At 43.6% G+C, this 72089-nt stretch overlaps 1 protein-coding gene across 2 annotated transcripts; it reads left to right on the top strand.

Annotated features, from left to right (window-relative positions):
• Nucleotides 1–27734: 27734 nt before the first annotated feature.
• Nucleotides 27735–58611, top strand: CFL2 (cofilin 2). Of its 2 annotated transcripts, XM_073638961.1 has the most exons (5): nt 27735–27997; nt 50535–50842; nt 53918–53994; nt 55965–56063; nt 57413–58611. In XM_073638961.1, exons 1-5 carry the CDS (start codon nt 27995–27997, stop codon nt 57415–57417), a joined length of 492 nt encoding a protein of 163 aa, XP_073495062.1. In that variant the 5' UTR covers nt 27735–27994; the 3' UTR covers nt 57418–58611. The 2 variants fall into 2 exon arrangements, with proteins under 2 accessions (XP_073495062.1, XP_073495061.1); XM_073638960.1 differs by having other exon boundaries at nt 27736–27997; nt 55965–58611.
• The last annotated feature ends 13478 nt before the right edge of the window (nt 58612–72089 follow it).

Raw genomic sequence — 72089 nt, 5'->3', positions numbered from 1 at the left:
CCTCTTCTGCTCACAAATCTTTCCCAACATCTGCAGTGTAGAGTTCCAACGCGTGGGGACATCACACACCAGTCCCTCCCTCTTAAATGGGCCGCGTGCGCCATCCTATAGTCCCCAGCCAGTGGCCGGAGGACTCTCTTTATAATCATTTGGTGTGCCGGAATCTTTGTCTACATCGACTAGTTTGTTGTGTTCCTGGCACCCCTCTTCATTAGTTGAGCCTGGTCTTTATATATTATTGTTCCCCTATATAAGGCACCTCCTCCAAAATGGAGGGGCCTGTGCAAGGTTGTTGTTCCATGTGCTAAACACTTGCTCCAGCCCTCAGGTCATGCTGCCTGTCAGTCCTGCCTGCCAGTCTGTCTGTCAGTCCAGCCCGCCAGCCTGTCTAACTGTTCTGTTCTCCAGTCTGTCTACTGTTGTGCCCGCCAGGCTGCTTACCTGGAGCACCTGTCTGTAACCTGCCATGCCCGCCAGTCTTCCTACCTGGAGCACCTGCCTGTTACCTGTCGTGCCCGCCAGCCAGTCTACCCGGAGTACCTGCCAGATACCTGCCGTGCCCGCCTGCTCACCTACCCGGAGCACCCGTCTGGCTATCTGCCGAATCAGCCTGCTTATCTACCCGGTCCACTCGTCAGCCTTCCTGCCGTGCTCATCTGCTGTACCGATCAGTTCCTGCCATCTGACCCATGGGAGTCACCTGCTCTCACACAAGGTCGGTCCCAGAGTGGCACCTGGTCCACCTGCCCAGTTCTTCCCTGGTTCACGGAGTCGACTAAGCCGCCGTGTGGCCTTGATCGGGCCGAGTAGGCACTTAGTCACGCCCCTCTGGTCCCTCCTTGCACCGAAGCACAGAGGTTCCACCACCAGGACTCGTAACAGTTTGCACAGGCCATGGAACCCGGTGGCCCCCAGGCTCCTTCGCTCTCTGATCTGTATCAGGAGGTCTCACGTCAGAGATCTCAACAGCAAACTATCCTGTCCTATCTGCGGACTGTCAACTCCCGCCTGGACATGATTGTCCACCCAGTCTGTGTCCGTCTCTAGCCGAGAGGCACCTCATCCCACTGGCACTATGGCACCCGGCTCTTTGCCCTCCAAGTTTTGGTGGTGACTCTGTCTTATGTCGAGGCTTTTTGAATCAGTGCACGCTGCACTTTGAACTCCTGGCACATCAGTTCCCCTCCGACCAGACCAAGGTGGCGTTCATCATGTCTCACCTCACCGAGGAGGCACTGGCATGGCTAAACCCTCTGTGGGAAAGAGGGGATCCGATCCCCTGGTGTCCGATCTTCTGGCTTTCCTCGCTGCCTTCCGGAAGGTCTTCGATGAGCCCAGACGAAAATCTTCTACTGCCTCCTCACTTCTCCGTCTCCACCAAGGTAGTCTCTCCGTGGGCCAGAATGCCATACGTTTCCGAACCCTCGCATCTGAGCTTGCCTGGAACAACGAGGCCCTGGTGTCCACCTTCTGGGAGGGTCTATCCGGATGGATCAAGGAGGAGCTAGCCGGTCGTGACATCCCTTCCACCATGGACAACCTGGTGTCATTAGCTACCTGGATTGACATCCGTTTTCTGGAACTTGGTAAGGAGACTACCCGGGAGAGAAGATTTCCGTGTCTCGCTCCTGTATTCCAAAAGCCTGCCTTGCAACCAGCAATTCCCCGGGAATATTAGCCTAAGCCCATGCAAATTGACCAAACCATGATGGTCAAGTCTCGCCAGGAGACGCACCGAGCCGAGGGGAGTTGCTTCTACTGTGGCAGTAAAGAGCATCTGATCCGTTCCTGCCCGGTGAGGCGGGGAAACTCCAGTGTCTAGGACCTCTCGGAGAGGTCGTCCTAGGCAAGAGTAAATCCTCTCCGTCCTTGACTCTGTCTGTTTCTATTTCCAGTGGTGAGACCCGCTTCTTCGAGATTGCCTATCTGGATTCCAGAGCCACTGGGAATCTCATTCAACAGGCTGCTGTGGAGCGGTATCAGATTCCTACTATACGTCTGGCTGAACCATTGGCGGTTGCCTCCATGGATGGGAGGCTTCTTCTGGAGACCATCTTGCTTGTTAGAGCCTGTAACCCTTCAGGTGGGAATGCTGCACTCGGAGAAGGTCTCCTTTCATGAGCTGTCCGGTCTCTCTCACCCCCTCTTGCTTGGTCTACCCTGGTTACAAAGACATGAGCCCGTCCTGAATTGGGAGATCTGGTGAAGTGCTTCGTTGGGGTCAGGAATGCCATGAGTCCTGTCTGGTTCCGGTTCATCCAGCTCGACCCCCATCTACTCCGGCTAATCTACCTGGTCTGCCGGCACCCTACTGGTCCTATGCGGACGTCTTCGACAAAAAAGAAGCAGAGACACTACCACCTCATAGGCCGTATGATTTCTCCATCGACCTGGTACCTGGTGCTTCTCCTCCCCGCGGGCGTATCTACCCCTTATCACTGGCTGAGACCCGGGCCATGTCTGAGTACATAGAGGAGAATCTTGCTAGGGGATTTATCCAGAAATCCACTTTTCCGGCTGGGGCAGGATTCTTCTTCGTCAAGAAGAAAGACGGCTTTCTACGTCCCTGTATCGATTACAGGGGTCTTAACCAGATTACCATCAAAAATAAGTTCCCCCTGCATCTCATCTCGGAGCTGTTCGACCGCCTTAAAGGCGCGAAGATCTTCACCAAGCTCGATCTTCGTGGGGCGTACAATTTGGTCCGGATCCGCCAAGGAGACGAGTGGAAGACGGCATTCAACACCCAGGACGGTCACTACGAATACCGCATAATGCCCTTTGGCCTCTGTAATGCTCCAGCCGTCTTCCAGGAGCAGGTTAACAACATCTTCCGTGATCTCCTGTATTCTTGCGTGGTGGTGTACCTGGACGATATCTTGGTCTTCTCTCCGGATCTGCCCTCTCACCGGAGGGATGTTCGTCAGGTTCTGCTAAGGCTCCGGCAGAATACCCTATACGCTAAATTCGAGAAATGCCTCTTTGAGCAGACCTCTCTACCATTCCTTGGCTATATTATCTCAGAGACTGGTCTGCGGATGGATCCCGAGACGGTCTCTGCCGTCTTAAAATGGCCCCGACCGGAGGGGTTGAAGGCAATTCAGCGATTCCTGGGCTTCGCAAATTCGCCTCTTCATTCCTCATTTCTCCTCCCGGACTGCTCTCATCTCCGCGCTCAACCGTAAAGGAGCAAATCCCAGGGAATGGACTTCCGAAGCGGAGGAGGCCTTAGTCTCCCTAAAACAAGCCTTCTCCTCCGCTCCTGTGCTACACCGTCCGGATTTCAACAACCAGTTTTTCCTGGAGGTTGATGCATCCTCCTCCGGAGCCGGAGGGGTGCTCACCGAGAAATTCTCGTCCGGGAGAATGGTAATCTGCGGCTTCTTCTCCAAGCTCTTCTCCTCGTCCGAGCGCAACTACTCCATAGGAGATCGTGCGCTGCTGGCCATCAAATTAGCCTTGGAGGAGTGGCGCTACTTGCTGGAGGGGGCTCTGCACCCGGTGGTCATCTACACTGACCACAAAAACCTCGCTTATTTGCAGAACGCCCAAAGGTTAAATCCGCGTCAGGCCATGTGGTCTCTATTCTTTGCTCGATTCTGCTTCACTCTGCATTACCGCCCGACGGACAAGAACATTAAAGCTGATGCTCTATCCCACTCATTCCTGTCTTCCGACCAAGAGGAGGAGCCTCTACATATCATTGACCCCTCCAAAGTAATGACTGTGGCTCCGTTTGACCTGTCTCATCTTCCACCCGGTAAGACCTTTGTAGCGGTTCTGGATCGTAAGAAGGTTCTACTTTGGGGTTATTCTTCCAAACTAGCCGGCCATGCTGGCCAGAGGAAGACCTTTCTGCTCATCGACCGACATTATTGGTGGCCTTCCTTGCACAAGGATGTTGCGGACTTCGTCGCGGTTTGTTCTTCCTGTGCCTGTAACAAGGTTCCCAGGCACCTTCCATCTGGCCGTATCCTTCCTCTCCCCGTGCCTTCCGCTCCATGGCAACACATTGCAATGGACTTCATTGCGGATCTCCCAGTTTCTGTTGGTTGTACTGTCATTTGGGTGGTCACTGACTGCTTTTCTAAAACGGCCCACTTCATCCCTCTGCCTGGTCTTCCGTCTGCATCTGTGCTGGCTAAGGAATTCATCCATCACATCTTTCGTATTCACGGCCTACCCCTCCACATTGTGTCTGATCGGGGTTCAGTTCACTTTGCGTTTCTGGAGAGCTACGTGTAAGCTGCTGGATGTCTCCTTGGATTTCTCCTCTGCTTATTATCCTCAATCCAATGGTCAAGTGGAACGTATCAACCAGGTCCTTACCAGCTTCCCGAGCACTGTGCTTAGGGCGCGCGTGCTCCCTCCCTCTTAACGGGACCGCACGTGCCGTCCTATAGAGTCCCCGGCCAATGGTCGGAGGACTTCCCCTATATAAGGCACCTCCTCCAAAATGGAGGTGCCTGTGCAAGGTTGTTGTTCCGTGTGCTAAACACTTGCTTCAGCCCTCAGGTCCTGCTGCCTGTCAGTCCTGCCTGCTAGTATGTCTGTCAGTCCAGCCCACCAGCCTAACCGTTCTGTTCTCCAGTCTGTCTACAGTTGTGCCCGCCAGCATGCTTACCTGGAGCACCTGTCTGTAACCTGCCGTGCCCGCCAGTCTGCCTGCCTGGAGCACCTGCCAGTTACCTGCCGTGCCCGCCTGCTTGCCTACCCGGAGCACCCGTCTGGCTATCTGCCGAACCAGCCTGCTTATCTACCCGGTCCACCCGTCAGCCTTCCTGCCGTGCTCATCCGCTGTACCGGTCAGTTCCTGCCATCTGACCCGTGGGAGTCACCTGCTCTCACACAAGGTCGGTCCCAGAGTAGCACCTGGTCCACCTGCCCGGTTCCTCCCTGGTTCACTGAGTCGACTAAGCAGCCGTGTGACCTTGGTCGGGCCGAGTAGGCATTTAGTCACGCCTCTCTGTTCCCTCCTTGCACCGAAGCACAGAGGTTCCACCACCCGGACTCGTAACAGGAAATATTTTCTGAAAACGTACAGTACAGACCAAAAGTTTGGACACACCTTCTCATTTAAAGATTTTGCTGTATTTTCATGACTTTGAAAATTGTACATTCACACTGGAGGCATCAAATCTATGAATTAACACATGTGGAATTGTATACTTAACAAAAAAGTGTGAAACAACTGAAAATATGTCTTATATTCTAGGTTCTTCAAAGTAGCCACCTGTTGCTTTGATGACTGCTGTGCACACTCTTGGCATTCTCTTGATGAGCTTCAAGAGGTAGTCACCGGAAATGGTTTTCACTTCACAGGTGTGCCCTGTCAGGTTTAATAAGTGGGATTTCTTGCCTTATAAATGGGGTTGGGACCATCAGTTGTGTTGTGCAGAAGTCAGGTGAATACACAGCTGATAGTCCTACTGAATAGACTGTTAGAATTTGTATTATGGCAAGAAAAAAGTAGCTAAGTAAAGAAAAACGAGTGGCCATCATTACTTTAAGAAATGAAGGTCAGTCAGTGCAAAAAATTGGGAAAACTTTGAATGTGTCCCCAAGTGCAGTTGCAAAAACCATCAAGCACTACAAAGAAACTGGCTCACATGAGGACCGCCCCAGGAAAGGAAGACCAAGAGTCACCTCTGCTTCTGAAGATAAGTTTATCCCAGTTACCAGCCTCAGAAATCGCAGGTTAACAGCAGCTCAGATTAGAGACCAGGTCAATGCCACACAGAGTTCTAGCAGCAGACACATCGCTTCAACAACTGTTAAGAGGAGACTTTGTGCAGCAGGCCTTCATGGTAAAATAGGAAACTAGGAAACTACTGCTAAGGACAGGCAACAAGCAGAAGAGACTTGTTTGGGCTAAAGAACACAAGGAATGGACATTAGACCAGTGGAAATCTGTGCTTTGGTCTGATGAGTCCAAATTTGAGATCTTTGGTTCCAACCACCGTGTCTTTGTGCGACGCAGAAAAGGTGAACGGATGGACTCTACATGCCTGGTTCCCACCGTGAAGCACGGAGGAGGAGGTGTGATGGTGTGGGGGTACTTTGCTGGTGACACTGTTGGGGATTTATTCAAAATTGAAGGCATACTGAACCAGCATGGCTACCACAGCATCTTGCAGCGGCATGCTATTCCATCCGGTTTGCATTTAGTTGGACCATCATTTATTTTTCAACAGGACAATGACCCCAAACATACCTCCAAGCTGTGTAAGGGCTATTTGACCAAGAAGGAGAGTGATGGGGTGCTACGCCAGATGACCTGGCCTCCACAGTCACCAGACCTGAACCCAATCGAGATGGTTTGGGTTGAGCTGGACAGCAGAGTGAAGGCAAAAGGGCCAACAAGTGCTAAGCATCTCTGGGAACTCCTTCAAGATTGTTGGAAGACCATTTCCGGTGACTACCTCTGGAAGCTGATCAAGAGAATGCCAATGTGTGCAAAGCAGTCATCAAAGCAAAAGGTGGCTACTTTGAAGAACCTAGAATATAAGACATATTTTCAGTTGTTTCACACTTTTTTGTTAAGTATATAATTCCACGTGTTAATTCATAGTTTTGATGCCTTCAGTGTGAATGTACAATTTTCATTGTCATGAAAATACAGAAAAATCTTTAAATGAGAAGGTGTGTCCAAACTTTTGGTCTGTACTGTATATGTGATCCGTGTGACGGAGAAAACACAGTTTTAAATAGCTGGATTTTTAGCGCTGTAATATGGAAAGGACCTGGCTGTATTCTGCAGTGCCAACAAGCAAATGGCGCAGAAAAACTGTGTTCTCTGGATTGCTTTTTAAGCAAATAATGAGGATTAAGATCCAAAAAAAGTATACATGGCCCCTGAGACCTGGGCCTATGTCTAGAAATATCTAACAGCAGCAGAAGGCAGAACTGGAATGGAGTCTCTTGTGCTATATGCACTGCAGTCTGCTATATACACTGCCTGCCTGCCTATATACACTGCCTGCCTGATATCTCTGCAGATGGATTAGTCCTCAGAAGGACTGTTTAAGATGATATGTGTAATGTACGGGTTTTCTCCCTACACTACCTAATACACAACCAAATCTCTCCCTAGCTCAGCAGCACCTCTCCCTACTTTGCCTGATTCCGGAGTGACTGTGAAGAGCACAGCGGCGCCAGGTCTGATATAGACCTGATGACGCTGTGCGGCCAGCCAATCACTGTAATGTCACAACCAACATGGCTACGGCATTACAGTGAGTGGCAGGCAATCCCTGCATGTTGATTGGCGCTCTAAAGATGCAGGGAGGGGACCCGAGCATCCGCCCGAGCATCTCGCAAGTACTCGGCGAGCTCCGAGCATCTCGAGTACTGAGATGCTCGGGCGAGTACCGAGTACTTGCGAGTATGCTCGCTCATCACTAGTAGGGACTACTGAACACTGTGCTGGGACAAGGACGTGGACGGTGACTGCTGCAAGTCTGCAACAACAGGTGCATGGCGGGAGGAATCTTCGCATGCGCCAAGGATCACTAATGATGGGCACACTTAGGCAGTGACCTGGGAGTCAGAGATGCTTCCAGGGGTCTTCCTCATGCTGTTCACATGTCTTTTCAGCGCTGTATACATGTGTCTGATGATGTGTCACACACCACATGGCCAGATAAGGTTGTAAAATGTTAAAATGACATTTCCCAGTGAATACATTTGTCTTGGTTGAAAGCAATGCAAAAGTGAAAAAACGCATCAAAAACGCTACGTGTGAACATAGCCCAAGGTGTGGAGGAGTATTTTTGTTTCTGGTTATTTATTTTGCCTTATATACAAGTCATTACCCTGGAAAGGATGTTCTTTAACGTATTTCCCAGGAAAATCCATTTTAGTTTCGTTTTTGCATGTTTTATTGTGAGCCTGTAAAAGTGGCATAATAACTGACAACGTTGTTGACAGCAGTGACCTGGGAGTCAGAAATGCTTCCAGGGGTCTTCCCCATGGTGTTCCCATGTCATTTGAGCACAGTTCCCATCGATTTGGGCAATTTTTAGGCTCTCTGCAGACCGCCGGGTCGCTGGAAAAATGCTCGAGTTTCCCATAGACTTACATTGGACTCGATACTCGGACCGAGCATTCCAATTTGCTCAACCCGAGCAACGAGTCCCCGAGCATTTTAGTGCTCGCTCTTCATTAATGAATGTGTCTCCCCCACACTGCGTCCCTGACTACAGATATGTACCCCCCATTAATATACAGTACAGACCAAAAGTTTGGACACACCTTCTCATTTAAAGATTTTTCTGTATTTTCTTGACTATGAAAATTGTACATTCACACTGAAGGCATCAAAACTATGAATTAACACATGTGGAATTATATACTTAACAAAAAAAGTGTGAAACAACTGAAAATATGTCTTATATTCTAGGTTCTTCAAAGTAGCCACCTTTTGCTTTGATGACTGCTTTGTACACTCTTGGCATTCTCTTGATGAGCTTCAAGAGGTAGTCACCGGAAATGGTTTTGATGCCTTCAGTGTGAATGTACAATTTTCATAGTCATGAAAATACAGAAAAATCTTTAAATGAGAAGGTGTGTCCAAACTTTTGGTCTGTACTGTACTATTAGCCACTTAGCAATCAAAATATAAAGTGATAAGCAGCACTGTGCCTCCCATTAACTATAATCTCCACCAGCCAATAATATAAATTATTCAGTCTCTGTGACTCTCCCCAATTAACTGTAAGGCTATGTACTCACAGAAAATATACAAGGTTTACAGTACAAGCAAAGAGACCCCCATCATTGCTCTCTCCCAGTACCCTCATCATTGCTCTCTCCCACCACCCTCATCATTGCCCTCTTCCAGAACCCCCATCATTGCTCTCTCCCAACACCCCTATCATTGCTCTTCTCATCCCCACCATTGCTCTCCCCAGCCCCACATCCCCATCATTGCTCTCCCCATCCCCACCATCCTAATCATTGCTCTTCCCATCACGACCATCTCCATCATTGCTCTCCCCATCCCCATATTTGCTCTCCCCAGCCCCATCATTGCTCTCTCCAGCCCTATCATTGCTCTCCCCAGCCCCATTATCGCTCTTCCGAGCCCCATCATTGTTTTTCCCAACCCCATCATTGCTCTTCCCAGCCCCATCATTGCTCTCCACATCTCCATCATTGCTCTCCCCAGCCCCATCATTGCTCTTCCCAGCCCCATCATTGCTCTAACCCACCTCCCCTCATTCACTTGTTCCTCTCCCAGTGTATCAGTATATATAAAAAAAAAAAAACACAACTTACCTCTCAGCCCCTTCCTCCTCATCTCTGGTAACTTTCTCCCTGACACAGGCTCGCGCTGCATGATGACGTCATCAAGCAGCGCAAGCCTGTGTCAGGGGAGGAAGCGCCGAGCAGGAAGCAGAGGTGAGGACGGATCCCTCCAGCTCCGCTGCCATTTTCCTCCTGATGGCAGCAGAGCTGCAGGGATCGCTCCCTGCCTGCCGCATATGGTGAGGGTAAACTGGCCATGAGCCCCCTAGGAGCCTGGGGCTCCGAGAAGCAGGCCAGATTGCCCTCATCAATACCCGCCGGCAAGGGCGCCCCTGCACCGCCGGGCCCCGTGCAGTTGCACCGGCTGCACCGGCGGTAGGTCTGCCCCTGGTGTTATGTCCTTTGGGCTCTGTAAGGCACCGGCAGTCTTTCAAGAACTGGTAAACGACATCTTCTAGGATCTTCTCTACATGTGTGTATTGGTGTACTTGGATGGTATCTTGGTGTTCTCCCCCGATCTTCCTTCACACCATAGAGATTCTGCAGAGGCTTAGGAGGAACCGTCTGTACGCCAAATTTAAGAAGTGTGTTTTTGAGCAGACTTCTCTTCCATTTCTGGGATACATAATCTCAGAGACCGGTCTGAAAATGGATCCCTAAAAAGTGTCCACCGTCCTGAAGTGGCCCCGTCCACAAGGTCTTAAAGCCATCCAGCAGTTTCTCAGATTTGCAAATTACTACCTCAAGTTCATCCCCCACTTCTCTTCTCGGACTGCTCCTATCTCTGCCCTGACCCGCACTATGGGCCAATCCTAAGATTTGGACACCTGAGGCTAAAACCGCCTTTGTATCTTTAAAGCACGCCTTCTCCTCTGCTCCTGTGCTGCATCGTCCGGACAATAATAAGCAGTTCTTTCTGGAGGTGGATGCTTCCTCCTCAGGGACTGGAGCCGTTCTTACCCAGAAGTCCTCATCCAGTTGCATGCTGACTTGCTGTTTCTTTTCTAAGATCTTTTCTGCTCCAGAGCGCAATTACTCTATTGGCGATCGGGGACTGCTTGCGATAAAAATGGCGCAGGAGGAGTGGCGGTTCTTGCTGGAAGGGGCTATACATCCGATGGTTATCTACAAGGATCACAAGAATCTAGCCTATTTACAGTCTGCACAATGACTTAACCCACGACAGGCAAGGTGGTCGTTGTTCTTTGCACGTTTCAACTTTGCTTTCCATTTCCGGCTGGCAGAGAAGAACATCAAGGCAGACGCACTCTCCAGATCGCCCTTGTCTTCCAATCAGGAGGAGGAGCCTCAATATATTATTGAGGCCTCCAAAATAATTACGGTTGCCCTATTGGATTTGTCTCATCTTACCTCCGGAAAGGCATACGTTGTCAAATCGGATAGGAAGCGGGTTCTTCTCTGGGGCCTCTTAAGCCTCGTCTAAGCTGGCGGATCAAGCCGGAAAGAAGAAGACGCTTCTGCTTATTTCCCGACACTATTGGTGGCAGACCCCATATAAACATATTGCGGATTTCGTCTCTGCCTGTCCTTCGTGTGCTCATAGCAAAACTCCCAAACAGCTTCCAGCCAGTAACTTACTTCCTTTGCCCGTGCCATTAGCTCCCTGGCAGCATACAGTATTCTATTGATTTTATAACAAATCTGCCTGTTACGACCGGGTGTACTGTCATCTGGGTGGTTGTGGATCGTTTCTCCAAGATTGCTCACTTCACCCCACTCCCCGGTCCTTCTGCACCAGTGCTTGCAGAGAAGTTTATCCTGCATATTTTTTGCCTCCATAGTCTACCGCTCTGATAGAGGTGTTCAGTTTACTTCTCGGTTCGGGAGGGCCACATGCAAGCTATTGAATGTTTCCTTGGATTTCTCTTCAGCTTACCATCCGCAGTCCAATGGTCAGGTGGAACGGGTCAGTCATATCCTAACTCAATTCCTTCGGCCCTTCGTCAATGCCCACCACAGTGCCCACCACAGTGACTGGGTCAAACTCCTGTCTTGGGCTGAATTCTCATATAATAAACATGTGAGTGAATCTTCGGCCAAAACTCCGCTCTTTTTGGTCTACGTTCAACATCCTCATATCCCGTTCCCTCTGATATTCCTGCTGCTTATTCTCTTGTCAAGAGCTTTTCTGAAATCTAGAGGGACACCAAGTCTTCCTTATTAGTGATGAGCGAGCACTAAAATGCTCGGGTGCTTGATGCTCGGGTCGAGCACATTGGAATACTAGGGTGTTCGACCCGAGCAACAAGCCCAATGTAAGTCTATGGGAAACTCGAGTATTTTACAGTTGGCTCCCCCCGGCGGTCTGCAGAGGGCCTAAAAATTGCCCAAAACTATGGGAACAGTGCTCAAATGACATGGGGACAGCATGGGGGAAGACCCCTGGAAGCATTTCTGACTCCCAGGTCACTTCTGTCAACAATGTTGTCAGAGGTATTACGCCACTTTTACGGACTCACAATAAAACATACCAAAACAAAACCAAAATGGATTTTCCTGGGAAATATGTTAAGGAACATCCTTTCCAGGGTAATGACTTGTATATAAAGCAAAATAAATAACCAAAAACAAAAATGCTCCTCCACACCTTGGGCTATGTTCACACGTAGCGTTTTTGATGCGTTTTTTCACTTTTGCATTGCTTTCAACCGTGACAAATGCATTCACCAGGAAATGTCATTTTAACATTTTACAACCTTATCTGGCCATGTGGTGTGTAAGATATCATCAGACACATCGTGTTTCAATTATGAAGGAGGGACTCTGAAAGTCACAAAGTCTATTTTTATAGGGCCATCAGGCGGCCTTTACTATTCTTAAAAAGCCAGCAGTCGGCCCTCACTATTCTTAGAGAGCCATCAGCCGGCTATGTTTTATTGTTCCCATTACTAAAGAGTAGGTCTCCTATACTGTTATTGCGTATGCAGTGAGTGGCAGGGCTGCCCAAAATTTGGATGCACCCCAATAACACTTTCAAAATTTGGATGCACCCCAATACCCCTTTGAAGAGACTTAGAGGAGGGCCTCCTGAAAACAATGTTCCCATTATTAGGAAGTGGGTCTTCTATTGTGTTTGCCTATGCAGTTTATGCAAGGGTTGCCAAAAATTTGGAGGCACTCCAATGCCCCTTGGAAGAGACGTAGAGGACCTCATGAAAAAATGTTCCCATTATTAGGAAGTGGGTCTCCCATAGTGTTGACCTATGCAGTGAATGCAAGGATTGCCAAAAATTTGGAGGCACTCCAATACCCCTTGGAAGAGATGTGGAGGTCAGAGGGCCTACTCAAAACAATGTTCCCATTATTAGGAAGTGGGTCTCCCATTGTGTTGGCCTATGCAGTGAATGCAAGGGTTGCTAAAAATTGAGAGGCACTCCAATGCCACTTGGAAGAGACGTGGAGGAGGGCCTCATACATTTTTTTTCCCCATTATTAGGAAGTGGGTCTTCCATTGTGTTTGCCTATGCAGTTGTATGCAAAGGTTGCCAAAAATTTGGAGGCACTCCAATGCCCCTTGGAAGAGACGTAGAGGGCCTCATAAAAAAATGTTCCCATTATTAGGAAGTGGGTCTCCCATAGTGTTGACCTATGCAGTGAATGAAAGGGCTACCAAAAATTGAGAGGCACTCCAATGCCCCTTGGAAGAGACGTGGAGGAGGGCCTCATAAAAAAAAATGTTCCCATTAGAAAGGAGCGGGCCTCCTATACTTGTAATGCCCATGCACTAAGTGCATGGGCTGACAAACATTTACCCCTGGGGGGTATACATGAACATACTGTATAAAATTTTTTTTTACGGGCATCATAAACACCGTTTAAAAAAATTATGTGGGTGTTGCATCACGGACCACGGTCACCCTGGTGATGGAGGATGAGGAGAAGGAGGAGGACAAGAGCAAATAGCCAAAATCAGGAAGCGCATACCCATGTCTGGATGTGAAAAGATGCATGGGAATACACCTCCCAAGAAAAGACACTGGATTTGGCTGCATTCCCACTATGCGTTTTTCAAGCTTTTTTGCCGCGGAATTTCCGCACCGAAAACGCTTAAAAAACGCATAGTGGGAATACATGCCCCATGGTCCCCAAAGATAATCCGCATGTGCTATGCACATGCTGCGGAAATTTCCGCTGCGGATTATCATTGCGGAAAAATACGCAGCATGTCCATTAATTTTGCGGACACACAGCGTAATTGCAGCCATTAACTTGCATTGAAACGCATATTATTCGTGTCAGCACATTTGCACACACGGATAATATGCGTTTCTATGTGCGGATGGTACCCGGGTTTGGAGAAGAGGAGACTCTCCTCCATAACCGGGTGCCATAGTACCTGTTAAAAAAAGAATTTAAAATAAAAAATAAAGATTATACTTACCTTCTGATGTCCCCCGTTCTCCTCAGTGATGAGTCCGGTCTGTTGTATGGGTCGCGATGACCTGCCACGTGACTCAATGACGTCACCACAGGTCCTTCACACCACCGCGACCCATACAACAGACCGGACGGAGCGGAGAAAACACGGGGGACATCGGATAGGTAAGTATAATCTTTATTTTTTACCATTCTTATTCTTTTAACTATTACTTGGTCACACTATATAAATCCATGCTGGTTGTCAAGCACTCTTCCAAGTGCTGCTAAAATCCCTTGGAAAAGCGCTTGATAACCCACATGCAGAAATGCATGCAAAAACGCTTGACAAACGCTTCTACTTGGCGGGAAAAACGCATGTAAAATCCACATGTGTTTTTCCTGCCAGGGAGAAGCGGAAAAAATTAGCAGCATTTCTGCATCGTGGGCACATAGCCTTTGAGTTTATGTTATGTTGCTATCATTCGGTGGTGTTGAGAAGTCTGGCCCAATCCAGCTCTTGTTCATTTTTATAAGAGTCAGCCTGTCAGCATTTTCAGTTGACAGGCGGATGCGCTAATCAGTTATAATTCCACCAGCGGCACTAAAAACCCGCTCTGATAAAACGCTGGCGGCAGGGCAGGCCAGGACCTCCAAGGCATAGAGAGCCAGTTCATTCCACGTATCCAGCTTGTAAACCCAATAATTATAAGGCACAGAGGAATCACGGAGGACGTTGGTACGGTCGGCAAGGTACTCCCTCAGCATCTTCCCAAACTTTGCACTACTTGTGAGAGTACTCCGACCCTCAGGGATTGTGCAATGGGAGGGGCTGAGAAAATTCTCCCAGAGCTTTGACAGTGTTCCCCTGCCTCTGCTGGTGTTATGATCTGCAAAATGTACTAAGGAAAGATAAGGGAAAACTGTCCCTACAGTAAAACTAAGCTGAATCCCTACGATGTAGCGGGCAGCCTGTTCCTAGCGAACAGACCCGCCTTAGTCCTCGGCTAGTCTGAACGAAGACCTATAGCATAAGGGGGGGTCCCTAAAAGAACTAAGGACTGTGACAAAAATGGGACACCTCCTAAACAGAGAAGTTGTTGCAGAACACAAAAAGACAAACAGACAAAAAAAGTACTAGAGGTCCCAGAAAGCAAAACAAACTGAAAGAGAAAGGCACAGAAGCACCTGGCTAGAGAAACAGTCAAACACTGAAGTCCAGCACAGCCAAAAGGGCAGAGCTGGAATATAAAGGCAGATGGTCACGTGACCGCAAAACACAAGATGGAAAAAACAAACAGGAGGGTTCTAACAGTACCACCTCTTTTATGAGGATCCTCCGGATCCTCCAGACCCAGGCCTATCCGGAAACCTCTTGTGGAGAGCTTTAACAAGCCTAGGAGCAGAGACATCATCCGTCCTTACCCAGGAGTTGTCTTCTGGACCGAAACCCTTCCAGAAGACAAGATACTGTAATCTCCCTATATGCCATCTAGAATTCATTATACGAGAAATTTCATATTCGCCGTCTTCCACCACAGGAGGAACTTGGACAGTGGCATCCCTATCTGATACATCAGCCTTTTTCAACAAGGAAACATGAAACACAGGATTAATCTTCCAGGAAGTAGGGACATCCAACCTAACAGCAGACGGGTTACCAGCCTGAAGCACTTTAAATGGACCCACAAACTTAGGACCCAGTTTTTTAGAGGGAATCCTCAACCGCAGGTTCTTTGAGGACAACCAAAGCATGTCACCCACAGTAAACAAAACCTCCTTACATTTCCTGTCAAAATACTTCTTGGACTTCTTGTTAGCCTCTTGCAGGTTGCAACGTACATTAGTCCAAACTCTCTCCAAATCATCGGAAAAATTCTCCTCCTCCAGCACTGCCGACCCCAATTTGGAGAACGAACCAAAAGACGGATGTCTCCCAGTACAACAAAAAAAGGAGAACACCCAGCAGAGGAGGATGTATGATTGTTAAGAGCAAATTCTGCGAGAGGCAGAAACTCAGACCACACCTCTTGATTGTCCACCACAAAACAACGCAAAAACTGTTCAACATCCTGGTTCTTTCTTTCAGTCTGTCCATTAGATTCAGGATGATACCCAGACGAAAATGACAAATGGACTCCCAACCTGTCACAAAAAGAGCGCCAAAAGTGAGCCACAAACTGAGGTCCTCTATCAGAAACAATATTTGTGGGAACGCCATGGAGCTTGACAACCTCCTTAACAAACGCCTTAGCGAGTGTCTTGGTGCAGGGCAACTTTATGAATGGAACCAAATGACACATCTTACTAAAATGGTCCACGACCACCCAGATGACAGTAAAACCCTCAGACACAGGAAGATCAGTAATAAAATCCATTGTGAGATGCGTCCAAGGCGCACTAGGAACCTCCAGAGGGCAAAGCAACCCCGCAGCAGCAGTATGTGAAGCCTTTGACCTAGCACACACAGTACATTGATGCACCCACTTGATGACTTCCTTCTGCCATCCAGGCCACCAAAAACTGCGATTGATAAATCTCTTAGTCTCCGAAATTCCTGGATGACCTGCCAACCGAGACTCATGACACTCCACAAACAAATCTCTTCTAAAGGCTCTAGGCACGAACAACCTCCCATGGGGAGTGTTAGATAGAGCATCATTTTGAGCTTTCAGAATCCCATTCTCCAAAACGGAGTCCAATGCCGCCGCCACAATTCCTTTCTGTAAAATGCTCTCCTCCTCCTCGGCACCGACCGAAGGAGAGTAGCTGCGAGATAATGCATCGGCTTTAACATTCTTAGTACCAGGGATATAGGTAACGAGAAAAAAAAAGTGCCCACCTAGCTTGACGGGCATTCAAGCGCTTGGCAGCATCCAGATAGATCAAATTCTTATGATCTGTGAAAACCTGAATAGGAAATCTAGCGCCTTCCAAAAAATGACGCCAATGTTCAAACGCGAGTTTAATAGCCAGCAACTCCCGATTTCAAACATCATAATTCAGTTCGGCTTCCGAAAATGTTTTCGAAAAGAAGGCACAAGGATGTACTCCATCCTTGTTCTTCTGAGACAAAACTGCTCCGACCCCTACCGATGAAGCATCGACCTCGACCAAAAAAGGCTTGGTCTCCTCAGTCTGCATAAGGATAGGGGCAGAACTGAACCTCTCTTTGAGATACTCAAACGCTTCAATGGCCTCAGTAGTCCACTGGACCGTATTCGCACCTTTCCTGGTGAGATCGGTCAGAGGTTTAACAATTACAGAAAAATTCTTAATGAATTTCCTGTAATAATTGGCAAAACCCAAAAATCTCTGTATAGATTTCAAACCAATAGGCCTAGGCCATTCCTGCACAGCCTGAACCTTCACCGGGTCCATTTCAAAGCCCTCGCTGGAGACAATGTAGCCCAAAAAAATAATTTTCTGCACAGCAAACTCACATTTCTCCAGCTTAGCAAAGAGTAAATTATCACTCAATAACTGTAAAACTTCACGTACACTCTGCCAATGGGACTCTAGATCTGGTGAATAAATCAAAATGTCATCCAAATACACAACCACATTCTTCAAATCAAAGGTCTCAGGATGTCATTAGTAAGGTTCTGAAAAAATGCAGGTGCATTGGTAAGACCAAAAGGCATCACCAGATTCTCAAAATGACCTACTGAGTGTTAAAAGCAGTTTTCCATTCATCACCCTCCTTCACTCGTAACAAATTGTATGCCCCCCGGAGATCAATTTTAGAGAACCACTTGGCTCCCACCAACTGGTTAAACAAGTCAGGAATTAACAGCAATGGGTAGGAATTGCGTACGGTAATCTTAGTAATTTCATGAAAATCCAGACATGGACGTAAACCCCCGTCCTTTTTTTTTTAAAAAGAAAAATCCAACTGCCACAGGCGACTTAGAAGGTCTAATGTGACCAGCAGCCAGGCTAGTCTGTATGTATTCCTCCAAGGCCTTTCTGTCAGGGATAGTCAGATTAAACAAACGACTCTTGGGAAGAGTAGCTCCAGGAACAAACTCAATGGCGCAATCATAGTCCCTATGAGGAGGTAAACCTTGCGACTCCTCCTCTGAAAAACCCTTCAAAAATCTTGAATAGGTACAGGTAATTCCCCTTTTACCACAGCCGCAATGCGACCATTACAACATTTATCATAGCACTTCGGACTCCAAGACTTAATCACATTAGTAGACCAGTCCAGCAAAGGATTGTGCAGTTTTAACCAAGGCAATCCTAGAACGACCGGAGAGGGTAAATTATCTAAAACAACCAAGTCCAAAATTTCTTGGTGAACTCCATTGATAGTGAGGGGAAATGCAGCAACCTTGTGAGTAATACATTTCAAGGGAGTGTTATCAACTGCAATCACAGAAATAGGTGATGACAAAGGTTTGGTTTTCAATTTCAAGTTTTCCAAAAATCCTTTATCAATCACATTAAGTGTTGAACCACAATCCACAAATACCTGAAATTCAATCAAATTTTCCTGCAAAGTAGTACTCCCAGAAAGAAATACTCCTGCAGAGCGTAAACAAGCTATACGGGCGTAACTGACCTTTTTTTTTTCTTTACTTAAACGAAGCTCACAATACTTAATCAAATGGTCTGCTTTACCACAATAAAGACACAATCCCTTCGCAAACCTCCGGTCTCTTTCCTAAGAGGGGAGCGACTTTGCCCCAACCTCCATCGGTTCTCCGCCGTCAGAGCAGATTTTCTGGGGACTAGGACCTGGCATTACAGGAGTCTTTACCTCATTCTGTCTAAATCTCAGTCTCCTATCCACACGAACAGCTAATTGCATGGCATCCTGCAGAGTCTCAGGTGCAGGGAATGCAATTAGCAAATCCTTGACCCTTTCACTCAGACCAGCAAGAAATAGACATTTCAGAGCTGGATCATTCCATTTAACTTCTGAGGCCCATCTTCTGAAGTGTGTGCAATAATTTTCAACATCGCCTGAGTTCTGCCTCAGCAGATGAGATTCGATCAGGATCGTCATATAATAGCCCCATAGCAGAATAAAAATCTTCTACAGACCTTAAACATGGATCATTAGGTTGGAGAGAAAAGGCCCACCCCTGTGGTTCTTTGCGCAAAAGTGACATAATAAAACCAATGCGCTGTGATTCATTCCCAGAGGACCTTGGTCTCAAATGAAAATATAACAAACAAGCATTTTTAAAAGAAAAAAAAATCTTGCTGTTTACCATAAAAGACATCAGGCAGTCCTACCTTGGGTTCCACAAAATGCGCTTCAGAACAGCTACTCATGTGTTGTTGGAATTTTGCTACCTCCAGAGACAATCCCTGCAGGCGTTGAGCCAAATCCTGGACAGAAACCATACTGATCCCCGAATTTCTTTCCTTTTAGTTTTTTTGGGCTGGACTTACTGTTATGATCTGCAACATGTACTAAGGAAAGATAAGGGAAAACTATCCCTACGGTAAAACAAAGCTGAATCCCTACGATGTACCGGGCTGCCTGATCCTAGCGAACAGACCCACCTTAGTCCTCGGTTAGTCTGAACGAAGACCTATAGCATAAGGGGGGGGGGGGTCCCTAAAAGAACTAAGGACTGTGACAAAAATGGGCCACCTCCTAAACAGAGAAGTTGTTGCAGAATACAAAAAGACAAAAAAGTACTAGAGGTCCCAGAAGGACAAAACGAACTGAAAGAGAAAGGCACAGAAGCACCTGGCTAGAGAAACAGTCAAACACTGAAGTCCAGCACAGCCAAAAGGGCGGAGATGGAATATAAAGGCAGATGGTCACGTGACCGCAAAATACAAGATAGAAAAAACAAACAGGAGGGTTCTAACAGCTGGATTGAAGTTGTGTCTCTCTCGCCTGTACTGCTTGGTTGCCAACAAAGTGTGACCTCTGCCGCCAGCGTTTTTAGATGGGAATTTTTTTAATAGTTCCGCAACAAGGGCCCTATTTTTGCAGACCTGTCCGCCTCAGGAATAAGAGATATAAAGTTCTCCTTGTAGCCCGAGTCTAGAAGTGTCACCAACCAGTAATGACTGTCACCCAAAATTTTGAGAAACCAAGGGTCATGGGAAAGGCAGCATAACATAAACTCAGCCATGCGTGCCACACTACTAACAGGCAAGACTTCCGTGTCTTCACCAAGACGATGACTGACCATGCTCTCCTCCGGCCATAAACGCTGAACAGACGGTAAGACAACTGTGCAGGTAGTACCGTCTATAGTGCATGAAATTAGTTCCTGTTCTTCCTCCTCCTCTTCCTCATTGTCCCCCAATCCACGTTGGGATGAGATGAGGCTGGGCTGTGTGTAATCAACCTGTATGGTTCCTTGCTCCATCTCATCGTGCTCTGCCTGCAATGCATCCTCTTTGATTGTGAGCAGAGAGCATTTCAGAAGACAGAGTAGAAGGATGGTGACGCTAATTATGGCGTCATCGCCGCTCACCATCTTGGTGGAGTCCTCAAAGTTTTGGAGGATGGTACATATGTCTGACATCCATGTCCACTCCTGAGGTCTTATGTGTGGAGTCTGAACTGAATACCGACGGCCTTTTTGATGCTGGTACTCAACAACTGCCCTCTTGTGCTCACAAATCCTTCCCAACATCTGCAGTGTAGAGTTCCAATGCGTGGGGACATCACAAACCAGTCTGTGAGCCAGAAGCTGCAAATGCTGCTGAAACACAGCAAGGGTGGCGGAAGCTGTAGGTGACTTTCTAAAATGGGCACACAGGTGGCGTACTTTAAGAAGCAGATCCGGCAGATCCGGGTAGGATTTGAGAAACCGCTGAACCACGAGGTTAAGCACATGGGCCAGACATGGTACGTGTGTGAGCTCGCCTCGCCTCAGAGCCGCCACCAGGTTCCGGCCATTGTCACACACGACCATTCGTGGGTGTAGGTTCAGCGGTGTGAGCCACAGATCTTCCTGCTCTTTCAGAGCTGTCCACAACTCTTCAGCATTGTGTGGTTTGTCACCTAAGCATATTAGCTTCAGCACAGCCTGTTGCCGCTTGGCTGAAGCAGTGCTGCAGTGCTTCCAGCTTGTGACTGATGTGGTCATTTCGGAGGAGGAGGCTGAAGAGGATCAGGTGCAGGAGCTTCAGACCGTGGGGGCAAACCTGATTGACCTAGGGCCCGCAATCTTTGGTGTCGGGAGGACGTGTTCCGTCCCAAGGTCCGACTGGGTCCCGACTTCCACTATGTTAGCCCAGTGTGCCGTCAGTGAGATGTACTGTCCCTGCCCACAAGCACGTGTCTGTGGTTAGGTGGGCTTTGCCAGTAACTGCGTTGTTGAGGGCACGGCTAATGTTTTGGGACACGTGCTTTTGTAATGCGGGGACGGCACACCGGGAGAAATAGTGGCGGCTGGGGACTGAGTACCGAGGGACGGCCGCCGACATCAGGTTGCAGAATGCTTCCGTCTCCACTAGCCTAAAAGGCAACATTTCGAGCGCAAGCAGTCGTGAAATGTGAGAATTTAGTAGTGTGGCCTGTGGGGCGTTGGCTGCGTATTTGCGCTTGCGTTCCAAGGACTGGGGTATGGACAAGTGAACGCTGCGCTGGGACAAGGACGTGGACGAGCTTCCTGATGCTGCTACTTGAGAGTGTGCAATGACAGGAGCAGGGCAGGAGGCATCTTCGCATGCACCATGGACAGGGGATTGGCTTGCATGCACAACAGCAGATGATGCAATGGTGATACCCGCAGACACTGTTCCTGGACCCTGGGGTTCGGCCCACAAAGTCTGGTGCTTTTCTGCCATGTGCCTGATCATGCTGGTGGTGGTCAGGCAGCTAGTTTTGCCACCCCTGCTGATGCTGGCCTGGCAGGTGGTGCAAATGGCCTTTTAGGGGTTATAGGCAGAGTCTGTAAAAAGCAACCAGACTCGGGAAGACAGTTGTACTGACAACTTCCTTCGTATTGGTGTTACGAGGAACGGTTGCCTGCCTTCTGTCTGCAGCCACCACACTGCTTCTTCCTGCCTGTTGGGGTGCTTTGCCTCCCTCCCCCTGTGTGCTGCTGTCCTCGCTCTGCATATCCTCCTGCCAGGTTGGGTCAGTTACTATATCATCCACCACCTCGTCTTCCACTTCTGCACCCTAGTCCTCCTCCTGACTTTCTCGCAATTGTGTCTCATCATTGTCCACCTCTTGTGACACTTTCCCACCGTCGCCTTCGTATGACCGTGGCTGCTCAAATATTTGGGCATCGCTACATGCGATCTCCTCTTGCCCCGCTTCAAGTGGACCAGGCGAGAGGCCCGAATCTATAAATGGAAAAGTGAATAGCTCTTCAAAGTGTCCAAGTGTGGGATCATTTGTCTCCGGGCACTCGGCATGGTGGGAGGAAGGAGAATCAGGTTGAGGAATATGCGGTCCAGACTCACGGCTACTGAGACTTGACCATGTGGAAGACAGGGTGGTGGTGGTGGCTAAGTGACTGGAAGCATTATCCGCTATCCAACCAACAACCTTTTGACACTGCTCTGTAGCTCAATAGTGGTGTGCTGCGGTCCCCTAGGCATTGGGACAGGAAGGTCGGGCGAGAAGATGTGGGTGTTTGTTGTGGCACAATTTCAGCTTGCCCACTGCCTTGTCCTCGGCCTCTGCATGCACCATCATCACCATCACGTCCAGTTCCCCGTCCCTTGCCACGTGCCTTGCCCATTTTAAATGGAGGACAATATCTTCCACGCTTACTACAAATGACTGAATTTGGAGCGAACTTATATGTGATCTGTGTGACTGAGAAACCACAGTTTTAAATACCTGACCTGTTTGTAACTATTTTGAACACCAAACTGGTGTCAATTGTTTCACTGACACACTGAAACAAATTTTTAATGGAGGTCAGAAATGGCAGTATTTTCTGAAAAAGTATATGTGATCTGTGTGATGGAGAAAACACAGTTTTAAATACCTGGCCTGTAGGTAACTATTTTGAACAGCAATCTGGTGTCAATTGCTTCACTGACACAGTGAAAAAAAATTTGAATGGAGGCCAAAAATGGCAGTATTTTCTGAAAACGTATATGTGATCCGTGTGACGGAGAAAACACAGTTTTAAATAGCTGGATTTTTAGCGCTGTAATATGGAAAGGACCTGGCTGTATTCTGCAGTGCCAACAAGAAAATGGCGCAGAAAAACAGTGTTCTCTGGATTGCTTTTTAAGCGCAATAATAAGGATTAAGATCCAAAAAAAAGTATTCCTGGCCCCTGAGACCTGGGCCTTTGTATAGAAATATCTAACAGCAGCAGAAGGCAGAACTGGAATGGAGCCTCTTGTGCTATATGCACTGCAGTCTGCTATATACACTGCCTGCCTGCCTATATACGCTGCCTGCCTGATATCTCTGCAGATGGATTAGTCCTCAGAAGGACTGTTTGTTAAGATGGATATGTGAAATGTATGGGTTTTCTCCCTACACTACCTAATACACAACCAAATCTCTTCCTAGCTCAGCAGCACCTCTCCCTACTCTGCCTGATTCCGGAGTGACTGTGATGAGCACAGCGGTGCTAGGTCTGATATAGACCTGATGACGCTGTGCGGCCAGCCAATCACTGTAATGCCACAACCACCATGGCTGTGGCTTTACAATGAGTGGCAGGCAATCCCTGCATGTTGATTGGCGCTCTAAAGAGAACCAAACATGCAGGGAGGGGACCCGAGCATCCGCCCGAGCATCTCACAAGTACTGGGTGAGCTTCAAGCATCTCGAGTACTGAGATGCTCGGGCGAGTACCGAGTACTTGCGAGTATGCTCGCTCATCACTATTCCTAAAGTCCTCCGAGCAGATGAAAAGACGCGCAGACAAGTGATGTCCTGGGAATAAGGTCTGCTTGTCATCCAAGTATGTTTGTCTCAAGTCTCAAGATACCAGAGTATAAATTGGGTCCTCGCTTCATCGGTCCCTTCGAGGTGTTGAAACAAATTAATCCAGTAGCCAATTCCTTTCATGTGTATCTTCTCAAACCTGTCGTCCTCAGTTCTTTCTTCAAAGACCCTGGTATTACTCCTGCACCAGTCAGCGCTAAAGATGTGTTCAAGGTAGAAAACATTCTGGCCACAAAGAGGAGGAAAGACCTTTTTTCTTGTGGATTGGAAGGGGTTTGGTCCTGAGGAGAAGTCCTGGGGGCCAGGGAGAACATCCATGCCTCTCTTCTCCTGGAGAAATTTCTTGCGGGCTTGAAAAAGAGGGAGTGTAAATGCATACTGTAACGCCGGAGTCTCTGCCTTCTGCCTCTCTCCCCTGTCAGAAACGTTGACTCTCTCACCACCGTGGCCCCTGGCCGGAGTGTCCCGCTCCTCCTTCTTGTTCCGGCCCTGATGCTGCCCGGGATATGTGCAGATCCCCGGGCACTGTGCTTAGGGTGCGCGGGCTCCCCGTTTGTTAAAGGGGCCACACACGTCACCCTAAAGTGTCCCCAGCCAATTGATGGAGGACACTTAGTATTTAAGGTACCTCCTCCAAAATGGAGGTGCCTGAGCAACATTGTAAGTTTGTTCATAACACTCATGTTAGTTCTCAGGTCCCAGTGTGTGTATTCCTATATACCTGCCTGTCTATCAGCCATGCCCGCCGGTGCTTGCCAACTTTACCATCCCTGGCCGTGCCTGCCTCCTGTCCCTTGAGGGTCAGCTGCCATCCACCTGAGGTCAGTCCCGGAGTAGCACCTGGTTCCGCCTCCCTCGTGTCTCCTCGGATCACGGAGTCGTCAAGCCGCCGTACATCCGAGGTCGGACTTGGTGAGGTTCCTAGTCATTCCCCTCCTGGCTCTCCTCGATCCGCGGCATAGTGGTTTCACCACCCAGCCCGTTACATATATGTTATGGATGTTATTTAGAGTCCACTGCTCCACTACAAAAGCAAATAAAATATATTAAGCCCATTAACACAAGCATGTGATACATTACATGGTAAACCCCTTGTAGATCAATGTTATCAAAATATCATCCCTAAATGTACTCTATGGGTTGTGCAAAAAGTAACCAAGACTCTTCCAATGCTTTTGTCATCATATAGTCATCCCTGGGTCTCTCACTGAAGAGTATCAGAGCTGTAATGAGCTATCAGCTGACTCTTGGGGCAGAGGAGAACCTATGACATGTAGGGAAGATTGACAGGGACAGCTGCATGAGCAGCAAGGATTATTACCAAACCACGGCATACTCCACACTCCCTCTCTCCCACTACTGCTCGCCACTCCTCTGGGCAAACATGTGAGAAGGACTGTATTTTGGGGATCTGGATCTTTATTACCTCTACAGAGATATGGCCTGGGTTATTAAAACCAAGAAAATACATATTTTCTAATTTGTTTCTCTGTAGAGCAGGGCCACATAACTAGCCAATGTGACCAGCGAACTCTCCTGATTTTAAAGCTTTTAATTTATTTTTTATTTTTAACCCCACCTATTCAAGTTCAATCATATTTGTCTTCTGTGTCGTCCTCAACCAACTAAGTTTAAACGTTGCATTGGTTTAACAATCTCACTTGAAAAAAAAAGTTTAAAATGTTTAATGGATTATATTTGTCCATATTCTTTTCTCAGTAGAGTTGTAGCTAGCCTAAATGGGTGCAGATTAGAGAAATTGTGATCAAAATCACATGAAAAGACCTTACTTACTGGGGCAGGTACACAAACCAATTCCCAGCAGCACGCAGAGACTATAATACTATATGGGTCGGTTGCACAGATGCAATATACTGTCAACAGCAATGCACACACCTATCATTCATGATGGGAGTGGCAGATTATAACTTTCACATTAAGGGGTTGTCCAGTCTTGGGGTACAAGTCGGCGGCATTCACTCTATGTGCGCTGTGAGCATTCTCCAGTGCCAAGGGCAGGCGGTCAAGTGACCGCAAGTATGTGATTTTCATGCTTCTAGTCACATTCCAACTAGACTGTGTCCGGCCTCGCCCAATACAGTTGAATTGAGGGAGGTTCTGCCCCTTTAGTCGATACGTGACTGCATGTATGCAAATCACATACTTGTGGTCACACGCCTGCTGCCAGAGAATCCTCACATCGCGATGTGAAGATTCACAAGTCTGCAATCACATAGAGTAACTGCAGACTTGTAGCCTAAGGACGGACAACCTCTTTACTAAGACTTCTATGGATCCAAGTTCCTGGGTTATGTATTGGGCACCATGCCAGTTTACACAGTATTAGCGATGCCTACACTCTTATATCAGGCAGGTGGCCTCGCACCTTCAAAATGTCCCACCCAAAGTAGTGACAGGCCCTGCTACACCAGAATTATTTAGAAGGCCAAACTGCCACCTGAAAAAATAGTTGATATTTTGACGGAAATATTAGGCATCAAGGGTCTTGCCTGGCTATTCCCTACTCTAACATTATAAGCAAATCACAGAAAACTGGATCAAATCTAAGTAAAAATCACTTAAAAAGGGAATATTAATACAAGGACAGAATGACCAATTCCCAGAAGCATGCATAGGTTGTAATGCTTTTCAAGGGTGGTGCAAAGGTGCAAAATACTGATGAACAACTACTCTACTGGGAATTGGTTATAGTTTATAGTAACATTTTGTAAAGTCTAAATACATAGAGCTTTTGATTTTTTTTTACCATTTTTGTTGTTTGCGGCATTTTTACCAAAGTCAGAATGCTCCAGAAGGTGTTACTGGTAGGAGCCCAAGTCCCGTGGCATGACCATATTGCTGGGATCATATACTCATGTTCCTGGATATGCATTATGATCATTCATAGTGTGTTTGGCTTCATATTTATAGGATCATGATAAACCTGAGGCGATTGGGCAATTGTCAGCTGTGACCAATCATGTGTCATAGTTGCAGCAATCTACTTCTAAGCACTTATGGTGACACACTAAGGCTCCATCACTAAGGCTAAAAAAAACACCTTAAAATTTAAAGAGACATACTTGTTTTGCTTTATTCTTGTCTATGTGTTGTGCCTGGTATTGCATTTCAGCCCCATTCAATTAAAGAGAACCTATCAGCACTTTCACAGTAGTGTTATGGCTGTGAAGACACTTGCCCTCTATTAGAAATTATACCTTTTTTTTGTGGAGATCTGATGTGCCAGTCATGAGAAATCACATGCAGATCAGATTGGAAGTGCACTGTGGGTGGGCCAATGCACCTGGAAGAAGCAGTCCAATACAATGACACACCTCCAGTGCACTTCCAGTTTTATTTGAATTTCTCATTACTAGCACATCCGATTGTCGAAAAAAGGTAAAAGGCTATGTGCCCACGTTGCATTTATGAAGCAGAAAATTTCTGCTGCATAAATGCAAGTCCTCTCCCGGAAAAACGCATGCGGAATTCCGCACGCGTTTATCGCGCATTTTTGGCGCGTTTTCCACATGCGGAATTGCCTTGCGTTTTTTTATGCATTGGACAAAGGCAATTCCGCTTGCGGAAACGCAAAATTAAATGACATGCTGCGGATTTTTGAACGCGGCATAAACGCTGCGGAAAAATCCGCAGCATGTGCATAGAACATGCGGAATCCCATTGGGGACCATGGGGTGCGGATATACATGCGTTTTTCAAGCGTTTACGCTGCGGAAATTCCGCAGCATATACGCTTGAAAAATGCTACGTGGGCACACAGCCTAAGTACCTACACAGCCATACCACTACGTCCTTATGTAAAACAGTGCTGAAAGATTTTCTTTATAGAAGGATACGTATCTTAATCAGCCCATTGAAAAGAGAGTTGTTGTTCAAAAAGCATGTATATATATTTTTTTTCATTTTGTACAACCTTCCTCATGAGAACTTTTTACAAATCCAATTTAGCAGTGTCATACTTCCAGGTGGGTGCAATAAAACAAGTCATATTAGTTGTTTCCGAGCTATCCTACATCCACTGAACCACACAGATTTGCATTCGGGAATGTGCGAGATATTGAAATGAAACGATTGTTAGCTTCTAGAGGGATGTGCTTTTTCAGCTATAACCTAGCCATAAAGAGTTAAGTGTGTCTTGGTGTAGATGACCTAGGCACTGTGCAGCTGTCAGTACAGCATGTGTGCTATGAGCATGAGCAGGGCATTGAGTGACTGGCTGCCTGCGTTCTCCAATGACCCACCCTCCTCTGAACTATATTACACTTGTGTTCATCAGGCTAGCCTCTCTTTGCCTTTCTTACTCTTCTCCAAGGCTGTCCTTCTACTCTGACTCTCCACGTTTCACTTCTGCTCTCCTTCCCTGGTCGTCTCTTCTTCGGCTTAGTTCTCGGACACTCTGCCCTCCACATCATTTACTGCAGTTCTTGGCAACTTTGGGGGAAAAAAAAAAAGTCGCAAACCTCGGATACACAGAGCTCTCCTTAAACAAAGCCCAGTATGGTAAGTAACTCAAGAAACAATGAGCTTTTTCTCTTTTTTTTTTTTTTAAGAATAAGAAAACAAAATCTTTTGGCAGGATGATCCTTTATTCATCTCTATTATGTTAGAAAAGTTTTATTTTTAACAATTTGTTGACCGACCCCAAATGATTTTACCTCCTTTTATAGAAACATCCTACATGCAGAGGTGACGTGAAATGTACACATTCCCCTCTGACTTTGTGACATTTTCCGGGCCCTCCTCCCCCTCTCATCATTTACATAAAGGAGTTAGATGTAAATTTACTATTTGCTTCACTTGCATTGATACAAATGCTAATATCTGTCAGTTATACATTGTAACTCAGTTTGTATTACACAAACTGAAGTTTAGGACGTTCACTTTTTAATTACAAGGACCCGAAATGCGTGAGATAAACTTTCCTGATTTGCTAAGTAGCAGGGAATGTAAAAACTGGATGGTTGTAGGAGTCTAACTCTCACAATGACTACAGCACATGTGAGAACGCCTTAAAAGGTCAAGTAATGGAGAATAATCCTTACCATAGTTATTGTTTGACAGGTGGTGTAGACAGAGGGAGAGACAGAGAGAGAGGGAAAGAGAGAGGGACAATGTTCAATTCCTTTCTCCTGAGTGTAAAATTCATGTTATAAGATTCATGAATTGATATAAAAGATTATAATTATATAGATATGTGCATTTATACCATCATGGTGCTATACACTTACATGAATATCTGTGCATATATACCATGTATGTGGAGAGGATAGTAGATGGCTATCCGCAGTAGCACTTTTCTGTGCAGGACATACTCCTGATTTACTAATACATAAATGTGCTCTCGCTCCGTTGTAATCAGTTAGTGATGGTATAAAGATCACTTTCTGGTCTAACAGAATTGAGAAAGTACCAATGTGCCTTACGGTTTACTTCTTAAAGACTTTTTTCCATTAAAACACGTGGCACTAACGTGTGATTAGTAGGGTCTGACTCCTGGGACTTCCACCAGTATTGAGAACAAAGTGACACTCATTTGGCTATTTCTGTATCTCCCATTCATTTCAATGAAGTGTGATTTTGCAGGCTGAGCCCCACGCCACTAAGTAACTAAAAAAAAATGTCATATATCTACTTTTTACATCATTTAGAAATGCTCGCGGCTTATGCAATATTAAATAGGGGGTTTGGTTGGTTTTCTTAGTTCCCCACCCATTGACAATTGTCAAGTCCTATAGAGAAGCCAAAGTAAGAAACAGCCAGAAAAAGAAACATTAATAACATGCTACTCTTGTGTAGCCTTTGCAATAACTATGATAACGACCGTGTCCTTGAACGATTTCTGTTGAAACTTCATTTGTGATACAGTTTTCATAATCCTTGGTTTTCCATAGTAAAGGCTCAGAGAGTAATAACAGCATTTACGTTAAAGGGGTTGTCAACTAATAGGACAACCCCTTCTTCATCTAAAGGTTTCCCTCCGATAAATTAAAAAAAGCTTATACTCCCCTCCCGTGCCGATGTTGTTCCGGCGGTGTCGGCACTCGCGGTCCTGGGACTCCTGAGCAGTTTTGGTGACACGTGAGCCTGGCGCCCAAACAGGGCTGGTGTCACTGTTCCCACTTTCTGTCGAATTGAACATGAAGAGAAAGTCCGGGCTGCAGCTGATCTCTGACTACCTCTTTATGTTCAATTTGTCCGAAGGCGGAGACAGTCACGCCAGTGCTGATTGGGCGCCGGGCTCATGTGTCACCAAAACTGCTCAGGAGTCCCAGGACCGCGAGTGCCGACACCGCCGGAACAACATCGGCACGGGAGGGGAGTATAAGCTTTTTTTAATTTATCAGGGCCTAGCGTGGGTTATGAGATGGAGCTGTTCAAGTAGTGGACAACTTCTTTAAGGATGTTGGAGTTTTAAGATTCAGATTACTTGACCAACGTAATGTGTGAATGATGACTGGCACTGCACATATGGCCGATGCTGAAAAATACAGAGGTAAAAAAACTGCCACAAAGTTATCCTGTGTGAATGTAACCTATGAGTAAATATAGGATTCTATCTATAGCTGAGGGATTGAGAGTTCCCAAGTGTAAACTATCCACAGAGATTTCCAAATGATGAGCAAATACCTTGTTATCAGCTTTATCCTTTCTTCAAACTTCTCTTTCTTAGGCTATGTTCACATGTTGTGGCAAATCTGCAATGAATCCGCATGTGTTACTTGCAGATTTCATAGCAGAGTTCCTACTGCTCCATATGCTAAGCATTGAATAGGGTGAAAACTGCAATGACAATCCACATAATAATCATGCTGTAGATTTAAAATTCACACCATGTTTTCATTTTTGTGCGTATTTTTTTCCGCAACGTGTGACTGGGATTTGGAAAAAAAAAAAATTCATTTGCATTTTACTGCAAATTGATGCGGACCTGCGGTACAGAATATGCGACGTGTGAACTTGGCCTTGTGCTACTTTTCTTGCCATAAGTACACTTCCCCATTAGGACCCCATGTTAGGATATGTATATTGAAAAATACATTAGTTTATTAATAAAAAAAAAGTATTTTTATTTGTATTTCTTAATGGACGTGGCTATAAAGACACTTAAATGCTACATGCACCCATAGAACCATTAAAAATATTTTTGTGTACATACAGTAGCACCAGGGTGTTCGAGGTTGATGCAACCATTGCTCCATGACTACAAACAAAAGCCTTCGTGTAGCCATGAATTATACTTTGTCCTACAATCATGTATTATTCCCCTCCCTTTCTGTTACTTTCTGAAGGAGCACTGTCGAGGCCAATGGGTAGAGCAGGTTGGTGTTATTCAAACACAGCATGTTATATATTCCAGTCATGTCAATGCGGCAGAGGGATGATGAGACACAGGCACATAAACCACAGCATACATGGAACAAAGTGAGAAAGAAACACCCACTGAGCACTGAACCTGCAGCTGCTGAAGCTTGTCAGAAAACCAGTTTTTGGAAGACAAAAAGGGAGCACAAAAGAGAACATGAAAGACAGACAGCGTAGTGCAGCAAGCCCTCCCCAGCCGCCCATAACATATATATATTGTATGTATCCCTTTTTGGGTTCTTTAGAAAATAAGCTTGCCTTATCGTTACTAAAAGTTAGGGTAAGTTCACCCCCCACACCAATATATTACAGCGGTTTCTACAGGTTTTTTCCTATAGGATCCTGACAAACTTAGTCCTTTATGGAAATATCCACCATCCCATGAGAAACCTATAATATTTAGCAGAGGGAGGACTCCAGGTAAGTAAAATGATTTGTATTCATTTAAGTAACATGATTTGTATTCATTTTTTCTTTTCATAAGAAGTGAATGACATGACAGGATTCTTGTTAACAAATGTAAGGTGTTATCAGTGGTTCATGGTCCAGTTACATTGCACCTAACCATTTTAGCTAAATTTCTTGAGAAATGAGAAATTACTTTCAGACTTGTTCTTTATAGAATGCCATTTTAATACTTTTAAATAAAAGAGAAACAGTGACACTAGTTTTTACACATGGGGGCAAATGTATCACCCTCTCTCTGCCATTTTTACAGTAGTAAAAAGTCACAAAATTTGATGCAAGTGGTAATTGTGCTAGACCCAGAATTTTTCTAAAAATTGGGTGGAACTAAGGAAAAGATTGGGGTCTATCCAAACACAATAAATTAACTATAATGTACAACAGATACAGTGGCTTGAGAAAGTATTCACCCCTCCTGGCATTTTTCGTGTTTTGCTACCTCACAACCGGGAATTTCACTGTTTTTTTTGAGGGTTTACATCAGTTCATGTAAGGAACATACCTACAACTGTGAACATTTGGTTTTCTTTTTATTGTGAAGCAAACAACAAATAGGACAAAATAACTGAAAACTTCAGTGTGCATGATTATTCACCCCCCTAAAGTCAGTACTTACTACAGCCTCTTTTTGCGGTGATGCAAGTCACTTTGGATAAGTATCTATGAGCTTTCCATATCTTGCCACTGGGATTTTTGCCCATTCCTCAAGGCAAAACTGCTCCAGCTCCTTCAGGTTAGTTGGTTTCCTCTGGTGAACAGCAATCTTCAAGTCTGACCACAGATTCTCAATTGGATTAAGGTCTGGGCTTTCACTAGGCCACTCCAAAACATTTACACGTTTCCCCTTAAACCACTTGAGTGTTTCTTTAGCCGTATGCTTTGGGTCATTGTCTTGTTGGAAGGTGAACCTCCGTCCCAGTCTCAAATCACTGAAAGACTGAAACAGGTTTTGCTCAAGAATATCCCTGTATTGCGCACCATTCATCTTCCCCTCGAGTCAGACCATTTTCCCTGTCCCTGCTGCCAAAAAACATCCCACAGCATTTTTCAGCCACCACTGTGTTTCACTGTGGGGATGGTGTTCTTGGGGTGATGAGCTGTGTTGGTTTGGTGCCAGACATAGCGTTTACCTTGGTGGCCAAAATGTTTAATTTTGGTCTCATCTGACCACAGCACCTTCTTCCATACATTTGGGGCGTCTTCCACGTGTCTTTTGGCAAACTCAAAACGAGCCTTACAGTTTTTGTAAGTAAAGGCTTTTTTCTGCCCACTCTTACATAAAGGCCACCTCTATGGAGTGTACGGCTTTTATGGACAGATACTTCAGTCTATATGCTTGGGAACTCTGCAGCTCCTTTAGGTTTACCTTTGGTCTCTGTGTGGCCTCTCTGATTAATGCCCTCCTTACCGGGGCTGAGAGTTTTTGTGTGTGGCCCTCTCTTGGAAGGTTTGTTGTGGTACCATGTTCTTTCCATTTGATAATGGATTTGATGGTGCTCCGGGGATCATCAGAGATTGGAATATGTTTTGTTTGTTTTTTTATAACCCAACCCTGACTTGTACTCCCCAACAACTTTGTCCCTGAGTTGTTTGTAGATCTCCATGGTCTTCATGATGTTGTTTGGTTAGTGGAGCCTCTTGTTAATGGTGTTGCAGCCTCTGAAAAGGTAAAGTGTATATACTGACAGATATGTGACACTTAGATTGCACACAGGTGGACTTCCTTTCACTAAGCATGGGACTTATGAAGGTATCTGCTCTGATATATTAACTTGCATTCCAAAAGCCAATGCAATCTGAAAAAATAACTACCGTATATGTCCGAAACGCGTTGCCTTTTGGAATGCAAGTTAATATGACCTTTTACCGTGTTGCACGTATGAAATAAAGTTGCTACATCTTTTGTGCAGGTTTGTCTGATGCTGCTGTGCTTTCTTCAAGTATACATTATATAATTTTCTAGTATAAAATGGCCAGAGTACAATTGCTACACAGTGTTTACAAATATTGCGGAAAACATGCCTTGTGGATGTTTTCAAGCTGCCCAGTCTCATCTTTTTTTCTCCCTTTTCCCTCTACTCACATCCCCTTAGACAAAAAACTGTGGGCACCAGTCATACTGCACAGATCTTAGACCAATTAGACATACTGTAATAATCCCAGTCATAGAGCATCGATACAGTAGAAGTGAAAACTATGTGCAAACGATGTGCAAGTAGAGCCTGTGGTCACCTACTTGTTCCATGCATTGTCTAAATGCTAAAATCATGCAGGAAATAAATACAGGGACAAGTAACAGTGCCACATGTTATGTTCTGCTACCAGAGCTAAGGAAAGAGAGGAGATCTGTCCCTATGATAGAACTCAGCTGAATCCCTACGATGTAACAGGGAACCTGATCCTGCGATCAGACCTGCTAAAGTCCTAAGCTAGTCTGTACGGAGACCTATAGATGTGGGGAAGGAATCCCTACAAGTACTAAGGACTGGGAGGAAAATGGGACACCTCCTAACAGAAATAGTAGCAGACAGACGAACAAACAAAATATAAAGAACATAGAGGTCCGTAGACCAAGCAAACTAACAGAGTTAGATACAGAGCACAGGCTAGCTAGAAAGTAGTTATACAATGAAGTCCAGCAAAGCCAGAAGGGCGGAGCAGGATTAAATAGGCCAACAAGGTCATGTGACCAGCAAAGGAAAAAACCTAAGAGCAAGGTTCTAACACCACATACTGCCGGTTATTCTGACATCGCCCAGACATCCACAGCCAGGTGTGTGAAAAAGTGAGCAACCAACTAGACACCCAAGCACAGGTACTCGCTCACCTACTAGTGTAGGGAAACCTTATGGTGGCTACTGTTCAAATTGATTGTTAATAGTCATCTGATTTTGCAAGTAAACAACCAAATTATGTGACCATTATTACATTTGAAAACCACACAGACAAGCGACCATTGCTACTTATGTCTGTACTCTTATTCAGTTGCTCCTGTAAGCAGGAGCTTGCTTGTTTTAAAACCCAAACCCACTTAGGAACTCAGTCACTCAGACTCCCAGGACCAGGTGCTTTCTCGATAAATCCACACATCTATGTGACTTGTCCTAATGCTGTCCGTTTTTTTGGTTGTGCAGCACAAAGACCCATAGAGTTTAATTGATCCATATACACATCAGTTTTAAAAATGGATCCGTGTCTCTGGTCTGCAAAATTCAGAGCAGGTCCTATTCTCATCCATTTTGCGGTTCAGACACTGAAACTAGGAAGACAGACTTTGTATTTCAGAGCTCAATTTGAGTATCAGTCGTCTTTGCCAGATGCTCACATACACATCCAGCCAACTGATCCACACTCTTATATACAGTCATGGCCGAAAATGTTGGCACCCTTGAAATTGTTCCAGAAAATGAAGTATTTCTATCAGAAAATTATTGCAATTGCACATGATTTCTTATACATGTTATTTTCCTTTGTGTGTATTGGAACAACACAAAAGAACAGAGGAAGAAGGCAAATTGGACATAATTATACACAAAGCCCCCAAAATTGTTGGCACCCTCATCTTAATATTTGGTTGCACACCCTTTGGCATAAATAACTGCAATCAATCGCTTCCTATAACCATCAACAAGCTTCTTACACCTCAGCGGGAGCTTTGAACCTCTCTTCTTTTGCAAACTGCTCCAGATCTCTCATATTTGAAGGCGTTTTCTCCCAACAGCAATTTTAAGATCTCCACAGGAGTTCAATGGGATTTAGAGCCGGACTCACAGCTGGCCACTTCAGAACTCTCCAGCGCTTTGTTTCCATCCACCTCTGGGGCTTCTTGAAGTATGTTTGAGGTCATTGTCCAGCTGGAAGACCCATAACCTAGGACACAAACCCAGCTTTCTGACACAGGGCACTACATTGTGACCCAAAATCCTTTGGTAATCTTCAGATTTCATAATGCCTTGTACATTGTCAAGGCACAGAGTGCCAGAAGCAGCAAAACAACTACAAACCATCTGTGAACTTCCACCATATTTGACTGTAGGTACTGTGTTCTTTTCTTTGTAGGCTGCATTCTGTTCTTAGTAAACTGTAGAATGATGTGCTTTAGCAAACGCTCTATCCTGGTCTCCTCTGTCCACAAGACGCTTTCCCAGAGGGAAAGACCTCAGACCGTTCTCTTCTCCTCTTTCTGTCCTCCAGACACACAGATGCAGAAATTATGTCCAATTTTGCCTTTTTTTCTCAGTTTTTTTGTATTGTTCCAATACAAACAAAGGAATTAAACATCTGTATAACAAAACATGTGTAATTGCAATGATTTTCTGGGAGAAATACTTCATTTTCTGGAACAATTTCAAAGGTGCCAACACTTTTGGCCATGACACTACATGTAGCCAAATATGTAATATAAACATATGAAAGATAGTAAATGAAAAAGGGAAATCCACCGGCACATCCAACAGGAAATGATTAAAATTACTCTTTATTGGAAAAAAAATTAAAACATGCTAAAAATGAAACCTCAGAAACCTGACGCGTTTCTGGTGTATACAACACCCTTATTCATAGGACGACTGAGGCAACATGTAACAGACCAGACTTTATATCAGACTTGCAATGAATAAGCAAAAACAATAGGTGGAGCTCAAATCAGTGCTGCAGGGGAAGTTGCAAACAGTACAGGTGATGACCATAAAGAAATGAATATAGTGCAATGAATGATAAATAATTCATAAAGCATACCCAACATGTCAATGTTATTCTGAATGGACAAATATAATTGCAATAATAATTCACATAATATCAACCCTTGAACATACCAGAGTGATTATCATAAAGACCAATGGAAGCCGCAATTCAGCAATCAAAAAAAAAAAAAGATACTCAGGTATGTTCAAGGGTTGATATTATGTGAATTATTATTGCAATTATATTTGTCCATTCAGCATAACATTGACATGTTGGGTATGCTTTATGAATTATTTATCATTCATTGCACTATATTCATTTCTTTATGGTCATCACCTGTACTGTTTGCAACTTCCCCTGCAGCACTGATTTGAGCTCCACCTATTGTTTTTGCTTATTCATTGCAAGTCTGATATAAAGTCTGGTCTGTTACATGTTGCCTCAGTCGTCCTATGAATAAGGGTGTTGTATTCACCAGAAACGCGTCAGGTTTCTGAGGTTTCATTTTTAGCATGTTTTAAGTTTTTTTTCCAAAAAAGAGAAATTTTAATCATTTCCTGTTGGATGTGCCGGTGGATTTCCCTTTTTCCTTTGCTTGTGATCACCAATGGGTGCGGCACCCTCAGGATGGACTCCGGCTGACATATGGTTTTGAAATCGCCAACGTGGTAAGCTTTCTACAATTCCCCTCCCCTCCTCCCTTCTACGCCATATGAAAGATAGTAGTTCCTTTTGTACTTACTAAATTACCTCTGAATTTTTGATAGGCCAAAAGATTAGCTAATTCAGTGCGCAAACACAACAACAGCCCCCTGTGCACTTCTTACTGGCTGAGGGGGTTTGTGTGTGAGCCCCTTTCTGGCTGTACAAACGAATCCAAACTTATACATGCTCTAAAGTAAGGTGCAGATAATAATGTGACAGGAGGCTGTAAGAAGCCGTGAGCCAGCAGACTGGTCCTGGTGGCCGTTCATAGCTTCATGTAATGAATCAATGTGGGGGATAGCTTTGGGCAAGGAATTAGAAGCCAAGTGTTGGATCACAATAACATAATGAGACAGATGACTGACAGGTCACTAAAGTAGTGAAAGAAAGGAGATAGACTTTCAATGATTTTTCAAATCTAGTTACACGGCAGAGAAAATCCACTCAGGATCTGTGCAGAAATTGACCAGCAAGCTGGATCTGTATCATGTCAATTTATGCTGCAGATTTTTATAGCTGATTTCTCCTTTTTGGAATGTCTAGGTAATTTATGCAGGTAAAATTACAAATGTAATTTATGCAGATTTTGCCATAAATTCATGGCAAGATTGATTGTACATTTTTTTGCTAAATTTCCACCCCACATGTACATATTCTTAGGCTACGTTCATATGCAGGGATCATGCTGCGGCTTTTAACAGCAGCAGTCCTGTGTCGCTACAATATGTAATGGAACAAGGCACTCCTGTGTCCTTGGTTCACAAGCAGGGTCCCTACCCTTTTTGTGTTGTGCCAGTGTAAGGCTATGTTCACACATCATGGTTTTTTCAGCTTTTTTATTATGTAAATTTTCAGCTGCGTTTTGCAGTACCAGCAAAGTCTATGAGATTCCAAAAATCTCATGCACACGTTTTTTTTTTTGTTCAGGATTTTGTGCTTTGCATGTTTTTTTTACAAAATAGAACATGTCACTTCTTTCACCGGTCGGTTTTTCACCCATTGGAAGTAATGGGTGGTGAAAAAAAATGCTGAAAAAACGCAGGTGTCAAGTTTTCAGCTTTTTTTTGTGCCTAAATCAGAATGAGATTTTTTTTTTTCACTGACCTTTGTGTACATGCATCACAGAGACAAAAAGACAGTGAAAAAAAAAGCTGAAAAAACACATTAAAAAAAAGCAAAAAAGCATGAAAACAGCAACAAAAATCACAAACAACCTCCTGGCAAGAGATCAGGTTTTGCTGCAGAAAATGAACGCTGAAAAAACCATGATGTGTGAACCCTAGTGTAAAGCCGACACAGGCGCAACACATGAAGCGGTGTACCACTATACTTGCAGCGCTTTTTTCTTATTGGCATGTAATTCCCTCAAAGTACTATGTCCATCTGAAGAAGGTCAATGTGACCGAAACGTTAAGCATATTCTGGGAGGTTTCAAGACTGTCGCTACAAGACTGACTGATCATAATGGCCTGCGGTTTTGCAGGTGAAACAGATGATATCCTGCAAGATTAAACGTTACCTGTCACTGGGTTTTCAGAAATAAAGTTAATTTCTTCCTGGCAGCGGGGCTCTCAGTGCGGCGACTGCACGGTGTCAGAATGCTATTAACCTGCAGATTAACCCCATATCTGCAGGTTGATAGCATTATTTTATATGACAGGGTCCATTTAAAGGTGCTGGACATACTTTATATTGGGAAAATCGGGTGACAGGTTCCATTTAAGTGATTGTGCAGAGAAATAGTGGAAAGACTGCAGGGCTACTGTGGTTAGAAGCCACAGAATGAACGCTGCTTGTGAATGCAGCCTTAGTATCCAGGTATGCCACATTGTTATCTTACATCTATTTCCTAGGCCTTACTTGTATGGTTTGTGCATGATTAAATCATAATTGCGATTGGATTTACAAAATAAATAATCTGAGACTTTAAGGAGTCTGAAAGACTCTCCATAAATGACTTCTCAAGGCTATAACTTCACAGACGGCGGTGTGAGACATTATACGATAGCTATCATCTCTAGAGAAAAAAGAAATACGTAAAATAATAATAGAAGGCTGCAAAACCGGTATATGAAAAACTTGCAGGATACAGTGACTCACATCATGATCTAGAAATCAGAATTTAAATGGACCAATGTACTTGCTTTATGGCAGCTTAAACTAACGCTATGTTCATGAACATTGCTGCAAGTATAAGCCGGGAGCTTCCATGCACACCGCCACCTCCCCACACACTTCATTGGTCATGACTGTTATCTGTGCAGCTTCCCTAGGTCCCTGTATTCCACAGTATAATCTTGTGCAGGAGCCAGTAATGATCGCGGTCTCTGAGGGTGCAACCATCAACAGGTCCGTGCGGGAGGGAAGCCCGCCATCGCCTATTTCAGTTGGATATGCATCCAAGGACACACATTCAGCTGAAATGCATTGCAGTGCACAGACCCACCGGTTCCCTGCACTGCACTAAGAGCTGCCAGCTAATCAGAGGCCGGCAGCTGAAGTCGGTGCGTCCGTGACTGGGGGCGCATGGCAGTGACATCATGTGCTGCCCGTCGTTTGTACGCTGAAGTCAGCTGCCAGCTACAAAAGAGAACGTTGAGCGCAGCTGGAGTGGGGGCAAGGTGAGTAGAAGCATTTATTTTCTCTTGTGTTAAAGAACAGTGGAAGAACGGGGGACATACATACCAGGATGGGAGTCATATATACAGTGGGGAAAATAAGTATTTGATACACTGCCGATTTTGCAAGTTTTCCCACCTACAAAGAATGGAGAGTTCTGTAATTTTTATCGTAGGTACACTTCACCTTTGAGAGACAGAATCTAAAAAAAAATCCTGTAAATCGCATTGTTTGATTTTTACATAATTAAATTGCATTTTATTGATTGAAATAAGTATTTGATCACCTGCCAACCAGAAAGAATTCTGGGTCTCACAGACCTGTTAGTTTTTTTTTTAAGAAGCCCTCCTACTCTACACTCATTACCTGTATTAATTGCACCTGTTTGAACTCGTTACCTGTATAAAAGACAACTGTCCACATAATCAATCACACTCCAACCTCTCCACCATGGCCAAGACCAAAGAGCTGTCTAAGGAAACCAAGGACAAAATTGTAGACCTGTACAAGGCTGGGATGGGCTACAGGACAAGAAGCTTGGTGAGAAGACAACAACTGTTGGGGCAATTATTAGAAAATGGAAGGAACACAAGATGACTGTCAATCTTCCTCGGGCTGGGGCCCCTTGCAAGATCTCGCCTCGTGGGGTAAGGATGATTCTGAGAAAGGTCAGGAATCAGCCCAGTACTACATGGGAGGACCTAGTCAATGACATGAAGAGAGCTGGGACCAAAGATTCAAACATTACCGTTAGTAACACACTACGCTGTCATGGATTAAAATCCTGCAGGGCACGCAAGGTCCCCCTGCTCACGCCAGCATATCTCCAGCCCCGTTTTAAGCTCACCAATGACCATCTGGATGATCCCGAGGAGGCATGGGAGAAGGTAATGTGGTCAGATGAGACCAAATTAGAACTTTTTTTCTAACTCCACTCGCCGTGTTTGGAGGAAAAAGAAGGATGAGTAGAACCCCAAGAACACCATCCCAACTGTGAAGCAGGGCTGTGGAGTCGGAGTCGTGGAGTCGGAATTGGAGCCCATTTTGGTGGAGTCGGAGTTGGTATAAAATGGACCGACTCCGACACCTAAAATATATAATAAATTGGGTACAGTAATTCAATGCAGTTTGTGGGGAATATTTTTTCATAAGAATTTGGGAAAGTTATGAAATGTCCTATAAATATCTGTCCTATTCCTGATCTAAGGGTCTAGACTTTTAGATGAGATTAATCTGTGCTACAGTAAATTTATCACTTAAACATGTCGGAGTCGTGGAGTCGGTGTTATGGAAATTGAGGAGTCGGAGGTTTGGCTTACCGACTCCACAGCCCTGCCGTGAAGCATAGTGGGGGGAACATCATACTTTGGGGGTGCTTTTCTGCAATGGGGCCAGGTCGACTGCACTGTATTGAAGGGAGTATGGATGGGGTCATGTATCGTGATATTTTGGCCAACAACCTCTTTCCCTCAGTAAGAGCATTGAAGATGGGTCGTGGCTGGGTCTTCCAGCATGACAATGACCCGAAACACACAGCCAGGGAAACTAAGGAGTGGCTCCATAAAAAGCATTTCAAGATCCTGGAGTGGCCTAGCCAGTCCCCAGACCTGAAGCCAATAGAAAATCTTTGGAGGGAGCTGAAACTTAATGTTGCACAGCTACAGCCCTGAAACCTGAAAGATCTGTATGGAGGAGTGGGCCAAAATCCCTGCTGCAGGGTGTGCAAAGTTGGTCAAGAACTACAGGAAATGTCTGACCTCTGTAATTGCAAACAAAGGTTTCTGTACCAAATATTAAGTTCTGTTTTTATAATGTATCAAATAATTATTTCATGCAATAAAATGCAAATTAATTACTGTATATTTTTTGGACTATAAGACGCACCCCAAATTTTCTGGAGGAAAATAGGGTAAAAAATTGAATGCGTCAAATGGGGGTCCGCCTTACAGTTCGAATTCAGCTTATCGGCGGTGGAGCGGGGACACAGGAGGTGTTCGGAGGTGCAACACTGCAGGGTGATGCTGTGAGTCCCATATGAGACTGGAATAAGGGGCTGCTCAGTGATGCTCAGAAGCAGGAGTCGGGCGATACTACAGGCGATGCTGCAGGTCCTGCGCTTGGAGGAGGGGGCTTCAGATAAACGACGCTGCAGGGCAATGTTGCGAGTCCCAGGGTGGTAGGAGGGGTCCTCTGAGATACTCTGCAGTGTGGGGAGATCTCAATCTGCGCAGGAACTGCCTCCGGTGGCCATTTTCCCAGAGTCCACTGCATAAAAAACATGGAAGTGTGGGGGCTCCGGTCTTTCACAAAATGTCCGCACCACCAAGTATCATCGAGGACAATCAAACACCCCCTCCTATCACCCTGGGACTTGCAGAATCACCCCGCAGCATCGTACCTCTGGAAACCCCTTCCCCCAAGCACAGGGCCCGCACTATTGCCCAACTGCTGCCTCCGCTGGCCCCCTGGTAAGCTACATTCGGTCTATAAGATGCACCCCAATTTTCCCCCAAAATTTGGGGTAAAAATTGCATCTTATAGTCTGAAAAATACGGTATCTAAAAATCATACAATGTGATTTTCTGGAATTTTTTAAGATTCTGTCTCTCACAGTTGAAGTGTATCTATGATAAAAATTACAGACCTCTCCATTCTTTGTAGGTTGGAAAACTTGCAAAATCGGCAGTGTATCAAATATTTATTTTCCCCACTGTGCCAGGATGGGAGACATATATACCAGGATGGGAGACATACAGTATAAACCTGGATGGGTCCAGGATGGGGAACATACATACCAGAATAGGGGACATAAATACCAGGATGGACTGAGGATGGGGAACATACATACTAGGAAGAGGCCCATGATGAAGAACATATATACCAGGAAGGGGGACATACAGTTATATGAAAAAGTTTGGGCACCCCTATTAATCTTAAGCTTAATGTTTTATAAAAATTGGTGTTTTTGCAACAGCTATTTCAGTTTGATATATGTAATAACTGTTGGACACAGTAATGTTTCTGCCTTGAAATTAGGTTTATTGTACTAACAGAAAATGTGCAATCTGCATTCAAACAAAATTTGACAGGTACATAAGTATGGGCACCTCACCAGAAAAGTGACATTAATATTTAGTAGATCCTCCTTTTGCAAAAATAACAGCCTCTAGTCGCTTCCTGTAGCTTTTAATGATTTCCTGGATCCTGGATGAAGGTATTTTTGACCATTCCTCTTTACAAAACAATTCCAGTTCAGTTAAGTTTGATGGTCGCCGAGCATGGACAGCCCTCTTCAAATGATCCCACAGATGTTCAATGATATTCAGGTCTGGGGACTGGGATGGCTATTCCAAAACATTGTAATTGTTCCTCTAAATGAATGCCTGAGAAGATTTGGAGCGGTGTTTTGGATCATTGTCTTGCTGAAAGATCCATCCCCTGCGTAACTTCAACTTTGTCACTGATTCTTGAACATTATTGTCAAGAATCTGCTGATACTGAGTGGAATCCATGCGTCCCTCAACTTTAACAAGATTCCTGGTGCCGGCATTGGCCACACAGCCCCAAAGCATGATGGAACCTCCACCAAATTTTACTGTGGGTAGCAAGTGTTTTGCTTGAAATGTGCTTTTGCATACCTCAGCAGACTCTGTTTGTGGCGTGCTTGCAGAAACGGCTTCTTTCGCATCACTCTCCCATACAGCTTCTCCTTGTGCAAAGTGCGTTGTATAGTTGACCGATGCACAGTGACACCATCTGCAGCAAGTTGATGCTGCAGCTCTCTGCAGGTGGTCTGAGGATTGTCCTTGACTGATCTCACCATTCTTCTTCTCTGCCTTTCTGATGTTTTTCTTGGCCTGCCACTTCTGGCCTTAACAAGAACTGTCCCTGTGTTCTTCCATTTCCTTACTATGTTCCTCACAGTGGAAACTGACAGGTTAAATCGCTGAGACAGCTTTTTGTATCCTTCTCCTGAACAACTATGTTGAATAATCTTTGTTTTCAGATCATTTGACAGTTGTTTTGAGGAGCCCATGATGCCACTCTTCAGAGGAGATTCAAACAGGAGAACAACTTGCAAGTGGCCACTTTAAATAGCATTTCTCATGATTGCATACACCTGGCTATGAAGTTCAAAGCTCAATGAGGTTACAAAACCAAAAAAAGTGCTTTAGTAAGTCAGTAAAAAGTAGGTAGGAGTATTTAAAACAAGAAAATGATAAGGGTGCCCATACTTATGCACCTGTCACATTTTGTTTGAATGCAGATTGCACATTTTCTGTTAGTACAATAAACCTCATTTCAAGGCAGAAACATTACTGTGTCCAACAGTTATTATATATATCAAACTGAAATAACTGTTGCAAAAACACCAATTTTTATAAAACATTAAGCTTAAGATTAATAGGGGTGCCCAAACTTTTTCATATAACTGTATATACCAGAATGGTAAAATTGGTATCTCAGTAAAGATACCGACCAGCAGAATAGAGGTAACATCTATAACTATATGTTGAACACCTTAAAAAATAAAGTTGCTGTTTTTTTTCCCATTTCTCTCTCCACCCACTCCCCCCACCAAAAAAAATGTAAATTTTTTTTAATTCATTATATGTACCCAAAAATAGTGCTATTTAAAATAAAATTGGCCTTGGAAAAATATAGGCTTTGTTCTTAAGGGGCTAGAGGGATCTCTCCTTTGGACAATCCTTACTAGTTAGAGGTGTCTCCCTTTTGGGCCTCTAAGAGTCAGTTGTAATCTGCGGGTAAACCAGGAATCAAGTGTTTTATTGCCCTCCATTGCCACCACAGGGGAAATGAAGTAGCACACTGTGTAATACTGTACATGATCCGTTCTCCCAGGTAAGAGACAATCATTCTAATTTTTAATACTAATGACAGGATAAACAGCATTCCAATTGGGTACACCTTGTCGCGGTGGGATGGTTTTTACGCTTTATTGATCAGGAAAGTGATCCATGTTATTTACATATATTATTACTATTTACTTACTACAGGGTATATGCTTTTCTTTCTTGGGTTTTGTCTGTGTGAACATGCTCTTACACATTACACATATACCAACTTATGCTCCGGCTCATTTCTTTGGTTTGCAGGGAAAGAGAAGTAGTACACTGTGTGATACTGGACATGATTGGTCTGCCAAAAGTAAGAGACAATTGTTCACTACTCTAAATTAGAGATGGGAATACTGAACATTAAGAGAAATACTTCAGAGAGTAATTCTTTAGAGAGGAAGAGGACTTGAACTCTATAGTGCCACCTATTGGAAGCAGCAATCCTACAAGTCACAATCGACCCTTTAACGAATCGGCAATATGACTTCGGATAATAGCCCAATCAGAATCTCAATTTGCAGACACTGTGTCCCTTAGACCTCAGTTCAGAGCCTCTTACCTAGCCAAATCAGTTCTCATGCATTGCACTGATGAGGGCCAATAGCCCGAAACACCGTGTCTACAAACTGAGATTCATATTTGGCTATTATCCGAAGTCATATTGCACGACTCGTTAAAGGGTCAATTGTAACTTGTAGGATTGCTGCTTCCAATAGGTGGCGCTACAGAGTTCAAGTCCTCTTTCTCTCTGAAGAGGCAATTTGCTTATTGAAAGTAACTGTGAATATAATTGAATGGAGAACAGAACAGCAAACTTGGTGAAAGCACATAGAAACATTTTATTGAGAAGTATCACAACAAATAATGTAGTGTGAACGGACACCTAAGAAACCTATGGTCCCGATCGTCTCCTCAGGCCCAGTCTCCAGCATTCCCTCTGGGATGCCACTCGGTCCACACTCCCTGTTTAGCTATTACTGCTGGCAATGGGGACCATAGGTTTCTTTGGGGGCACTTTGTGACAAACAATGAAGGCTAATTTTATTATATTGAACCCTGAGACATATGTGCCTCTGTTTCCCCTGTTACCTTGGCTCAGTTTCCAGCACTCACCAGTATGCCACTGGGCTTATACTTTGTACTCTGATTAGATTCTCATTAATGATAACTGGGACTAATGAGGCTTTAGGGCACAGTGCAGTGCATTTTAGGCCACCTGACATATTGCAATAGTGACTGTCGATACATGCATATGTCGAATTGTTATTTATGTATTGCGTTTGATATGATACTTGGTGTTTTTACCACCAATTTAATATACCCATACATGTTTGGTGACCCCTCCATCTGTCCATCCACACTACATTATTTGTGGTGATATTTCTCAATAAAATGTTTCTATGTGCTTTCACCAAGTTTGCTGTTCTGTTTTCCGTTTATTCAATTGTTAACTCAACAGCTGGGGCCCTGAGTGCTTCACTATTTCACTATGTATAGTGTCTCACCCATTAGGCTTACTTTAATAATAATAATCTTTATTAGTAATTATTTATTATGCAAGCAAATTGCTGCATAGTGAAAAGGATGAACCAGGAAAGGTTTCACGGTGATCGACTGTGGGAGACAATCTGGGTGACAGGGTAGATTCGAATGCAGAAAATTTTCCAACAAGAATTTCTGCCACAGAAACTTTGATTTGGGTTGTTTTGTATCAAGCACATGGATTTCTGAAAGTTACATTTAGATAAATTGGACATGTAGTTTGTCAAATTACAGTCTGGCTTTTTTATGATTTTTTTTCAACAATGGTGTTCTCCTTGGTTGTCTCCCATGAAGTCCGCTTTGGATCAAACAAAGACGGATGGTGCGATCTGACACTGATGTTTCTTGAGCTTGAAGTTCACCTTTAATCTCTTTAGACGTTATCCTGGTGTTAGAACCCTCCTGTTTGTTTTTTCCATCTTGTGTTTTGCGGTCACGTGACCATCTGCCTTTATATTCCAGCTCCGCCTTTTTGGCTGTGCTGGACTTCAGTGTTGTTTGACTGTTTTGCTAGCCAGGTGCTTCGGTGCCTATCTCTCAGTTCGCTTGGTCCTTTGGTACCTCTAGTACCTTTTTGTCAGTTTATCTTTCGTTTTCTGCATCAACTTTCTCTGTTCAGGAGGTGTCCCTTTTTGTTCCAGTCCTTAGTTCTTTTAGAGACCCCTTCCCTTTACTCTATAGGTCTTCGTTCAGACTAGCCTAGGACTAAGGCGGGTCTGTTCGCTAGGAACAGGCAGCCCGCTACATCGTAGGGATTCAGCTTAGTCTTACTGTAGGGAAAGCTTTCCCCTTCTTTCCTTAGTTCTTGTTGCAGATCATAACAGTAAGTCCAGCCCAAAAAAAAAAAAATATTATGGAAATATTAATACTGGAATCAGTGTGGCTTCCGTCCAGGATTTGGCTCAACACTTGCAGGGGTTGACTCTGGAGGTGGCCAAGCTCCAGCAACACGTGAGTAGCTGTTCCGGAGCACATTTTGTGGAACCCAAGGTAGAACTGCCGGATGTTTTTTATGGTAAACAGCAGGATTTTGCTTCCTTTAAAAATGCTTGTTTACTATATTTTCGTTTGAGACCAAGGTCCTCTGGGAATGAATCACAGTGCATTGGTTTTATTATGTCACTTTTGCGCAATGAACCACAAGGGTGGGCCTTTTCTCTTCAACCTAATGATCCATGTTTGAGGTCGGTAGAAGAGTTTTTTTCTGCTATGGGTCTATTATATGACGATCCTGATTGAATCTCATCTGCTGAGGCAGAACTCAAGCATTTGAATAAGGGGTCAGATGATGCCGAGATTTATTGCACACACTTTAGAAGGTGGGCTTCTGAAGTCAGATGGAATGATCCTGCTCTGAAATGTCTATTTCTTGCTGGTCTGAGTGAAAGGGTTAAGGATTTGCAAATTGCATTCCCTGCACCTGAGACTCTGCAGGATGCCATGCAATTAGCTGTTTGTGTGGATAGGAGGCTGAGATCTAGGCAGAATGAGGTAAAGACTCCTGTAATGCCAGGTCCTAGTCCCCAGAAAATCTGCTCAGACGGCAGAGAACTGATGGAGGTTGGGGCGATGTTGCTCCGCTCTCAGGAAAGAGACCGGAGGTTTGCCGAGGGATTGTGTCTTTATTGTGGTAAAGCTGACCATTTCATTAAGTATTGTGAGCTTCGTTTAAGTAAAGAAAAAAAAAAGTCAAGTACGCCCGTATAGCTTGTTTACGCTCTGCAGGAGTATTTCTTTCAGGGAGTACTATTTTGCAGGAAAATTTGATTGAATTTCAGGTATTTGTAGATTGTGGTTCAACACTTAATGTGATTGATAAAGGGTTTTTGGAAAAACTTAAATTGAAATCCAAACCTTTGTCATCACCTATCTCTGTGATTGCTATTGATAACACTCCCTTGAAATGCATTACTCACTAGGTTGCAGCATTTCCCCTCACTATCAATGGTCTTCACAAAGAAATTTTGGACTTGGTTGTATTATATAATTTACCCTCTCCGGTCGTTCTAGGGTTGCCTTGGTTAAAACTGCATAATCCTTTGCTGGACTGGTGTACTAATATGATTAAGTCTTGGAGTCCGAAATGCTATCATAAATGTTGTAATGGTCGCATTGGGGTTGTGGGAAAAGGGGAATTACCTGTACCTATTCAAGATTTTTGGAGGGTTTTTTAGGAGGAGTCGCAAGTTTTACCTCCTCATAGAGATTATGATTGTGCCATTGAGTGACTGTTTTGCTAGCCAGGTGCTTCGGTGCCTATCTCTCAGTTCGCTTGGTCCTTTGGGACCTCTAGTACCTTTTTGTCAGTTTATCTTTTGTTTTCTGCATCAACTTTCTCTGTTCAGGAGGTGTCCCTTTTTGTTCCAGTCCTTAGTTCTTTTAGGGACCCCTTCCCTTTACTCTATAGGTCTTCTTTCAGACTAGCCTAGGATTAAGGCGGGTCTGTTCACTAGGAACAGGCAGCCCGCTACATCGTAGGGATTCAGTGTAGTCTTACTGTAGGGAAAGTTTTCCCCTTCTTTCCTTAGTTTTTGTTGCAGATCATAACACCTGGGCTTTTTTGTTACCATTTGTATTATCAGTCTCTTTGATTTGTCATCAATTTTCCTCCTGCGGCCATGTCCAGGGAGGTTGGCTACAGTCCCATGGATCTTAAATTTCTGAATAATATGTGCAACTGTAGTCACAGGAACATCAAGCAACTTGGAGATGGTCTTAGAACCTTTACCTTTAACATGCTTGTCTATAATTTTCTTTCTAATCTCCTGAGACAACTCTTTACTTTGCTTCCTCTGATCCATGTTGAGTGTGGTACACACCATATCACCAAACAGCACAGTGAGTATCTGTAGCCCTATATACAGGCCCACTGACTGATTACAAGATTGTAGACATCTGTGATGCTAATTAGTGGACACAACTTGATTTAACATGTCCCTTTTGTCACATTATTTTCAGGGGTACCATCATTTCTGTCCAGTCCTATTTCAGGAGTTTAAATTTAAAAAAAAATCTGTGGAAACAGGGTTGAAAAGCAATGTCTGACTTTCATTTGTTCAGTTTCATAGATTTTTTAATTTGTTATTACTTTTGTCAGATTCAAGTTATTTCTGTGACCATTGTGGGTTTTTCTTTCATTAAACGAGGGGTACCAACAATTTTGACAACGTGTGTATCTATGTTACATGCTCTATAGAAGAGATATGTCACTATTTTACTTACTTCACCTACAGTAAAGAAACAAACGGACATGTCATATGAGCTGCTCTAGCCTTGTCCATGTGCTAGAAGTGGGTTTGGCTTTTCCTTTGGCAATGGTCGTCAGGGCAGGGAGCATGGACTGTACGCCAGTATGTCAGCCAAAGTTAAACAAACATGAAATATTATAACACTTGCTGTCAGCTGATTGATGGGAGGGCCAGCAGATTAAGAAGATGTGTAAAGAAACTAAAATAAAACTGTCAAAGCATAAAACAAGTGGGCGACAGAAAAAAGGCCCCAGAAAAGCACAACTAGGAAATTTGCAGCACAAACAGGCATCTAAAAAAATTATTCATACAAATTTTCCGCTATAGACGTATTGCAGCAAATAAATGCTATTCTTTGTTTAAAGGGAATCTGTCAGCGAATTTTGTTATGGAATCTGAGAGCAGCATAATGTAGGGACTCAGACCCGGATTCCAGTGATATATTGCTTACTGTGCTGTGTTTTACTGTTTCAATAAAATTTGTGTTTTACGAGCAGGAGATTATCACTGCAGGACTAGATGTCTTGGGCCTCGTGACAGTTTTCTGTCAATATACAATGTGCACAAAAATGCTATCTATCAGTGGTGAGGGGCGGGGTTATACAGGGCTCAGCATTCTGAGCTCTGTTAGATCTGCAGCAGAGAAAACTGATTCTATCACAACTGCTTCACTCAGTAAACTAAGTGATCCATCACTGGAATCAGGGTCTCTGCCCCTACATCATGCTGCTGTCAGGTTACATAGCAAAAACCTGCGGACAGATTCCCTTTAATTACAAGTTATGCCATTTTTTCAATATATTTCTTATATTGATTCTTCAGATTTTTCAATATCTTTACTACAATTTATTGTGAATAGAGATGAGCGAACCCAAACTGTAAAGTCCGGGGTTCATATTGGACACCTAGTGTCCGGTGCTGAACTCCGAACACGAACTTCTCCTGGAAGTCCAGTTTATAGTTCGGGAGACCGGGAAAGAGAGATAGTGATTTCAGTGGGGTTCAGGTTCAGGTTGAAGTTAGGGTACAATTCTGGTACCTGACCTGAACTTTGGAGTAAAGTTCAGTCAGGTACAAGAACCCGAACTTCCATGGGTCTGCTCATCCCTAATTGTGAATCCTTGATAATCACAAATTGCCTAAATAGTGAAAGGTTAGAATTTCAATCCCTAGTAATCTCAGGGTGTACCGGGGATAAATATCAGGGGACTGTATTGTTTAAGCATTGTATGGCAGTATTTTGTTAGGAATACTTTGTCAGTAAGGGCATATGTATCTGTGTTCTAGATTTTCATGGTCCAAAAAATGTTGTCCATGGCCTTACTCTCTATAATAATATCTGTGAGTGTAAAAAGCCTTCCCTTTGTGTCCAAGATGGCTTATAATAGGGGCATGACAAAGGATTCACAAGACTGGCAAACCTGACCAGCAAAGGACAAAATGTATGAAGGAATATTCTAGTGGGAGCATTATGCAAACAATAAAACCTGGGTATCTGAATGTTTTATTATTTGGGCAAAGAGGAACTTTAATTTTGTATTTGTTTCTAAACAGGCATCTGGTGTCACAGTAAATGATGAAGTTATCAAAGTTTTCAATGAGATGAAAGTGAGAAAAGCTCAGTCTTCTGAAGAGATAAAGAAAAGGAAGAAGGCTGTACTGTTTTGCCTGAGCTCCGATAAACGTGAAATAATTGTGGAGGAGGCCAAGCAAATATTGGTGGGAGATATTGGAAATACAGTTGAGGACCCATACAGGACCTTTGTCAACCTTCTGCCTCTTGACGACTGTCGATATGGACTGTATGATGCTACTTATGAGACCAAGGAGTCCAAGAAAGAGGATCTTGTCTTCATCTTCTGGTACATTCCTTAAAATGATGTGGTAAACAACAGAGCAGATGCTGGGGTACATCCTTTTAACAACCCTACTTTAATTTGACATCTTTTAGATTCAGCCTATGGTTCAGAACGCGTCTTTGTCTCCGTTTTCCAAAAGCGGAATCCAAAAAATGCAACTTTCACATCCACTGATCTTATTTTCAGTGGCGTCCATCTTTTTAGCCAGAAAAAATAGCATTGCATATGATTGTCTACTTTGCCATTGTGTCTGGCTTAAAGGACGGACCCCACTGGAAAGTTGCATGTCTCTAACTCTGTTTAGCGAATTGAAGTCAATGACGTTGTCAGGGGCACATTCTGATTTTCAGCTACAAGTTCCAGCTCAACATAGTTTACAGCAATGATGCCGCCTGTCACTATTGCATGCTGCCCTGGTTAAGAAAGTATGAAACTGCTGACAACCATAGTCCTTCACTCTTCAGGATCTATGCTTGGTAACTAAATATTAAACATATAGTATATTATCAAGTTAGATTATATGTAGCATAATATAAACCATAGTTACATAAAAAAAGGTTGAGAAGACTTTTAGCTAAAATATAAAAGTAAATATGCACTTTGGTAAGCTATCGTGTTGTTCTATGTGGGAATATTTAATAAAGTTTTACTATAAGTGATCTAGTAATACTACAGGCTTACACAGTGGAAGTTCCCCAGTTTTGCAGAGCAGTTAGAGGTACAGCTGAGAGGCAGAAATTCAGCAAGGAAATCACATAGGATATCTGGTATTTAGTTACCCATTTAGTATCAGAATGTGTAAACTTTTATAGTAGGACGTTCTCTTCACCAGGAATCCCCTCTATTATCCAGATTGTAGAGCGCTGCCCTAGAAATCACCATCCCAAGCAGAGTTGTTAAAGGGAATCTGTCAGCTTGGAAATGCAAGAAGAAACAGTGGAGAGATTGGTTTCACTGCGCAGCCAAAGATGCTAGTAAATCAGGGATGTTAAACTCAAAACACACATAGGGCCAAAATGAAAAACTTGGACAAAGTCGCGGGCCAACCAGTATACAGTATAATGGGCCCCCCATAGTCCTCCATACAGTATAATGGGCCCCACATAGTCCTCCATACAGAATAATGGGCCCCACATAGTCCTCCATACAAAATAATGGCCCCACATAGTCCTCCATGCAGTATAATGGGCCCCACATAGTCCTCCATACAGACTAATGGGCCCCCCATAGTCCTCCATACAGAATAATGGGCCCCCCATAGTCCTCCATACAGAATAATGGGCTCCACATAGTCCTTCAAACAGAATAATGGGTCCCCCATAGTACTTCATACAGAATAATGGGCCCCCCATAGTCCTCCATACAGAATAATGGGCCCCCCCATAGTCCTCCATACAGAATAATGGGCCCCCCATAGTCCTCCATACAGAATAATGGGCCCACATAGTCCTCCATACAGTATAATGGCCCCACATAGTCCTCCATACAGAATATGGGCCTCACATAGTCCTCCATGCAGAATAATGGGCCCCCCATAGTCCTCCATACAGAATAATGGCCTCACATAGTCCTCCATACAGTATAATGGTCCCACATAGTCCTCCATACAGAATATGGGCCTCACATAGTCCTCCATACAGAATAATGGGCCTCACATAGTCCTCCATCCAGAATAATGGCCCCACATAGTCCTCCATACAGAATAATGGCCCCACATAGGGGTGGCGGGTCTGGTGTCACGGGCCAAATATAATCACTCTGCAGGCTAGGTTTAGCCCACGGGCCGGAGCTTGACACGTATGTAATAGATAAAACCAGGAGACCAAGGACAAACCACCTGATAAAGAAGTTTGTGATGATTAAGAAGTTTGTTAACTTTGAAATGCGTTGACAATAAACCACACAGAAATATTCTTGGTCTCCTGACTTCATCACCGGTATTTCCTGGTTTCATTTACTGGTATATTCGGTAGCGCAGTGAACCCCATCTCTCCATTGTTTTTTCTCCTCGGATTAGCTTGCGGGCCTAAAGCAACCTACATTTTCAAAGCTGTTTGCTGAGTTTCACACAACTCCATCAGGTGAGCAATTCCCAGCACCCTGATCCCCCTTATACATCAGATAAGACCCTATTGCGCTATTGTTTTTCCAGCTTTTCTTTACTTAGCTTGGAAATGCAGTGCAATCTATGGGCAGCATATTATAGAGCAGAAGAGGCAGAGCAGATTTATACATTAGGTTTGTGTCAAAAGATTCAGTATAACTTGCATTTTTTTCTTTTTTATTAGGATACCTGGTCATTCTGGGCTTAGGAGTCAAGGGGGCAGTCCAGTCCAGTGATTGATAGCCTCCCTTATATAAGAGTGTATATATAGATAGCTGTCAATCACTGATAAGAAACCTCCATCCTTTGGCTTTTAAGCCAGGATTTCACTGAAAATATAAATAAAATATATTCTAGAGCAAATTCAGGCATCCGTATGTCACAATCCAAGAATGGACTGCAATGCATGGACTGGCCACAGGTCTTCTCACTCAACAGACTTATGAGGCTGTGGAGTTCAGGTCAGGAGACCCATAGGCAGCCTATGCATCGCGGTACATATTCGTGATATGATATATGGACGTATGAATACTGGCTTTTCCTGAATCTTTCCTCTCAAACCTATATATCAATCTATTCCACTCTGTGCAATGTGACAGGTTCCCTTTAAATCCCAAAATTACTTTGACATAATATACAGAATTTTGCAAACCAGTGTTGGACTGGAACCAATTTTGAGGACTCACTCGACAGCTGGATGAATAAATGATTACTCGTGAAATAACGCCAAAAAGTTATAAAGCCTGGCAGCATGTGATCTATTATACTGCCAGCTCCTTATGGGCTTCAATATTGCTTTGTTAAAGGAGGATTCCCATTAAGAAAGCCAGTGCCCCCATGAAAGTATCTGTTGGAATGCTCGTATAAAACCATATGTTTTATTTAAGAAAACAAGTACATTGATAAATGTATTGCACAATTTAGTGTTTCTATGTAATAAAGTCAAGGATTTATGATTTTATATTGTTTTCTAGGGCGCCTGACAATGCACCTCTAAAAAGCAAGATGATATATGCCAGTTCAAAAGATGCAATTAAGAAGAAATTCACAGGTATGGAATACAGTATTTCCTATATATGGGTGTTAGGCTAATTTAGTAAAAATATAGTACTTACAGTAGGCAATCACACTGCAAAGGGAAAAATGGCTCCAAATGTATGCCTCACCCAAATCGTACCGCTTAAATGTCACTGATATTGATAGCGGCATTTAAGTGGTTAAAGAGCAGTGATTGGAGCTAGCTCAGATCGTTGCTGTTGACACAGTTCAGTCCCCGCTGTGTATTGTGCATCTCTTGCCTGCCTCATATACGCGCACCCAATGTGCGCCTCACATGTACAACACATGTCAGGAAGGGGTTAAAAAATTTTTTTAATTATTAAAAATCAACAGATAAAGCATTTTTGCTTCTGGCACTTTGGTGTAGTTTTTGAGAGTTGTGGCAGTTTTTCTTATATGCAGCATGCTCAGCGTACAGTGGGTTTTTTTCTGCTGTTTCTCCTATAGACTTCTTTAAATGATGTGGAAAAACAGCATAAAACATAGAGAAGAAAAAAAAAGAATTGCTTGTATATAAACTCGAAGGCCACGTTCACACATTCAGTATTGGGTCAGTATTTTTCATCAGTATTTGTTAGCCAAAACCAGGAGTGGAGCAATCAGAGGAAAAGTATGAAAGAAAAAAGGGCACCACTTCTGTATTTATCACCCACTTCTGCTTATGGCTTACAAATACTGATGTAAAATACTGACCAAATGCTGAATGTGTGAACGTGGCCTTAAAATGTGGCCTAAACCTCACTCTTCTGTTTATAACTGGCTTTGCATCAAATAATGCATCCAAAACTTCCAGCATAAATTGATATTTCAAGTAGGAAAAGGGCAAAAACAAACCTGCTGTAAAAAAAACTGTTGAAGGGAATATTACAGTCAACTTTTTAAAAATTAAACTATTCACTTTCTTAAAATAAAAAAATACAAAAAGGGGGCTGGCTCTAGTTTTTGTTACAGTTTCTCTATAAGAAACATCATTAGTGACAAACTTTACATTGTAGCCTAATTTTTATAATAAATGTTGCTTTATTTACTCATCCTTAAAGAGAATCTGTCACCAAGTTTTTGTCATGTAATCCGAGAGCATCATGGTGTAAGGGCAGAGACTCTGATTCCAGCAATGTGTCACTTATTGGGCTTCTTGGTGCAGTTTTGATACAATCCCTGTTTTCTCTCCTGTAGATGTAGCACTGGTCAGAATGCTGAGCTGTGAATAACCCCGCCCACATCACTGATTGGCAGCTTCCTGTGTACATTGTTAGTAAGTAGCCAATCAGTGGTGAGGGTGGGTTACACAGATTAGCTGGACAGTCTGGCACATGAAACCTAGTCCTTCAGCTATAATCTCCTGCTGATGAAACACTGATTGTATTGAAAGCCAGTGAAACATTTCTGGAATCAGGCTATCTAACCCTTTAGTATGCTGCTCTCAGATTAAATAGCAAAAATCAGCTGACAGATTCGCTTTAAAGAGGTTGTCTCATCTTGATAAATGGGTAAAATTGCAAAGCATGTTAAAAATCCTCTCCGGTCTCAAGAGTGGAGAGACTTTTAATCCTATAGTTTACTGCTCATTGCCAAGGTTACTGACCATTGTTGCAGTTTATCAGAGGTGTCCGGTTACCTAGGCAAGGAGCGCTTGCCTGCAAAGTGGTTTCCACACACAGTCTGGCTCAGTCAGCCCTGATTGAGCCCTGTCATTAGTACCACATCCCCAAACAGTAACACGTATTGGTCAATTTATTAATAAAAAAAAATGGAAATAACATAAGGACAGCACAATGCAGACCTGCAAGAGACTATGCTCTATAATTGTAGCATTATCAGTAAAATTATTTGCTAAAAGGTAGGTCAGAAGAGGTAACATATCCTCTTTAAAGACGCTTTTGTCTAGAAAATGTTCAAAGTTCTCTGTAAATTTTTTTTATATGGTGCAAACTTTTATCCCCTATGTAATTTCTATTTTAGGTATCAAGCATGAATGGCAAGTGAATGGCATGGATGACATTAAAGACCGATCTACCCTGGCAGATAAACTAGGAGGAAATGTGGTTACTTCATTGGAAGGTGTTCCATTAAAATGAAAGAAATTCCTGTATTTTGGAAGCTTACAATATTTAAGCAGCAATTCCTGTTATGACCATAGGAATTTTTTATTTATTGATTTTTTTTTCCATTTCCTTTTACCTCTATGAACTGAATAAACCATTTTGGTGCTTGAGAAATGAAGTGAAGAACTAACAAAAATACAAAAGGTTACATTACAATAGCCAAACTAAGGTTTGATCACACAGCCTTAGAATTGTTCCTGGTAAAGGATAATGCTATACATTCATTTGGCTTCTTTTTTTTTTCTATTTCCTAAAAGTGAGCTGTAAGATGCAAGTGTAAACTGAACCTAAGGGCTCTTCAGACGCTTGTTCTTATCAGTCCGAGCATAAATTGCTAATGCACGGACTGGCTGCGGCTCTCCTGTCCTGAGCGTGACAGCTCTCCCGATCTGCGGCCTCTTCATGCATTGCGGTCTGATCTCAGACCAGTTAGCACGGTCGTCTGAATGAGCCCTAATATGCATGATTTTAAAATAGGTTTCTTTGCCTTAAAATGAATGTTATCTTTTTTTTTAACTTCATGTCATGTTTAGGTCTAACTTTTGACTCTGGATTAAAAGATAAAATTCTAGCACCTCTAAGGAAGGCTTTGGAGATCAAAGTGTTTGCCCTATTTACAATATTAATCACCTATCTACAGTATTGATGAAACATGCATGATTGCTAAAGGTGTGACTGCTGAGACCCCCATTGATCTCCAGAACAGAGGGCCCAAAGTCCCCAGTGTAAATATAGCAGTAGTGAGCATGTGGGACCACCACTCATATCCATAGGTACATAGAGCAGTGGTTGCACATGCTCACTAATGCTTCATTCACACATGTGACTTTTGGACCCCCCCCCCCATTGTCGTGATTAGTAGAGATGAGCGAACCCGAAATTTAAAGTTCGGGGTTGTTACCGGACACCTAGTGTCCGATGCGGGAGAGAGAGAGAGGAAGAGAGAGAGAGGAAGAGAGAGAGAGGAAGAGAGAGAGAGGAAGAGAGAGATTATACATTTATTACCTATCTTGTGGATAGGTTATATGTATTGTTTATGAGACAGCCCCTTTAATACAATTTATATTATTGAGTTCAGTTTCTAAGTGTATAAGCCTACTCCCCATCTAATGTATGCCACAAAATCTTTAAAAGAAAGAGAAAGTGGCCAACCTCTTAAAAAAGTATGTTCCTAGATTTTAAAGAAATGTTCTGAGCTAGAAAAACATTTTAATACCCTATTAGGGTATCCTGATCTGATTTTTTCTTATTCCATGTAAAAGACAGAAAGTCTATTGATTTCAATGAGCACTTCATTTTTCCTAGGGTAAAAGCTTCATTGAAGCTGAAAACTTGCTACTGAGTTCCCACCTATTTACAGAAGAAAAGAAAATTGCTGGTCCTGATGAATTGGGGCCAAAAGAGGCAAAACCAGGAGTGGCCCTCATATTCACTACTGCTATTGATCCACAATAACAATGAAGGAAACTAGTTGGGAAACATACCTTATATATACGGTACTTAGCAAATTCCCCTGCTTCTGTATTTCATTGGGTTAATTCAAGGAACAAGCCATACAAAAAGTAAAAAAAAAAAAAAAGAAGAGGAAAATGCAGAAGCAAAGTATTAGATTAACAAAAATGTGTTTTTATAGTATAAAATGTGAGTATTCAGTTTAGTGAGCCATAAAGGTACAAATAGATTTCCCTGTTCTTCTCCTATATGATCCATAGCACAAATTATTAACATTGTGTCAATGATACTAAAATGATTGGAGCCGATCAATAGAAAATCGTTCCATCAGTAAACTATAGAATTGAAAACTCCTCCATTTTTGACAACGGAGTGGATTTTTAATTAGAGATAAATTGCAAAGTTTCTTGTTTTTACAAGCACTTTTTAATTTTACCCATTTAAATTGAGAATAACTCTTTAAAAAGTTAAATCAGTGCTACCTAGTTTAAAGCACTAAATCACAAAAAAGGAGCTCCGACTGCTATAAAGATACATTAAAATAGCAAAAAACATTGAACCTAAAAAAATGGTGTTAAAAGGGACATTCACTAGTTTGACACTGAACATAAATATACAGTAGATTTTAACTATTTTGCTTTAAAAAATTATCAAATGCATTTCAGGGATAAAAAAGGCCAAAAGAAAACCTGTTAAACGACTGACTTTTTGTATTAAAACAGTGCCAGAGTGACAAGTCAGTAGGTAACAAACAGCAGAAAATATACAATAGATATATAAATGTATCACGTGTAAAAACAATGCACAGTGGTAACATGTCTCAAATATGGTTTCTAGACAGTGTATTATTGGTATCTGTATTAGACCAAACGAATGTGTGCCTTTATACTTCTGTACAACATGCATTTCCTCCAGGATTCAGTGTTATTAGGTGCAATGCCAAAAATGGTTTATAAAAGTTTCAATTGCAGACATCTGTCATTAAACCAAAGCAATGTTTTGTGGAATATTGTGCCAAAAAACAATAAAACATGTTTGATTATTACACAGAAGCCTTGTTACAGTTTTATACTTTATTACCTATAGGGGTGGCAGCAGTTTTAGCAGTCCTGCTGTCAGCTCAGTGGATAAATAATAGATGGTCAATGACAGTAACTCTTGCCCAGAAGATCAGTTTTTCACTGGAGGAGATGCAAAACATCCGATAACCACGCATTAAATACCAGACATTTGGTGCTTGTGTCAAGCAGATAGAGGTTCTCAATATAGGCACACAAATCTATTAGCAGCTGGAATATCCAACAGTATTCTTTTTTGCCATTTCCAAAAACGGATGTAGAATACACAAGGCAATATGACTGCTGATATATACACTACTCACACTGATTGTGAATCAATTTCTCCTGCTGTTGTGCAAATGGAACAGACAACTGGTAGAAATGATAGGCAATTAGCAAGATACCCCCTATAAAGGAGAGGTTCTGCAGGTGGTGACCACAGACCATTTCTCTGTTCTCATCCTTTTTGGCTGTTGTTTTGGTCACTTTTTCATTTGGCTCTCACCCCTAGAGGTACAGTAGCATGATGCGGTGTCTACAGTACAACCCACAGAAGTTGCTCAGGTAGTGCAGTTCATCCAGGATGGCACATCAGTGCGAGCTGTGGCAAGAAGGGTAGCTGTGTCTGTCAGAAGAGTGTCCAGAGCATGAAGCAGATACCAGGAGACGTGGAGGGAGCCATAGGAGGGCAACAACCCAGCAGCAGGACCGTTACCTCCGCCTTTGTGCAAGGAGGAACAGGAGGAGAACGGCCAGAGCCCTGCAATATGACCTCCAGCAGGCCACAAATGTGCATGTATCTGCACAAACGGTTAGAAACCGACTCCATGAGGGTGGTATGAGGGCCCGACGTCCACAGATGGGGGTTGTGCTCACAGCCCAACACCTTGCAGGACGCTTGGCATTTGCCACAGAACATCAGGATTGGCAAAGTTGCCAATGGCGCCCTGTGCTCTCCACAGATGAAAGCAGGTTCACACTGAGGACATGTGACAGACATGACAGAGTCTGGAGACGCCGTGGAGAGCGATCTGCTGCCTGCAACATCCTTCAGCATGACTGGTTTGGCAGTGGGTCAGTAATGGTGTGGGGTGGCATTTCTTTGGAGGGCCGCACAGCCCTCCATGTGCTCGCCAGGGGTAGCCTGACTGCCATTAGGTACCGAGATGAGATCCTCAGACCCCTTGTGAGACCATATGCTGGTGCGGTTGGCCCTGGGTTCCTCCTAATACAGGACAATGCCAGACCTCATGTGGCTGGAGTGTGTCAGCAGTTCCTGCAAGATGAAGGCATTGAAGCTATGGACTGGCCCGCCCGTTCCCCAGACCTGAATTCGATGGAGCACATCTGGGACATCATGTCTCGCTCCATCCACCAATGTCACGTTGCACCATAGACTGTCCAGGAGTTGGCGGATGCTTTAGTCCAGGTCTGGGAGGAGATCCCATAGGAGACCATCGCAACCTCATTAGCAGCATGCCCAGGCGTTGTAGGGAGGTCATACGGACGTGGAGGCCACACACAATACTGAGCCTCATTTTGACTTGTTTTAAGGACATTACATGAAAGTTGGATCAGCCTGTAGTGTGTTTTTCCACTTTAATTTTGGGGGTGACTCCAAATCCAGGCCTCCATTGGTTAATAAATTTGATTTCCATTGATGATTTTTGTGTGATTTTGTTGTCAGCACATTCAACTTTGTACAGAACAAAGTATTCAATGAGAATATTCCATTCATTCAGATCTAGGATGTGTTAATTGAGTGTTTCCTTTATTTTTTTGAGCAGTGTATATACACTACCGTTCAAAAGTTTGGGGTCACCCAGACAATTTTGTGTTTTCCATGAAAACTCATACTTTTATTTATCAAATGAGTTGCAAAATTAATCAAAAATATAATCCAGACATTGACAAGGTTTGAAATAATGATTTTTATTAGAAAGAATAATTTTCTCCTTCAAACTTTGCTTTCGTCACAGAATGCTCCCTTTGCAGCAATTCCAGCATTGCAGACCTTTGGCATTCTAGCAGTTAATTTGCTGAGGTAATCTTGAGAAATTTCCCCCATGCTTCCTGAAGCCCCTCCCACAAGTTGGATTGGCTTTATGGGCACTTTCTGCGTACCATACGGTCAAGCTGCTCCCACAACAGCTCAATGCGGTTGAGATCTGGTGACTGCGCTGGACACTCCATTACAGATAGAATAACAGCTGCCTGCTTCTTCCCTAAATAGTTCATGCATAATTTGGAGGTGTGCTTTGGGTCATTGTCCTGTTATAGGATGAAATTGGCACCAATCAAGCGCTGTCCACAGGGTATGGCATGATGGAGTGATAGCCTTCTTTATTCAAAATTCCATTTACCTTGTACAAATCTCCCACTTTACCAGCACCAAAGCAACCCCAGACCATCACATTACCTCCACCATGCTTGACAGATGGCGTCAGGCACTCTTCCAGCATCTTTTCAGTTGTTCTGCGTCTCACAAATGTTCTTCTGTGTCATCCAAACACCTGAAACTTTGATTCGTCTGTCAATAAAAAATTTTTCCAATCTTCCTCTGTCCAATGTCTGTGTTATTTTGCCCATAGTAATCTTTTCCTTTTATTAGCCAGTCTCAGATATGGCTTTTTCTTTGCCACTTTGCCCTGAAGGCCAGCATCCCGGAGTCGCCTCTTCACTGTAGATGTGGACACTGGCATTTTGCGTGTACTATTTAATGAAGCTGCCAGTTGAGGAGCTGAGAGGCGTCGATTTCTCAAACTAGAGAGTCTAATGTACTTGTCTTGTTGCTCAGTTGTGCAGCAGGGCCTCCCACTTCTCTTTCTACTCTGGTTAGAGCCTGTTTGTGCTCTCCTCTGAAGGGAGTAGTACACACCATTGTAGGAAATCTTCAGTTTTTTGGCAATTTCTCGCATGGAATAACCTTAATTTCTAAGAACAAGTATAGACTGTCGAGTTTCATGTGAAAGTTCTCTTTTTCTGGCCATTTTGAGAGTTTCATAGAACAAACAAATGTAATGCTCCAGATTCTCAACTAGCTCAAAGGAAGGTCAATTTTCTAGCTTCTCAAATCAGCCAAACCATTTTCAGCTGGGCTAACATACTTGTGCAAGGTTTTTCTAGGGTTTTCTAAACATCCATTAGCCTTCGTACACAGTTAGCAAACACAATGTACCATTAAAACACTGGAGTGGTGGTTGTTGGAAATGGGCCTCTATACACCTATGTAGATATTGCAAAAAAAAAAAAAAAGACGTTTGCAGCTAGAATAGTCACTTACCACATTAACAATGTATAGAGTGTATTTCTGATTAATTTAATGTTAGCTTCATTGAAAACAAATATGCTTTTCTTTAAAAAATAATGACATTTCTAAATGACCCCAAACTTTTGAACGGTAGTAAATATACTGTACATACATATATACACACACACACACACACACATATACATGTATGTTTGTATATACTGTATATATACAGTTATATGAAAAAGTTTGGGCACCTCTATTAATCTTAAGCTTAATGTTTTATAAAAATTGGTGTTTTTGCAACAGCTATTTCAGTTTGATATATGTAATAACTGTTGGACACAGTAATGTTTCTGCCTTGAAATGAGGTTTATTGTACTAACAGAAAATGTGCAATCTGCATTCAAACAAAATTTGACAGGTGCATAAGTATGGGCACCTCACCAGAAAAGTGACATTAATATTTAGTAGATCCTCCTTTTGCAAAAATAACAGCCTCTAGTCGCTTCCTGTAGCTTTTAATGAGTTCCAGGATCCTGGATGAAGGTATTTTTGACCATTCCTCTTTACAAAACAATTCCAGTTCAGTTAAGTTTGATGGTCGCCGAGCATGGACAGCCCTCTTCAAATGATCCCACAGATGTTCAATGATATTCAGGACTGGGGACTGGGATGGCCATTCCAGAACATTGTAATTGTTCCTCTGCATGAATGCCTGAGTAGATTTGGAGCGGTGTTTTGGATCATTGTCTTGCTGAAAGATCCATCCCCTGCGTAACTTCAACTTTGTCACTGATTCTTGAACATTATTGTCAAGAATCTGCTGATACTGAGTGGAATCCATGCGTCCCTCAACTTTAACAAGATTCCCGGTGCCGGCATTGGCCACACAGCCCCAAAGCATGATGGAACCTCCACCAAATTTTACAGTGGGTAGCAAGTGTTTTTCTTGGAATGCTGTGTTTTTTTGCCGCCATGCATAACGCCTTTTTGTATGACCAAACAACTCAATCTTCGTTTCATCAGTCCACAGGGCCTTCTTCCAAAAAGAAATTGGCTTCTCCAAATATGCTTTTGCATACCTCAGCCAACTCTGTTTGTGGCGTGCTTGCAGAAACGGCTTCTTTCGCATCACTCTCCCATACAGCTTCTCCTTGTGCAAAGTGCGTTGTACAGTTGACCGATGCACAGTGACACCATCTGCAGCAAGTTGATGCTGCAGCTCTCTGGAGGTGGTCTGAGGATTGTCCTTGACTGTTCTCACCATTCTTCTTCTCTGCCTTTCTGATGTTTTTCTTGGCCTGCCACTTCTGGCCTTAACAAGAACTGTCCCTGTGTTCTTCCACTTCCTTATTATGTTCCTCACAGTGGAAACTGTCAGGTTAAATCTCTGAGAAAGCTTTTTGTATCCTTCTCCTGAACAACTATGTTGAATAATCTTTGTTTTCAGATCATTTGACAGCTGTTTTGAGGAGCCCATGATGCCACTCTTCAGAGGAGATTCAAACAGGAGAACAACTTGCAAGTGGCCACTTTAAGTAGCTTTTCTCATGATTGGATACACCTGGCTATGAAGTTCAAAGCTCAATGAGGTTACAAAACCAAAAAAAGTGCTTTAGTAAGTCAGTAAAAAGTAGGTAGGAGTATTTAAAACAAGAAAATGATAAGGGTGCCCATACTTATGCACCTGTCACATTTTGTTTGAATGCAGATTGCACATTTTCTGTTAGTACAATAAACCTCATTTCAAGGCAGAAACATTACTGTGTCCAACAGTTATTACATATATCAAACTGAAATAGCTGTTGCAAAAACACCAATTTTTATAAAACATTAAGCTTAAGATTAATAGGGGTGCCCAAACCTTTTCATATAACTGTATGTATATATATATATATATATATATATATATATATATATATATATATACACACACACAAATATTTTTTCAAGTTACACCCACAAACAAATGTATTTTTACTAGGACTTTGTATTCAGCCCCCTGTAGTCGGATACCCCTAAATATAATCCTGAGAGACCAATTTCCTCCAGAAGTCGCAAAATTAGTAAATCGAGTCCACCTGTTTGTAATTTATTCCCAGTATAACTATAGCTGTTCTGTGAAGACCTCAGAGGTTTGAGAACATTAGGGATCAAATACTATCATGAAAACCAAGGAACACACCAGACAGGTCTGGGATAAAGTTGTAGAAAAGATTAAGGCAGAGTTAGGTCATAAAAAAATAACCCATGGTCTGAACATCTCATGGAGCACGGCTCAATCCATCATCCAAAAATGGAAGGAGTATGGCACAACTGTAAACCTACCAAGACATGGGTAAAACTGACATACCAAGCAAGGAGAACACTAATTAGAGAAGCAGCCAAGATGCCTATGGTCTCTTTGGAGGAGCAGCAGAGATCCACAGCTCAGGTGGGAGAATCTGTCCATAGGACTACTATTAGGGCTTGCTCTCACTTGCGATTAAATCGGACGAATGCAATCTGATAAAAAAATCGTATTGCATTCGGACCAATTTAATCCTATGAGTGTGGCGTTTTTTTTTCCAGCTCCGATCGGATTGCGATCGGGCTGGAAAAAAATCGCAGCATGCTGTGATTGCATGCTGGATTCATATCGCATGCATCCATATAAGCCTATGGGTGTGTGTGAAACATCGCACTGCAATCGCATATCACCCGAGTGCAGTGCGATACCCGCCGATGCCAGCAACAGAGGAGATGGAGAAATTGATTTCTCTGTCCCCTCCGCAGCTGTGCTGAGGATCTCAGCACGCAGCACTGACATTCGGCTCCCACTCGCAGCAGAGCAGGAGCCGAATGTCATTAGCATCTTGCATCGGATGCCATATGCTAGTGGGACCCTGGCCTTAGTTGTGCACTCCAGAAATCTTTTTTTTTAATGGAAGATTGGCAAGAAGAAAGGAAGCTATAAGAAGTCGTGTTTGCAGTTAGGAAAAAGCCATGTAGGGGACACAGCTAGCATGTGGAAGAAGGTCAAATGAGACCAAAGTAGAACTTTTTGGGTTAAATACAAAATGCTATGTGTGGCGCAAAGCTAGCACTGCAAATCACCCTGAAAACATCATCAAACATTGTGGTGGCAGAATCATGTTGTGGGGAGGCTTCTCTTCAGCAGGGACAGGGAAGTTGGCCAGAGTTGATGGACAGATGGATGGAGGTATTCCATCTGGTTTGCGTTTAGTTGGACCATTATTTATTTTTCCACAGGACAATGACCCCAAACACACCTCCAGGCTGTGTAAGGGCTATTTGACCAAGAAGGAGAGTGATGGGGTGCTTCGCCTGATGACCAGGCCTCCACAGTCACCAGACCTGAACCCAATCGAGATGGTTTGGGGTGAGCTAGACTGCAGAGTGAAGGCAAAAGGGCCAACATCTCTGGGAACTCCTTCAAGACTGTTGAAAGACCATTTCCAGTGACTACCTCTTGAAGCTCCTAAAGAGAATGCCAAGAGTGTGCAAAGCAGTCATCAAAGCAAAAGGTGGCTACTTTGAAGAACCTAGAATATAAGACATATTTTCAGTTGTTTCACACTTTTCTGTTAAGTATATAATTCCACATGTGTTAATTCATAGTTTTGATGCCTTCAGTGTGAATGTACAATTTTCATAGTCATGAAATTACAGAAAAATCTTTACATGAGAAGGTGTGTCCAAACTTTTGGTCTGTACTGTATATCTGTAGAGATCTGAGGTTGTGGGTTGTAAGTAATCACCTAGGCAGGTTAATGATGCAACAATATTTTATTGATCACAGCCATAGTAATAAAGCAATTCCAGGTAAATGGCCAAAAATACAGTTCTCTCAGTCCTTAAGTTCCCAATCTGGGTTCAGAATTTCCACTGGCTTTGTATAAGGCCATACTCACTGTCTCCCAACTTTTGGTTGGCCCACAGATTTCGTATCTCCAGCCAGTATAGTCTGTAGCCACAGTCCATGATCCTCTATCCAGTAGCAACAGTTCTTTTAAGAAACTTTCAATCCAACCGACATAATCCATAATGGTAACATGTTTATCCACCCATCCTTCCAAGTCCACGGTCTCCATCCTTTTCTTTCAATCCTTCCACCCAACACTTCCTAAAACATGACTCTCCTTTCTTTCACTGGGATCAGTCCCCAGGTCAGAAGTGATCACCCCCCACCTTAAACATTTACTGTTAGCTAAAAACAATGAAGAATATTCTAGAAGCCTTCATCTGAGACTGCATGTAAGACCCCCTGTGGTGACAGCTCCACTGCGTCTACAATCTACACACACATAATGAGATTATTGGCTGTTGGAACAATGGTTAGATACTCCTGAGATACAGATATCCTGAGATACAGATTAGTGGAATGCTGGACATTTTACAAGTGAATCTAGTGCACATACTGACAAGTTAGCAGAACTATATAAAACATAACAAGTAAATCACTAATAAAACACAATAATAATATTGACAAAAATAGTGGTCCGTTGCTGGAAAAGTATCATAGTCTTTAGTAAGTGGGTAGCTCCTCACATACCTCCACCACTTTTTCGGACACGAATGTAAGAGGTCTCGCCTTTATGAGAACGAAACTTTGTATCATCCAGTTTCCTCAAAGCATATTCCATGTCATTCTTGCGAATATACTCCACAGTCCCCATTCCACCCTGGTATACGTCAGTGCAATAGACATCTCCAGCTTGTCTCATATGGTCTTTCAGATCCCGCCAACTTCCCGATGGGGGAAGCCCTGAGAAGAGGACTCTGTATTTAGTTCGCTGGATCAGGGGTCTGTCCCTTCCACACGGGGTCCTCCATATCCTCCCCCTGATCCCCAGTTTGAACTGGGAAACTCTACACGTGCCCGATGAGAACCAAACTTGTATCCATTGCGACCAACCCCAGAGTGCTGACACCAAGTTAGGTTGATGGTCACTTGGCGGCCTGGTAAAGGGAGCTCTGGGGAAACAGTATCTGGGCTGACCAGGGTGAGGGTAGATCCAGTGTCCCAAAGTCCCTGGGCCTCCTCCCTGATGTAATTTACCTCCCCCAGATTACATTCTTTCATTGTGACAGTCATTGCATTTTGTGTATTACTCACCACAGGTGGGGGGTTAGTCTGCAGATAGTGCCGCTCCCTCTCGGCTGAAGCAGTGAGAACCGGTCTTTGGCTTTGGGTTACGACATTGACCCAGTGGCACACCAATCCTCGTCCTAGGTTGTGATGTGGACTAGATCATTCCCAGCATTCCCTGGCAAAATGCCCCATGCGGCCACAGTTATGGCAGTTTAGCCCTCCTCGCCCCAACACAAACCGAACTTGGGGGCTTGGGAAACCTCCCCCTCTTTGTGAAGTCCAAAATCCCTGCAGTTCCTCATCTGGCCGATCCATGGGTCTCAATGGCCTCCCTGTAAAATCCTGTTCCTGACTCACTGGGGCTGTACTTCCACGCTGCCCTGGTCGATTAGTAGACCAATCATCAACCAATCTTGCAGTCTCATCCAGGCTGAGTGGTTTTCTATCTGCCACCCATTCTTTTAAATTACCTGGGAACTTTGACATAAATTGTTCCAGTATGACTATATCCATTACATGTTCTGCTTCCCGAGCCCTTAGTCCTTCTATCCACCGAGTACATGCCGTACGTATTGTGTTAGCAAACTCCTGATGCGTGTGTGCAGCAGGCTTGTTAGTCTCCCGAAACTTCCTCAGATATGTTTCCGGCGTTATAGCATACCTCTCTAGTAATGCACTGCGGATGGTAGAGTAACATCTCTGATCCCCAGAAGACAAGTTATTAAAATCTTCTCTTGCTTTTCCGGTCAGGCCAACGCTCAAAAATCTGGGCCAGTCACTGACTGACATCTCATGCAGCAGGCAGAGGTTCTCAAACAACCGGAGATGTTCATCAATATCTGAGGTGTCCTCATTAAACTGTGGTATATCCTGGTACCTTAAAGATGCAGGCTCCCCTCTCCTGTTAGCCACTGTCATCTGCGATGGGGCAGGTGGGGGTAGTGCTACATGAACACCCAGAAATCTGTTTAACATTGCCGCCCGCTTCATCTCCGTGGCCCGCTCTCCTAGCACATCCAGCATCCTCCTCAACTCAGTCGGTCCATCCTCCGTCATTTCTTCTGCCAAGTCACTGCTCGGTAACTTTCCCTGGTATGCTCTCCAGAGATAGGTGATCCCACCGCTTGCCACCTCTTGTAGAGATCTGAGGTTGTGGGTTGTAAGTAATCACCTAGGCAGGTTAACGATGCAGCAATATTATATTAATCACAGCCATGATAATAAAGCAATTCCAGGTAAATGGCCAAAATACAGTTCTCTCAGTCCTTAAGTTCCCAATCTGGGTTCAGAAGTTCCACTGGCTTTGTATAAGGCCATACTCACTGTCTCCCAACTTTTGATTGGCCCACAGATTTCGTATCTCCAGCCAGTTTAGTCTGTAGCCACAGTCCATGATCCTCTATCCAGTAGCAACAGTTCTTTTAAGAAACTTTCAATCCAACCGACATAATCCATAATGGTAACATGTTTATCCACCCATCCTTCCAAGTCCACGGTCTCCATCCTTTTCTTTCAATCCTTCCACCCAACACTTCCTAAAACATGACTCTCCTTTCTTTCCCTCCCAGGTCAGAAGTGATCACCCTCCCCCTTAAGCATTTACTGTTAGCTAAAAACAATGAAGAATATTCTAGAAGCCTTCATCTGAGACTGCATGTAAGACCCCCTGTGGTGACGGCTCCACTGTGTCTACAATCTACACACACATAATGAGATTATTGGCTGTTGGAACAATGGTTAGATACTCCTGAGATACAGATATCCTGAGATACAGATTAGTGGAATGCTGCACATTTTACAATTGAATCTAGTGCACATACTGACAAGTTAGCAGAACTATATAAAACGACAAGTAAATCACTAATAAAACGCAATAATAATATTGACAAAAATGGTGGTCCGTTGCTGGAAAAGTATCATAGTCTTTAGTAAGTGGGCAGCTCCTCACAATATCTATGTATATATTTAGGTAATATATTATACATGTAATTACATACTTTTTTTTACCTAATCTGATACAAACATTTTAACTATGATCATCTCTGATCCAGACAAAAATACGCATTCTGCATTATTTTGTCCAATGAAATGCTGGGTGCCAAGTCAGAAATCCAATGTGCCTATGATAATTTATGGGGTCCGTTGGACGCCGCTGATTTCCCAATAATTTAGGTGTTCTGCTGCTATTATGGAGAAGAACAAAAGAGTTCAAAATTATTTATGTGAGCAGAGCCCTAAAGTTATTAAAAAGCTACATAATTAACTACATGGTACATTTAAGAGAGCCCACAATATGACTTCCTAATGTATTTTTTGTGACATGTCACTTAGGATACAGGACCAGAAATCTGTTGGAACATTAGCTTGCAATATGATCTGGCTTTGCAGGCCCTCATACACCACTTCTATTAATAGCAGATACATTCCTAATCTTGTCATCGCTGGACAGAAAAGGAAGAGCTCCACACTTACTGTGCACTGTGTGCGCAGAATTGTTTAAAACTTCCAATTTAAAAAAAAATTGGAATCCCAAATCAGTATTAAAAAATGGCTGACCAGTCTCATTGGGCAGCAGCTGTGACTCTTAGTTGTGTGCCCAAGCATAATGTACTGTGCACTGTTACATTGCTCCAGGGTCTTCTCCATTAAGCAGTGCAAGCAATGTATGTGACAAGTAGATTTTCTAGCCATTTTAGGGATGTAGTGGAACATTAACCCTAAAGCTAGAAACACATACAGGTTATAATGCAGCTTGGGTTACACATTTCATGAAGTTTTTTGAGCAAATGCCAGAAGTGGGCCCAGCAGAAATAGAAGTCCTTCCTTCACCATTTCTTCTGAAACTACTCCAGACTTTGCTTCTAAAAGCTGCATCACAAGCAGTATGTGTGATCCCGGGGGTATAACACCGATTACCTGTGCCTTAGATAGGGCAGTAATCTCTGATCATTTGAGATAACAGGGCACCCCCAGGGGAACTCTGATCTGCAGGACCCCGGGGGCCACAAATCTTACTGCAGCGAATGCCTAACGTTCATTAACCCCTTCCCAATGTAAAACATGACTGTACGTGCTACGTATGGTATTGATGCATGGAGTGGGCTCAGGAGCTCAAACTTCACCGTACCCATGAATGCATAACAATTGCTGCTGATTAATCATTTGAATACCGCTGTCAATCTTTAACAGCAGCATTTAACCCCACTCATCACCATCAATACGCCTTTTTACTGACCTGAAAAATAATAATAAGAAGAATAATAATAAAGAAAAAAAGAATAGCATCCCCCAACAGGTGGAAATGCAGTGGGTGTCAGCTGTTTACTATAGCTGACACCCTACTGCATTGGTAACGACCAGTGTTGGCACTGATCATGGCTGTTTAACCCTCTAGATCAGGGGTCTCAAACTCAGCCGGGTAAATGGGCTGCACATTGAAAAAATTTGAATATGGAGGGCCACGTTCTTTTTTTAATCAGATACATTTTTATTAAACATAACAAAACTTGGAAAAGATACTACATGACAATACTCGTTTTACAATATTATAGTAAGTTCCACCCCTTCCCTTACCGAAGACCTTTCTTTCTCTTTTTTTTTTTTTTTTTTATTCCCTCCCTTCTTTCCTTTCCTTTTCTTCCCTACTTTACTCATTTTCTTTCCTTCCCCTACTCCCTTTCCTTCTCTTCTTTCCTTCATCCCTCTCCACTCCGCCATGCAGTTTACTAAGAGTTTTACTCTACAGTAGTATATATAGGTGTTACTCTAATTAATCCTATCCAACCATGGCTGCCATAATTTATGGAAGTATTCCTGATTATTCCTCTTGGTGTAAATACTTTTTTCAAGTTGAATTATATAGTTCGTTTGGGCAATGAATTCGCATCTGGACGGGGGCTCCTCTCTAATCCAATATTTTGCAATCAATTTTCTGGCAATAAACAATAATCTCGCAATTGCTATTTTGGTCATGTTGTCTGTTTTTATTTCCTCAACGTACCCTAATATACATGTCAGTGGGTGCCTAGGGACAATACACCTATATAACATTCCAATACGGTTCAACACTACGATCCAAAAGGAGGACAATCTAGGACAATGCCAAAGCATATGCAGTATGTCTGCCTGAGATTGCGAGCACCTTGTGCAGTCGGAGTTAGACTTCAACCCTGCTTTAAATAACATATCAGGGTTTCTATACACCCTGTGGATCACATACAGCTGTGACATTCTCCCAGGCTCACTCATGGATAACTTGGGTATATATTCTAGAATAGACTCCCACCAATCGTCATTTATCTCTCCCAAGTCTGTCTCCCACTTCCTTCTAGCTTTGATAGGGTGTCCTCTAAAAAAGGCGTGCAGCAGGTCTCTATACACTTCAGATATTGCCCCTTTCGTCCCTCTGTTTTTAAGTATAAAATCTAACATCAGATCTATTTGTATTCCAATAGGCCCTCTTCTGCTTTGGGTCTGAAATGTGTGCTGAACCTGTCTATATTGAAAGAGGTTTAGCCTTGGATTAAGCTTCCCTCTGTAAATCAACAGATAGATCAGGCCAATACCCATTTCTTTCCACTCACCAAACCCCTTCATATTACTGAACTCCTGAAAATAGATGTTATCCCAGATAGGTGAAAATTTAGTGAAGTGAGTTACCCCCCTAATCTGCTTGATTTTCTGCCACATCTTATGTATTAGATTTATGGTATGGTAATGCGATCCCCATTTCTTGAAGATTCCCGCCTCCAGTCCCATACTTAATGGCGAAATCTTAATTAAGTGCTCTAAACTGACAGGTACCTGTCCCTTTCCCATAGTCTCCCCCAAGCCCTTGAGGTGTTGGCTTTGTGCAGAAAGAAAGTATAACCAGGGATTATGGAGTGCTAGGCCTCCCTCCTCTTTTGGTCTCTGCAGTGTTTCCTGTTTAAGTCTGGGACTCTTCTTACCCCACACTAATTTTCCAAATAGTGATTTTATCCTGCGGAACCTGCTCATTGGGATCCAGATGGGGGAATTATGCAGCACATATAACAGTTGCGGCATCACAATCATCTTGAGGAGGTTCACTCTGCCCATCACCAATAAATGTAACTTATTCCACGCTGTGATTTTAGTGCGCAG

This window comes from Phyllobates terribilis, unplaced genomic scaffold, assembly GCF_046119375.1.
Source record: "Phyllobates terribilis strain yellow unplaced genomic scaffold, ASM4611937v1 Scaffold_7__3_contigs__length_470593459, whole genome shotgun sequence".
Taxonomy (NCBI): Eukaryota; Metazoa; Chordata; class Amphibia; order Anura; family Dendrobatidae; genus Phyllobates; species Phyllobates terribilis.
This window is presented reverse-complemented; position numbering and strand designations above follow the sequence as displayed.

Excerpts from the sequence above, each read along its gene's own strand:
- CFL2 (XM_073638960.1), top strand. Across the intron at positions 50,843-53,917 it reads GATCTTGTCTTCATCTTCTG|GGCGCCTGACAATGCACCTC; the intron begins GTACATTCCTTA and ends ATTGTTTTCTAG. Across the intron at positions 53,995-55,964 it reads AATTAAGAAGAAATTCACAG|GTATCAAGCATGAATGGCAA; the intron begins GTATGGAATACA and ends TTTCTATTTTAG.